Source organism: Notothenia coriiceps, unplaced genomic scaffold, assembly GCF_000735185.1.
Source record: "Notothenia coriiceps isolate Sejong01 unplaced genomic scaffold, NC01 NC01_scaffold00032523, whole genome shotgun sequence".
Taxonomy (NCBI): Eukaryota; Metazoa; Chordata; class Actinopteri; order Perciformes; family Nototheniidae; genus Notothenia; species Notothenia coriiceps.
In genome coordinates, this window is record NW_011365224.1 from 439,190 (window position 1) to 490,157 (window position 50,968).

Here is a 50,968-nt window from a genome sequence, read left to right on the forward strand (position 1 = left end):
AATTCCAGCCGTTGGGATTCCCTCGTGACGTCCCTCTGACGTCAGTTGTAAAGATGGAAGAGATGATCGTTGTGGCTGTCAACGGTATGTTTGTTTTGAATGACGCGTAAAACAAACTGCAAGCCGCGGTGAAACTTGAGCGATGGAATGCGAAGCGAATATTTGCATCGAGTCGGTGTTGAACTTGCTAGCATTTAGATGAGCGAGTGCGATAGAGAGGCAGTATTGTACCTTAACTCCACTTAATTGATGACATGTCTATCACATATGACCCTTCTACATCAGGGGTGTAAACTAAATGTAATCGCGGGCCACATCAGCATTATTGGCTGCCACTCAAAGGTCGGTTGTAACTTTAAGACTATATAGAGAAATCATTATAAATAAAATAAAATTATAATGTATTATATAGACAATTTTTTTTTTATTGCCTCTGCATTGGATTTTTATCAGATAGGTAATAACTTCATAAGTAGCATACGTCTGAAAGAAGAAGTCTGGGGCAAATATTGCAAGGCTCTTCAGTGAGAATGGTCACAAGTTAAACAACTGAAGTGCTGAAACATACATCCATTAACATTCATTTCTGCTGTAATTATTATCTATTTCTCTAATATATCATTCAATAACTTGCATTAGACCTCTTATTGCACTATTTCAGCTATTTTTCTTTTTGTATTGTACGTATTTACTTGCACTATGATTTTTCTGTTTATCTGTGTTATTGTGTTGCACTGTTGGTAGAAGCCTGTGACCTAAGATTTTGCATCGGGATGACTACACTGTAGTTATGTTCGTTGGACCAAAAATAAAGAACCTTGAAGTTGAATTTAAAAAGTAAAAAGTGACGTTTATAAAAAAAAATAGAAGTGACATTTAAAAAAGAAGTTAATTTTGTTTAAAGGTCCCATGTCATGGCCATTTCTACGATCATAATTCCATTGTTTGGAGGCTACTAGAATATATTGTATATTTGTTGCAATTTTATTCAAACTCACCATTGGTTTCTATACAGCATAATTCTCTGTAAAGTATGTGTTTGTTGTATATTTTAACCTCGTCATACTGTATAAGGATGATACAATGAGAGTAAATCAATATAAACTGGTGAAAGGCAAAACCAGAGTTGTCTTGTTTGAGTTCTTTATTTGAAAGCGCTTCAAAGGTAATGTCTCACAGAGTACAAGAGTAGTCTGCAAGGAGGTGCACACAGGGGCAAATGTGGTGTGTGTGTGTGTGGTGTCGTGTTGGTGTGGTGTGTGTGGTGTTTGTGTGTAGTGTGTGTGTGTGTGTGTTGTGTGTGTGTGGTGTGTGTGGTGTGTTGTGTGTGTGTGTGTGTGTGTTGTGTTGTGTTGTGTGTGTTTGGTGTGTGTGTGTTTGTGCTTTTATAGAGGACTGTTGCGTGTGGCAGAGAGTAACAAAAATAAACACTTTCTCCTGACTGTTTATCTTACAATGCCCTCATAAGAGCCGTATTCTTCAGGTACGAACCTTGGGCAGGAAGCGTTATCGTGTGATACAACAGGTTTGAGTTGACCCAAACATTTCTCAGCATAAGTATCATCATTATGGTTTTTACCATATAAAGTAATATAATAGAAATGCCACTCAGTTGTATTCACCGGTATTCGACTCTTCTGTCCCAGAGCCGGCCCGCCCATTAAGCCGACATAACGGCCGCTTAGGGCCCCGCAGCCACTAAGGGGCCCCCTAGCAAAACCAATTGTTTTATTAAAAAATAAATTCAATCTCAGTACAGACGCCGCCGCTGATAACAGTATCGGTTTAATTATGTGTTAATAGTCCTAGATTCGCTCTCTCGAAAGTCATGTATGTCATAATTATTGAGTCAATATATAATACATTAAACTCGCCGTTTTGCTTTACCTGAACCTCATCATGACCAGTGTTGGGCAAGTGTTGCTTTTAAAAGTAACTAGTAAGTAGTAGTGTACTGCTCTCAAAAAAGTAAACCGCTGCTGCTCTCGCTGATACTTGCATCTGCATTGTGTGCTGTGTGGTGCTGTTGGTGAGCGTTCTTTCCGTGGTGTGGTTGTGTGTGTGTGTGTGTGTGTGTGTGTGTGTGTGTATGGTGTGTGTGGTGTGTGTGTGTGTGTGTGGGTTGTGGTGTGTGTGTGTGTTGTGTGTGTGTTTGTGTGTGTGTGTGGCGCACCCAACTCTGTCTCATGAATTGGCTTACCTGAAATGTTCACCCTGGTGTTTAGCAGCCAACTTCATCACTCCCTCTCTGGTTATCTTTCACTTTTCCATGGGTATCTCGGTGAGAAGGACATCACTGTATTCGCGCTGTCAAAATTACATCCGCAAAGGAGATTCGGTTCAGTTGGAATCACATAATAATGTAAATCCAGTAACGCGACCCATTTAAATCACAGAACTATTAACCCGGCGTTACTGAATGGAATGATAACTAGTAAGGCTATTAGTTACCACAAAAGGTAGCTTGCGTTAACAGTAACGCGTGTAGTTTTGTACGGCGTTAGTCCCAACACTGATCCCATGACACAAGAGAGGACTGCAGGATTGTAAATTTCCTGTGGGTTCAGTGAATGCAACAGAGGCAAGAAACAAAGACAACCAGAGAGTTGAATGAAATAAACATCTGTCTTATTGGCTGACAGGTACCGTATCCTGTGGCTGTGACAATGTTTAAACATAAACTGTCAGTCGGACGAGTTTTTTGAAGATGGACCATAAGAAAACATTTTCTTAAAAAATACACAATTTCTCAAGTGGGCTCTGGGGTTGTTGTTGTTGAGCCACCACTTGAGAATTTGTCGTATTTTTACTTGAGCCAGTTAAACAAGGTATGTAAAGTGTCAGTAAACTTCCAAGTATACGAAGCATGTAAGCCAAAGCATATAATTAACAGCTACCTTGACGTTCTTTGAATCGCGGGGGTAAGCTATAACAGTTCAGCGAAGTAGCTATAACTAGCCAGATATATTAAATAAACACTTTGTCATATAATCCTAAATGTAATGTTCTTTTAGCGTTACCTGGTAATTTCAAAGATATGTTGACTTACTGGTTCGACATGAAGCATCAGAAGCTACCTTTACAGTACACAGTTGATCCCTGAGTCCTGTCAGTTAGTGTTTCAAACAGTTAGCTTAGCCTAAGCCATCAACCTAGCACTGAAATATATGGATTTATGTGCAGTATTTCCCTGAGAAAAAGTCAGCTTGAAATGGTGGCATAGTTGCCACTGCTTTAACATGTCAACAGCATGTTTGAACGTATTTGCAGCAGTAAATGTGGCGACTGTTTTGGCCACTGACGTTGCCATAACAGACATCCTGAATTTTAAATGTGCAACGACTTTTTGTGACAGATTTTTGCAAAGAAATTAAATTCTTCTAAATGAATATTCCTATTGGACAGCTAGTTTCTATGTGAACATTATGAGATGGACACCAGGCCAGAGAGAATAAAATGAAAACAGTTATGAAATACTATATGTGACAAAACAAGAATACAGTTTAAGTGATTTGTAAAATATCCATTAAGAAAAATCTGTTTACAGTTCTGTTTCATATGGGTGTTGAGAGACGTATCCATAGATCTCTTAATTTTTCTTTCAAAGTGCACCAGATTGATGCTTTTAACTTCAATATTTAAAAAAAAAAAAATTCCAGGGGGAGCATGCCCCCGGACACCCCTAGAGGAGGTGAGGACCCCCCCCTAGAGGAGGTTAGGTCCACGGTGTTTACATGCTTATTTATACAATATGTGTGCTTATGCTAATATCATAAGACAAAAGTTGGTTCCGTGTTGTGTGTAGTGAGAACGCGCTTGAGTGAGGGGGGCCCAAAAGTCTAGGGCAGGCCCTGCTCTGTCCTAAATCATTCATATCTTATAGTTAACATTTATTTATGCATATTTTGAGCTGCGGACGCCTGATAAGCCAACACCCCCCACTTTCATCACTTACAGTGTCCATCATACAGGGCAAATGAAAAGTGTAACCGGGGTGAAAAGGGTGTTACATTTACTTAATTATGAATATTGTTACATCAAGGCAGAAAATTAGGAGGAGCGCAAACAGTCAAAAAAAAATGTTTCCCCCCCTGATCTGGCGGCGCCTTAGGCTAACCTGACAACTTATCTAATTTTGTATCACAGTTACTAATGTCATGTTTTTGTATTGTTGAAGAGAATGTCTTTTTTTCTGGCATTCTTCCAGGATTACCAAAAATAAGAATAAAATTGAGAAAAATCTTTGAAGTAAATGGCTGTTGTTGAAACGCCCTGAGCCTGTTTTTCAGGTCTCAGGCTCGAAAATGACATTCCCAGAACAAATGACCATATCTTCACTTTTAAAAGGGGTAAATTAATAATCTTTTTTCTCAAAGCAAGGTTACATCTGTGAGTTGGATGTAGAAGTGTCAGAATCAATATAGATGTTTTTTATTTTAAATTAAATTCAGATTGAACATAGTAAAACAATTTAAATGATAGTGTCCGTCCAAAAGAAAAGATTACTTATTGTGAAAACCACCCTTGAATGATGGGATGGTAGACTAAAAGCTTTAGGAATCCAAACTATAACATATAATAAGTACCCTGTATCAAGATTGATGCAAAACAAGTACAATTTGACCTTCTTTTAGAGAGATTTAGAAAAAACAAACCACTGGGGTCATTTGGGTACATTTTCCATATCTCTGGCCCCCCTCGTTCGATTTTGATGATTGACATCTCAGCCAATAGAATCGAGGGGAAGTTCCTAAAATCCATCTAAACCTTACCCATTAGTGAATGAGTGCTGCGCAGCCAGAATGCCCCTGAACCGGAAGCTTCGAGGCTACATTAGCAGCTAATTTAAAATCTCTGAAGTGACAGACACATTGGATTAACCTTTAGCAGCGTTTTTATCGTTTTAATGCAATAAAACACGACTTTTGATCAGAATAACAGCTAAGGTGAGACGATCTCCCGTGTTTGCTCCGTAATGCTACGTGTTGTGACGTCTGTGTTTGCTTCCTGTCACGAGTTCTGATTGCTCAGTGATGATACTAATACCTATATTATCTGTGGAATCTCAGCTTTAATCGGATGTCTTGTATGTGCAGTTACGACAAGTAATAAGGGTATTTTTACCTTGAGTTCTGTGCTAAGTGCGTCAGCAGTTTTTTGCTCAGGGGTCATTTAGACGCTTTTTATGAGACTTGTGCTTTGTTTTGGTAAAAATGGTTCATACTGTCAGTAAACTGAGTGTATTCCCGTTAATCTGGTATGACACATTAATAGGTTTTTAATTATTAAGAAGCCCTGAGACACAGTTTTGTGAGAAAGAAAAACGCAGCTCTCAAGCTAAGGTTAAACGCTTCCCCCATTTACCTCAATCGTACAGTAGAAAAGATAAAAGTATCAAAGGAATACACAATAAAATATATAAAGAATAAATGAAAAATCTCTACAAAAGACGAATACACTACAAAAACAGAAACTTATTGACATAGGTATACATCAAAAAGGTTTCAAATGTATTCAGTATTGTATGAACATGTTTTAATTGGGGGGTGGACGTCACATCCTCTAGGGCAGCGGTTCCCAACCTTTTTCAGCTCAGAGCCCACTTAAGAATTCATTCATTCAACCATAAACAATACGGAGGCTAAATAAAGTTCTGATTGGTCAATTCAGAACATGTGACACGTTGTAAATCCAGTATAACAGACCGATGTCAAGGACTGTAATGATCGTTGCCAAGGAGGATCAAGAAAGAGAAAGGAAAAGAGGATTAAAAAAAACAAAAAATCTATGTTTCCTCGCAAATCATAATGTTTTGCAAATTATTTGGCGGCAAATATTTACTTTATATTTACAGGCTTTAATATTTTATTTGGGATTTTAAATGAAGACCGCACACAGGCTAAAATACATATTTTTAAAAATCAATCAAGGAGTAATCTTAATTTAAGGTGTTTGAAGAGTAGATTAAAAATACAAATTATTTTGGAAAAACGTATTGCCACAAAAAATCAGAGGGTGGCTCAACCTGCCATGAAATGGGAAATAATGAGCTCTAACGAAGAGTGGGATCAAAGGAACAATACATATGCTCACCATATTGTGTTTTTGGTGGTATTTGGTTGTCAACCTTTTTTGTTTGTGAAATGTTGAAGTGATCCTACTGACTGTATCTTTATTTCTCCTGCTTTTGTTTTTGTCTGAGATGGGAATGTCATCTCCTATATGTTATTGTTATGTCCATGTTTGTGTCTTTAGCCTGTACAAAAAAAAAGAAAAAAAGAAATATATATTATTTGGCGGCCCACTTGCAATGCCTTTGCGGACCACTAGGGCACCGCGGCCCACAGGTTGGGAACCGCTAGGGGGGTCCGGGGGTATGCCCCCCGGGGAAGAAATGTTTGAACATTTTAAGGTAAAATGCAATGCAATCTGGTGCACTTTGATTACACAATTACTATTGATTAGGTCTAGGGGGTACAACTCTAAACACCCATATGAAAAAGATCGGTTTACATTTTAGTTCCAGATCTATTTGGTGTGAATGCAAAATCCCAGGAACTATCGGAACTATTCCTGGGAAAAGTACTCCGGTGTGAAAGCGCCTATGGCCACTCCATTTCCCTCTCCCCACTTGTAACGAGCCTAGGTGTGAAACTTTTTGCATTTGATGTGTTGTTCCAATCAGAATGGCCTCTGATTTGCTGCTATTTAGTATAGGGAGTTATTGCTCCTCAAGTGTATGTGTTCCAGGCATCTTGAGACTTTTGAAAGTGCCAGATGTTTATCCGGGGCAGTTGAAGTGTATTACTTTAACTCATGAAGATCTGAGTATTTCTTCCACCACTGGCTCTAGGTAAAAAAGATTGATTTTAGAAGTGACATATTATACATATAATATATATATATATATATATATATATATATGTGTGTGTTTGCACATTGTAATTGCACATACTGTATTTTATTCGTATTTTATTTGTACAGGTATACTTGTATTTCAACCATATTAGGTGTAAATATTTGTAATGTTATTATAGTTTTCTTAAAATAGTTTTTTATCAGTGTTTTAATTTTTGGTTTATTTTTACGTATGCACCAAAAACAACAAATTCCTCATGTGTTAACCTACTTGGCAATATACCTGTTTCTGATTACTTGTATATTTTTATTTTGAAGGGTAGAGATGATTACCTGATATCCGTGTCTGTTCTACTTGTTTCTTTTAACTTGACCGAATTTTCTGCAGCAGCCAAGACACGCAATCGCTCTGCAGAGAAAGGAAGATACACAGCAGAAACAGTACACACTACACACCAATCTGTCCTGTATTAATGATTGATCAATGATCAGATGACTAGTACCTCAGCTGTCCACATACTACAAGAGTGTTACTGTTGATATTTTTACAATGCAATATTTTTCTTTATATAAACTGTGCACTTTTTTTTTTACCTGCTATTTATGTTTACTGTTGTAAAATGCGTGTGCATGTTTTCAAATTGATTTTAAAAAAGTGAATCATGAAGGTTTAAAATAAAAAATAGAAAAGTGTAGTTCCCTGACCGGGAATCGAACCCGGGCCGCGGCGGTGAGAGCGCCGAATCCTAACCACTAGACCATCAGGGAAGGATACTTCGCATTGAAACCGATTCGAATATATTCTTTAACAGTCTACCACTTATGATTACAGATCATTTCAAGTTAGATAGTCCTTGGTTAGTGCTGCCGTGTTCACTGTCTTCATACTTCCTCATGTTCTGAACAGTGGATCACTTAGCCTTTCCCTATAATTTAGTAACGATGCGTCTGTTGTTGATTGTTTTTCCGGTATATACTCTGAAACAATACTGACTAGAAAACAAAATTCATTAAAGTCATATCGTATAAATTCCCATTTTTTACAGTGTGGAATGCAGGACCTCGTGGCGCAACGGTAGCGCGTCTGACTCCAGATCAGAAGGTTGCGTGTTCAAATCACGTCGGGGTCAGTTTTTTCTTGAAAATAAAGATTCAATAAATAATTGTCATTCTAAAACACGAGATGCATTTGTGCTCTATTTATTCTAAAAGGCACCTATAACATGCTACTGACATGTGCAGTAGAGGGAAATTCATTTATGTGATATGTGGATGCTGGTCTGTAAACAGGTGCCTTCATGATTGTTTTCTGTTCATTTGAATGCAGTGAAACCTGTCAGTGTCTGTCTACCACTGTTTATATGAAATGTAGCCTTGTGAAACTTCAACATGCCCTTAATATCACACAAATGTAAGATAAAATAATCAGATCATTTCAAAGTTATTTCACTCCGTTGAGTTTTCACCAACTATGATATTTGTATTTAGTTGATCACTTTCAACATTCTCTGCATCATTTAGCTTATTGTATTTTTTTTTGTTCTGACATGTACAAAACAACTAACTAACTAACTTCATCTGCACTACTTGCACACTTGTCTTGCAACACAACCTGCACTATTGTATTATTATATATCCTACCTACTCTGTTTCATTTTGCACTATTTTTACTTTTGTATTTGTCTTATGTCCTATACATGTTGCATTGTTGGAGGAGCTTGTGACTTAAGATTGTCATTGTCATAACAACACTGTAGTCTGTAACTTCTGTGCATATGACAATAAAACCCTTGAATCTTGAATTTATTTAAACCATGGTTGTTGGACGTCAAAGATCCAAAAAAGGCCACAGATGCCCACTGGGACAGTTTTATCCCACAGCCATAAGACTGCTTAACACCTGAGCTCTGTTAAGTGCCCCGATAAACCTTCCCGTTGTCATCTTGCAATATACTCATTTATATACATAGTTATCACCGCAATAAACTGTATTTAATTTTGTTTAATTTCATATTCTGTTCTTGCACATGTTCTATTGACATGCAGACTTTTTGCACTACTTTTTATTTTGTATTTTATTATATATGTTGCATTGTTGGAGGAGCTCAGGTCAGAAGCATTACATTGCCTTTTCTACATTGTAGTTTTGTGCGTATAACAATAAAAACTTTGAATCTTGAATCTGTGCATTGTTTATTAAGAACATGCAGTGTGTTGTTGTGGCCGCTGGTGGCGCTGTGGTGCAGAGTGAAGGTGATCTACCGTTTCAACACGAAGAAGAGCTAGGCAGCAAAAGCAATAACAAACACACCTAACCCCTAGTTTAACGCAATTTAGGGAAACCGAGCACACAGGAAAAGCATCTCCTTCCAGGTAGACAAACATTGTATTTTTCTTAATTGATAATTATCGTGTATGATTGGATGTATAAAGACTACAAAGAAGACCTGTAGTATCTGTCACGGAACTAACATCAGCTAACACTAGCCAAACAACAGCTAACGTTAATCCTTCCTGTCTTTGTCGTTTTCTGTAAAATTATAGGATTGACGAGAAAGGAGATAATTTATATGAAAACTTTTTTTTTTACACGGTGACAAACCCAAGTGAGACGACGGGGATTACATCACAACGTTTACGGTGGCGATATTAGCAGGATACTAAGGTATGTGGCTAACTAAAATACGCACAATAACGTTAACTATTACCGCGATGACTTTGATAGTTTCCTGTATTTTTCGAATGGGACTATGATATTGAAGTTAACAATAATACTGTAGGTTTACGACAGTTCAGCAGGTCAGTCTACTTTAACCTAACTAATTATAGCTAATCGCCTCCAAGCAGTAGCTAAGTAATGTGTCAGGACGTGGTGAGGATACAATAGTTAGCCACATAAGTAACAGGTTTATTATTGACTTAAGGTACATAGCAGCAGCACATGTATTCAGTCGCTGTATTAGTGCAACAAACATATGTGTGACGTTGATTAAACATACGGGAAGAGTTACGTGTTTGCTAATCTCTTGTGGAAGCCTACATACAGAATAGGCCCCAGCACACGTGAACACGTCCATGGTTTTTTTTTGTCTTGCCTACAAGCACAAACAACATGAGCATCGCTGAAGCATCACTGAAGCCTAATGCAGTCTTCCTCTTGAATATGATTTTCTCTAAAGAATTGAGTTACTGTTGAATGTAAATAGAAACGGCAGTCCTAAAGAAGCAGATGTGACATAAATGTGTTTCAGGGTTCTTACGGTCATTAAAAACCTGGAAAAGTCATGGAAATTCAAAATGCAAATTCCAGGCCCTAGAAAAGTTATGGAAAACAATATTTTTCGCAGTTTTGGAAAACTCATGGAAATGTAACTAAGGTTCCATCAAACATAATTTATATTTTAGCTAATCGCCGAAATAATAATACTATAATGATAATAAATACTGTATCGTATAGTAATGAAACGTAAACTGTCGAGGTATTTTGCTGGTGAGAGCTTTGAGTTGCTTTAGCGTCTAGAAGCTAGTAAGCCTATTTGATTTGTTTTAGATAGGAACCACATGTTTCACATGCAGACCTTATTTTCCTGTTCCTTGTTAAAATAAACCATTTTCAGTGGTACCGCTGAGAAAGAGTAATGTTTTTGGTCATGGAAAATTAGGTAACGGTCATGGAGAAGTCATTGGTGAAAAAGTGTATGAACCCTGGTGTTTGTAATTTCCTTATGCAAAACTGCATAAAGACCCCCTTTCTAAATGTTTTGTTTATCATACATTACAAATCAGATTGTAAGACGAGGAGACTGCGAGTTCTGTGTGACAATCTCTAGATCTTCTCCACCACAAGCCCAGGGCTAACTATAATCCAGATTAGAAATACAAGGACCAAAAATACACTTGAAACAAAAACAGCAGTCCTCTAAAGGTGAGGTGTAATTTGAACATAAACAGATTTAATGGCAAGATGTTAAACAAAAATATGTTTTATTTGTTTAAGTTCTATTTTAAAGGACTACATTATCGGAATTGCTTTGCAGTGAATTGATAAAGTGTCTGCAGGTAAAGTCACTTAGTGTTTTATGCATGATGTGTCCTTTGTTTTGTAAAAGCCTAGTATTCAGAGGATACTTTAAAATCTGACAAAGAAACAGAATCACGTTTATAAAGTGCCGGGCTTAGTTTGTCTCTGCTACTGAATGACAAAAGAGCCGGTGAGCCAGTAACACTGCTCCTTGTTTGCATAACTTTGGTTTTGTTTACACCGTTTTATCACCTGCATTGTCTATTTCCATTGGTATGCTAATGCCAGGCTGTATTCAAACTGCTAGATCAGCTTCAACCTGACCCAAAGCATTTCCTCTGTTGGGACTCATTTTTTTACAGTTGACTAAAATGTGTTGTTTCATTTTGTTTACAGTTCAGCTGTGGGGGAGCAGCGATGGCTCGCCTCGGTGTGTCAGCGGGCGCTCCTCTGAGTGTCCTTGTGTTGTTCTTTGGCTGCGTAATGGTACCCTTACCCACACATGCCTATATCTATGCTGTAAGTATCATTTAACTTAAGCTATAAATAAGATTCCTCAAATTCTTCTGGAGGTAATTTCAGGTCTTATGTTGTTTTTGCAGCATTATAACAACAGTACCTCCATGTTGTTCGAGGACCTCCCGGCCTTGTTTGGCTCCCCACTTCCTAAGGATGGAATAATGGTGAGAGCAGAGTATTCGAGAAAAAGCGTGCATACATAAAAGTACAAGTCCTTCACTAATCAATTACTTTTCTTTCTTTGTGTTAAAGGGAGTTCTGACTGTGACCCGTCCTCTAAATGGCTGTACAATAATAGACCCTCCGCCTGCATTGCCACCAATGTATGATGCCAACACTACCAAATTCATCGCACTTATCCGGCGCTATGACTGCACTTTTGACACTAAGGTATATTCAATATGCTTCTTAGATCACTTCCTGTTTTATTTCCCCCTCATAGCATTGTGAAGCACCTGGAGACGATGTTGCTTTTAAAGTGTGCTATATAAATGAAATGTATTTATTATTATTAAGGTCAGTACATTGACTGACATGTATGCGTGTTAGTGTCTGTGAAGAAAACAGGTCTAATGTGTGGAACTGTTGTTTCAGGTCTTGAACGCACAGCTGGCTGGATACAGTGCAGTGATCGTCCACAACCTGTACTCTGACACTCTGCTCAACATGAACTACAGCAATGGTAATTCTCTCGTCTAAAATGTACAAACTTTACACCATCTTAGTAAAATGGCAATAAAGTGAATCTTGTCTTGTTTTGTCCTTATTCTCCAGAGACTATGGCCGAAGCTATTGACATCCCCTCTGTGTTCACCAGCTACTATGCCTCCCAAATTCTCAGGAATTTCATAATTCCAGAACAAGGGTAAATGAAAACACTTTCAGAAATAAAAACACTTGACCAAACCAGCCTCTCACACCCGTTAGCACAGACCAACACGAGTGCTCATGGTAATGTTTGTGTCTGCAGGGCCTATGTGATCCTCAAGCCAGAGTTTGCGTTCCCGCTCTCGTACTACCTTATCCCCTTCACTGGAGTCGTTGGCATGATTATTCTTGTGATGTGTGTCGTCTTGGTGAGTATGCGTGTGATGCGATTCCTTGCTGAGTGTTAATTCAGAATATAGCATCTTTTTTTTTAATACCCTTTTCAGATTTGAACGTTTAAAATGGGTAGAATTGTAATTGTGCAACTATTTACATATAATATATGTGTTCTGTCATCCAGTTTCCAAAGATACATTTAGATATCAATTGTAATAAAAAAACAGCTACTTTAGACAATTTCTAATATATATATACAGTAGTACCCAATGTCTATACTAGTGTTGCACGGTGTACCGATACTTGAAAGCTACCGCGATACCCTGCCGTTAAAAACGTTACGATTCTTCCGTTTCATTAGTATCAGTACTTTAAGAATGACGGGGGAAAGTACTCCGGTGAGAAAGAGCCGTTTTAATAAGAGCCGTGTGTGTTCAGCGCTCTGCTTCCACTCCCTGCACTGCAGCCGTGCCTGCAGTCCCTCCCCTCTCGTGCACGCTCTAAGGTCCTCACCTCTCTCGTGCACGCGCTAGCTACCAGAGCATGTGAGAAAATGAGAAGCATGGCTGCAAGTGGGAGTGCAACTGCCGCTGCGCCTCGGCTTGTTGACAAAAAAGACGCCAGAAGTGAAATTGATGTATTTGAGCTATATCTCCGAAAGTGAGGGCAAGCCTACGGACACCACGAGGCCTGTCTGTAAGAAAAGTATTAATTTGATTTAATACGAATTCTTGTCATTTATTTTATTTATTGTTCTCATTGTTTAGAAGTTTGTGTTATGGTTCTGGTTCTGGTGTGAAATAAAGCACAATAATTACATTTAAGACCGTTTCCCTTTTTTTAAGAAAAGTATCGAAAAATAATCGGAATCGCAATTCTTGACTTGGTATCGAAACCAAAATGTTGTTATCGTGACAACACTAGTCTATACTGTTCTGTTTTTAGTCTTTATTAGTCCTCAATGTTTTCTGTATGTTGGTTAATCTTTACTGCTCTATTGATGGATGTCTTTTCTACTGTGCGTATGTGGATGTTGTGTCATGCCATGTAACTGCTGTGACAAAACAAACAGCACCTTGAATGAAAATGAGCCTGTTGGGTCTCGGTTTATTCTCACAAAGCAATCAGTCACCTCGTATCTCTTTGTTGTTCAGATTATACGATGTGTACAGTACCGAAAAAGGATGAGGAAAAATCGTTTGTCCAAGGAACAACTGAAGAAGATTCCAATCCACAAGTTCACTAAAGGTAAGAAGGTGACATCTTTTTCACTGTAAGTGGAGTGTGTTGTTTTTAAGAAAATCAGACCTAATTGCAATGATCAAATTCTAGCATGAGAATATAAAGTCTTTATTCGAATCATTTCCTGAAGCTTTGAACTTTCAGAACAGCTTGTTTTCCTGAAACGTGAAACAAGAATTGAAAAAATATCTCTCAATGTTCTCTCTTGTCTTTCAGGGGACGACTACGATCTGTGTGCGATCTGCCTGGACGACTATGAAGAAGGAGACAAACTGCGAGTTCTACCCTGTTCACACGGTACCTTTTTCGTTATTTTGTTATATAAATGTATGTTATTATGAAACACAGATTGCAGAGCTACCTTACTTACATCTACAAGCTTTTGGTACTATTGAAACAACAAGTACCCGTATTAGAAAATTAATATTTGTACCCCTACCTAGTGCGTCCTCAATAGAACAATATGGTAGTCCAGGTGATCAAAGTGTTTATAAAGCAACATTATCCCCTTTTCTCCAAAGGTGGAAATTGCCAATTCCTCATGCCCTGCTATTGATCTATTTCTATTTCTATTTCTATATATTAGGGTTGCCAGAAACTGACCATGATCAAAATCGATTATTCGGCAGCCCTGGCGAATAATAATCGATTATTATCCCCCGCGGGAGAGAAAAAAAAAAGTCAGACAAAAGGAATTCCGTTGTTTGTTTCATTTAACTTCCTTTGGACTTGTAAGTTCAAAGTAGTTCCACGAGGAGGAACTCTTTTTACCTGCTGCTTGTTCATCTTTAGTCGCACGTGTAAATTAATTAATATTATTAATTAATAATTGTAAATGACCAATGGCCATTTACAATTATTAATACTATTACTATTATTAGTATTAGTCTATATTTTGGTTGAAACACTAAGCCAAAAAAAAAAAAAATAACATAAATAATAATAAAAAAATATATAAATAAAATCGATTTTTAAAAATAATATTCGATTATGGAGACTGTAACGAATATTCGAATAATCACTGGCATCCCTAATATATATATATATATATATATTTGGGAAGTAGTGGCGCAGTGGGTTGTGCGTTGTACATTGGTGTTCGGACCGGTTCAAACCCCTCTACAGTCAGCATGTCGTTGTGTCCCTGAGACACTTCACCCCAAATTGCTCCTGTGGGGATTGTCCACAGTGTTGAGTATGTAAGTGGCTTTGAATAAAAGCGTCTAACAAGTCACATGTAATGTAATATCATTTAATGCAGCCTTTAAAACCATAAAAGACAACACCTAAGCCATCTTGATATCTTAAATCTAAGTCAATATCTGTTCTAATGACCAGATCAATAAAACAACATAATAGGCTTTTATCGCGATGATCCTAAGTACATGAATGTACCCGTACTAGAAAGTTAATATTTGTACCCCTACCTAGTGATCAATATGTGTATAAAGCAACATAATCCCCTTTCCTCCAAAGGTGAACATTGCTTATCCCTCATGCTCTGCTATTGGTCTATTTCTATATATCTTTAAAACCAATAAAAGACAACACCTCTGCCATATCTTGATATCTCAAATCTAAGACAATATTAAGTGCTTTTTCAGCTGCTCAAAGACACTTTACAGTGGTGATAAAAAGGAAGTCAAATAAAATGTAAAAAGTTGAATTAAAATATCAATAAAAAAAAAAAATATCAGGCCTTTACCACAATGATCATAAGTAAACAATATATTGTGCAGCATTACTCACTCCCCTCTCTCTGCCCCTCAGCCTATCACTGTAAGTGTGTGGACCCGTGGCTCACACAGACCAAGAAGACCTGTCCCGTGTGCAAACAGCGCGTCACTCACAGCCCCACGGAGCACTCCGAGTCCGAGTCTGAGGAGGAGACAGGAGGTCGGGGGGAGGAGGAAGGGGGCGAGGGAGACTCTGAGCGCACTCCTCTGCTGCGACCCTCCAACCCGGGGTCCCCCTCAGGGAGTCCAGGGGTCTACTCAGCCACCACCACCACCACCACCACCACCGCCCAGTGCCTCGTCTCCCCTGCCCACTGCGACTCCCCCATCCTGGTGTACGAGGGCTACCACTCCACCCTGGAGGACTCGGATTCAGAGAGTGAGGACGCAGCGGAGGACCTCCACCACTCTGAGGACGACACCACCCGGCTCATCGACAGGGACACAGTGGAGGTCTGAGGGGTCTGTGTGCTCTCACATCGTACTTTAAAGATAGTTTGTGGTCAGCTAGATATTTAGCTTAACATAATGTCTTACCCACGGGAGGTCTACGTGTTAGTGTCAAAGCACAGGAAGCACTTGATGAGTTTTACCCACATCCGCCAGTGAGCATCAACCCAGTTTTTCACACACTCCAGGACTCCTATATTTGTCTGTGGAGCTCCTTTTTAAATGCATGTTTTAATCATAACTTGCGTGACCTAACCACTAGTGCTGCACATAAATACTGGGCCACTTAAATCAACTGTGCTGTCAAAATAAGAGCGTGACTCAAATAGGTAAAGCCTCAGTTGATAAACAGAAAAAATGGTGGTTTCTTCGAGTAAGTTAGTGAAGTTTGACACACTCAATATTAACCCTAATTGCTTTATATCTGCAGCCCTTTTTTACCAGCTTTTTGTTTTCGTCCTAACATGAATGTGCATGTGAAGGGAAAATGTTTGTCTCCATTTTATCTCTTACTACGCTCAACCTCTCTTTTCACATTGTTAAAGCTATATTTCAGTTCTTTGAAATGTCCGTTTTTTTTTCGTGCTAAATTTCCACAGTAAGTCACGCTTTAATAGAATATTGCAAAAATGTTATACATTTCTGCTGCTTTTACATTTTTATTCTAAATTACTCTGTGGTCAGTTTAAGGAACATATTTGTAGCTGTATGTAGTTTGTCACGTTGAACAAACTCAGGTTTTAGCAACAGATAAGAGGTCAGTCACTAAAGGAATAACAGTGAGATTCAACAACAGTAGGTCTTATAATGTGTACCTTTTAGCTTTTAACGAAATATAGGTTTCAATGGATGTTTTTTCCATTTTTATATACGAAAAAATGATAATTTGTTTGACTGTGGGACCCTGGAGGTGTTTTTAGGAATAAGAGCATTGCCTCTATGTTCATGTGTCCGCTAAATATTTGGGAAATGAAGGAACTGGATTAACACCCCCCCCCCCTTGACTCAAAGCGGCAATACTTATGTAATACTGCTGGTAAGAAAACGATGATTTAACCCCCCTTGATACCGATGTATATCAAAGGTTTTTATAGTGAAAAATACGAAAGAGACAGCCATGCTTTGTGCTAGCAAAACCCAAACTGCTTGATTTGCACCCGAACATTTGGACAATCTCAGAGACTGTCAAACAACGAATGGCTTATTTCTCTGTTTTATAAAAGGACCAGGATTAGTTGTGTACTGCCAAATGATATACAGAACAGTAGAAACGTAAAAGATGATGTGGTGTTACTGCATTTATAACTGGAATTTTTGTTTTTAATGTATGGGTGTGGACATTTTTGACTGAAAACTGAAATGTAATTTAAGGTGACTGTCATCTTTGGTATAAATGTTCTCTTCCACCTTAATCCTAATCCAAATAAATCCTGCTATGTAATCTCAACTACCACGTCAGACGGGGGGCAGAACAAAACCCCCTAAAACACCACAACAACTTTATAACACACTGTTAATGATTCGGAAGCGCTCTGTCAAAGGATGTGTTTTGTTTATTAAACGGGAATCAGAAATTATAACATTCCTCCTTTATATTCTACTGATGATTAAAAGACACTTTGATTGGGACTTTTTGGCAATAGTCTGTATTGTAAAATGGAACCGTTTTTCTCCTATTTCCAGTATCAAATGAATCTGTACTGTGTTTAGTTTTTTTGTGTTGCTTTTAATGTCTTGATATAAGAGACTGTTAACTGAAACGTCTGTGTTCCTAGTTTATCACACACAAACAAAAATAGATGTACAGTGTCAATTATAATTTTCATGTATAAAGCTGCCAGGTTTGAAAATATGTAGGATGTCTAAACACAGTCTGTGGAAATCTGCATTTAATGTGTGGTTTGTGGAAGATTAAATGGTATTGAAATGGGACTGTGTTGCCTCTTTTGTTAACATACCAAAAGAAAGAAGCCATTATAAGTTACCAATTATTAGCATTTTTAAAAATATTTATAAATAGATATTACTCCCAAAATGAATATAGTTTAATAATAATGCAGACTGCTATATCTACATCTTCACACCCCCACTGTACATACGTCAAAGCGTTACAGGTGGTATATTTTTATTAAAAATGAAAGGAAAAGAATATTTTTGTTAAAGCATGGCTCACAAAGAAATGTTCTGGTTATGTATTTCAGGTATTTGAACTGATTAGCATGTCACTAATGAGCCCAGAGCGGGACCCCCTGCTGAGGGTACTCTTTCATGTTCTTTTACTTTAATCAATGTAGCCTATAGGACAATAACGGCTTAGTGTTGGCTGACTTTATAAAGGGTGTTTTTTTTTTTTACAAGTGTGTGGTTGCGTTCTAGTCACTTTGCTCAGCGCTACTGCTTGTTGCAACTTTTATTTGCCGTACTCGCCTAAACTGTTGATCCCGCCTCCGACGTAAGCATGACGTATGCGGTTCTTGTTTCTAAACCGACAATTTTTTGGAGCTTGGTAAGAACCGGTTTTCGGAGCTTAGAGGCGGCTCCGCTGCGGTGTGAATAGGAAAAACCGGTGCTTATCAGGCTCTAGCTCCGAACCGGCCCGAAAACCGCGTTGGTGCGAAATGGTCTAAGGGATCCTGATCACCCTGTTGGCGTTCATTTTTCATTAAAGACCGCCTCGCTGCACAGTATCCCGCTTTTTACACGGCTACACAAATTGCATAAATCTGTTGATATGTTAATAATTTAAAGGTCCCCTATTATAGAGAATCATTTTTCTGAAACTTTCAGAATCTCTTTACACGTGTTATATATACAAAACATGTCTCTTATCTCATTCTGGAGCTTGAAAAGCACCGGGTTTTCCTGTTCACACCGCAGCGGAGCAGCCTCTTAGTTCCGGATCCGGTTTGTTTCAAGCACCAAAAAATTGTCCGGCGAGAGCAAAAGCACCACATACGTCACGCTAACGTCGAAGCGGGGGCAGGGACGGGATCAACTACTAAACAACAACAAAAAGCCGGCGTTTTTGGCTAATGGTTGCACAACCCCAAAAAACATTATGACATCACCAAGTGGCCGAAATCTGATCAGTTTTTATATAAATGGATCAGGACAAGAAGAGAGAGAATCATTTTTCTGAAACTTTCAGAATCTCTTTACACGTGTTTATGTATAAAAGACATGAATGAGTGGATTTTGCATAATATGTGACCTTTAAATAAGAACGTATTGCTTCAGCTAAGAAAAAGTTTGTTCCACCTCGACAAAGACCTGGATCTGTGGCGACAGCAATGTTACTTGAAATTACGGCAGCACAGATCTAGTTTTCTGTAACTGTCCAAGTCTGTTTACATTTTCTTTTCCATTTAACCGTCTTTAAACTTTACTGGAGAAAGTTTCGCCATCCTCAATCCAGGGTTTTGTGTTTTCCACAAATATAAAAGGAAAATCTAAAAACTCCATTGTGGTGAAAACGAATGTTATTCACGGGGCTAGCACTACGTGGCCAGCTGATTCACCTCCTTCCTGTTGTTTCATCCGCAAAACTTGACGAATTTGTTTAGATCTGTAGGTTAGGTAGGTGGGTGTACAGTCGTGGGTCAGCAGGGTGAAGCACACAAAGCTGAAATACAAATCTAATTTTGGTTAATGTCTTGTGGAGCAACTCTTTTTTCATACCTATTATAAAATAACCACATTTATTCCCTGTTTCCTGTTTTGTTCAATTCAAAAGGGAGAAAATTAATCAATTGGGAAAAAAGAGCTCTAATAGAACGTAAATGTTTTTGTCTTTTCAAGGCAGATTAGCAGACATGGCCTGAAATGAGTTTCCTGCCTCTGGGTGTTGATTCATTAAGAATCCCTACAGTTGATGATGAATGCGTCACCATTAATCCTTCCCATAATCTTCAAGTCTTTTCATTTTTGTATTATTTTATGTGCTTTTAGTCATGTCACCTGCTGCTTTAAAGAAAGTGTGAGCTAAATGAACCTTCAGCGCTGTGTTAGCCATTGGCTGGATTATGGCATGTGGGACTATAAATGAGATGGTGTGGTCCATGCAAGCTCAGAAATAAATACACAAGGCATTTGTAGATTGTGCTGCTTTGAAAAGCATTAAAGATATTGGACTTTTTCCTGGGTACAGACACATGCAACTGTAAGAAAAGATGCTTGGATCACTGTTGTCATGCTCGTCTTTTCTCACAGTGTCTTTCTTGCTGTTCTTCACTGTATCTTCATTTGTGCTGCTTGACTCCAGAGAGGCTCCAGAAGACTACAGGAAGGTAACATACACATTTATCTTCCTGATATATGAAATGTGACCTTTTGAAATGTATTTAAATGTGTCATTTTTTGGAACAATTATTTGAATATGCTGTATATGTATATATATATATATATCAATTATATTGTGCAGAAATCAAGAGACAATAAATATTGTTTACATATTCATAGGGTTTTTTGAAAACCACTTACCAACCCCACCTTATCTCCAGTCCTTTGAACGGCAATGGTGGACCCGGAGGAGACTTTGTGTTTGGATCCAGAGACGACCGTTCCTTCACACAACAAGTGGAGTCTGCATTTATCATGGAGGACGAAGAGCTGAATACTCATTTGTGGCCACAAGCAACACCCATGAGGCACCCGTTAAGGTTCAGAGGAAGGACAAAGAAATGCACCGAGAAAGGATGTACTTAGAAGTTCATTGGATTGTGAAAGTAAATAAGATTGTATAAGAGTTAAATCTATTAAAATATTATTTGAATACAAACCCTCATTGCTTATTTTTTCCACAATGTCACACTTTTGCTCTTAAACGCTGCTCTTAATACTGAATAAAAAGACTGCAACTGTGCAAATGAATCATTACTATTAGGTTTCATTGATGTTAGTGCTTGAATTGTACATTTTAATGATCTCTTTCTGGCCGGGTTATTCTGTTAGACTTCAAAATATAATGTATTACTATAATAATATATTAGCAAGAGATGTTTTCTTTTAAATGTCTATAGAGCTGCATGGATGCTCCAGCACTTTTTCTCAGAGGAAAAACAATATTTTACTTTTTTTCCTGTGAGCAGAGGTGGGAAGTAACTAAGTAGGCTATGTACTGTATAATATTATAAAATGTTGAGATACTTGTACTTTACTTGAGTATTTCCATTGTATGCTACGTTGTACTTCACTACCATTCAGAGGTAACTTGTGTACTTTTACTCCACTATATTCATACCTTGAGTTACTTTAGAGATTTTGATTAATGATGTGAAATATAATCAACTCTTAAATCAGACTTTAGTTCCACCTGGAGTAAATTTACAAGCTACCCTGCACCCTGCACAAAGTCATCAAAACTAGCTGCACCTTTACCAGCTTGGATAACACTTTAATGATCAATCATTATAAAACACATCATATATATTATTCTGAAATGGACCAAACTGCACAATGAGTCCTTTTACTTTTGGTAGGCCTACTATATATTCTGATGCTAATACTTTTGTACCTTTACTTGAGTAACATTTTGAATGCAAGTTTTTTTTAAACTTGTAACAGAGTATTCCTACACTCTGGTACTTCTACTTTTACTCAAGTACATGATCTGAGTTCTTCTCCCACCTCTGCCTGTCCCGAGGAACAAACGGCAGATCTGCACTGTTTGTATTTTAAGAAATGGTGCTTCCATGGAAACCTCATTGGGTTTATGGTTTAAATGTAGGCTACATTACAATACAATACAATACAATACAATACAAAGAGGCTTTAATACACTCAATAAACATAGTATTTACATAGGATATAAACCTGATATAAACTCGGGGCAATTGAGGTCTAAAGGTTAGATAACGAGCTTGTGACCGGACTTTAAAGATGGGAAATCAAAAGAGGAAAAGGATATCAATGAAAAAGCATGTTTCTCTCCAGTTGGCGGCGGTGATGCGCCATTTTATTGCTTTCCTTTCACCGCCAACTGAAGAAGAAGTAAGCTGAAGTTGTGGAGCAGAAGAAGAACCAGACCATCATACGTTCAACTCATTTCTAAGGTATTAATGTGCTAGCTAATAGTGTCTCAATAGTGGTTAAACCAACAAAACAGCAACAGTTCTCTAGTTAATACATCGGATAAATGAAAGGCGTACTGCGGATAATGGAGGAAAACGATGACTTTCTAACTAGCTAATGTAGCATGCTAGCTAACGTTAGCTAACATGCTACATCAACAACTCTCCTCTTTGTTTCACTTGGAGCCTTTATTCCCACACGTGTTACAACTTCTTATTTCTAGTTCTTTGATAATATGGATATCCAAGGTCTACGTTATCAGTAGCATTGTTGTTGAAACACTTTTACACAAGTGTGCGCTATAGCTGCCTGTCTTTGAAGGCCGTCTCAGTGTCCTTGTGTTCTCATCGTATTTTCCATACTTTCCCCCACATGTTAGTTTATTAATTGATAGGGGATAATACAATTTAGCATAGTTCAAATACAGGGCATGAAACGGGTTTGCTGCACGTAGAGTTTATATCTACTTCACTTAATACACTTAGTTAATGTACAGTACAATAAGTTAAAAATAAGTACAGCTCTGATTTGCTCTTAGACCTCAATATTTGTTCTGAACATTTTAAATCTGAAATTAATTGGATTTCAGAAGTGTGGACAGAGTTGACAGACCTTTTATGGGGATATCAATTTTAAAGTGGCTGTGATTCACCAGGCTTTTGGTTTTTGTCTTTTCTTTATTCACACGCGTATGAATTATAAGATCCAAGACAAATGATAATTGTGAATGAAAAAAATCACATTTGAATCCCATAATACTGGCTGAGTAATGTTTTCGTTTTTTAGACTGCCAACCTTGGTTACAAACAGGTTCCTAGTAAAATACAGTCATGAAAAGTTTAGTTCGTAATTTAACTATCTTTTGTTTTCTGCTACTTAACGCACATCGAGGTTAACTGTTATCCTAACATGTGCCCTTTTCTATTTTCCTGGAGATGGGAGACAGTGATGATGAGTACGATCGCAGGAGAAGGGACAAATTCAGACGGGAGAGAAGTGACTACGACCGTTCGAGAGAGAGAGACGACAGGCGCAGGGATGACTGGAACGACCGGTAAGAATATGTATAAAAGCTAAAGTCAATATAATACAAAGGGGCTTTATTGGGATGACCACATTTTAAACATACCTGTGGCACAGCAGCATAACACAAAACACACTGTGCATGCAAACAACGTGCAAATAAAGTCTCTGGCAGGCCAACAACGTGCATCCAATTAGTGATAACATTTGTTTAATTTGAATGTTTCTTTAATAATAATGTCTCCTGAAATCAATATTCCAGAGAGTGGGACCGGGGCAGGGAACGACGAAGCCGTGGAGAATACCGGGATTATGACCGAGGTCGGAGAGAGAGATTCACGCCGCCCAGACACGACATGAGTCCTCAGCAGAAACGCATGAGGAGAGACTGGTGAGATTATCTGCCGTCACAAACACACACCTTTTGCAACTACAAGCTGCTGGTGCTTATAAACTGTTGGGGAAATATTTTCCTAGGCCCATAACTTTGACCCAGTTGATCAGTTTGCCCTATTCCTGCCTGTTGGCTGATAGAGGTGTTATGGTGCGTTATCTTGTTATGCACTTTGTTGATTATTCTCTCAGAACCAGCTACACGGGTCTGGGGGTAGACATCTTCAGAATTGGTTTGGCAACCGCTGTGTCACCTCGTGGCTCAGCACATGTCTTGTGAATTATCCGGCTGAAGCTCTGAGTCTCCATTTCTTCAGAAGTTTCCATCACACTTATGCTCTTTCATCTGTCCATGGCAGGGATGACCATGGTGGAGATCCTTACCGCGGGGGGTACGACCTGGGCTATGGGGGTGGGGGTGGAGGAGGAGGCGGCGGAGGCGGCGGAGGAGGAGGAGGCGGCGGGGGTCCAAGCTATGGCCCACCGCAGCATTGGGGCCACCCGGACCTACACCTCATGCAGCCTCATCACGGCATCCCTATCCAGGCGAGGTGAGAAAGTTAAATGTTCGAGTCAAAGTGAACTTTATTGTCAATCTTTCAGTTTCTGTGTACAGACAGAGAGATCGAAATACCGTTTCCCACAATCACAAATATTATTATATTATTTGGGTCAATAATTGATATCACGATTATTAAAAACGATTATCCATTTACTTTGAAAACATCTATTTGTTGAGAAAAAAAATGTGAACAGTATGTTTTTAACAATTGATTAACCTGAGCTTTAAAAAAAAAAAAAAAAAAAAAGTTTTATTTAGATTATGTTGTTTTCATAATCGTTGCAAGACAAAATCGTAATTGCGATTAAAATACGATTAATTGAGCAGCCCTAATATAAATGTTACTTTAAATGTCTTAAATATACCTTGTTTCTTCTTTCCTGTAGTGTGTTAAACATGTTTTTGTGCATGTGAAAGGTCTGCAAAGGTTATAATCCCAAATGTACCTTCCAGCTTTCTCAAAACTCCTCCAACTCTCTTCCTTCAGACTGGGTAACCTCCATGACATGGATCTGGGTCCCCCCCCTCCCATAATGAAGACCTTTAAGGAGTTCCTGTTGTCTCTGGATGATTCTGTGGAGGAGACGGAGGCGGTCAAACGTTACAACGACTACAAGATCGACTTCCGCCGGCAGCAGATGCAGGACTTCTTTTTGGCTCATAAAGATGAAGAGTGGTACGAAATCAGTTGCCTTTACTTATAATGAAAACTAATGTCGTAAAACCTACGAGTAAAACCAAGGACAGTTCACCCTTGTACTAGGACCAGGCTCTGTATAGTTATTTTTATTGACTCTGTCTCCCTTGACGTTTATTAAAGAAGAAAATCAACCCAAATGAATCCTTTTATAGCACATATTAGGGCTGCTCGATTATGGCAAAAATCATAATCTCAATCATTTGGGTCAATAATTGTAATTGCGTTTATTAAATCTTTGAAAACATCCATTTATTGGAGAAAAAAATTTGAACAGTATGTGTTTAACAGTTGATTACCCTGAACTTTAAGTATAATTCAACTGAAAAGAAGAAGTAATAATAATAAAAAAAGTATCGTTTTATTTCGATTACGTTGTTTTCGTAATCGTTGCAAGCCATAATCGTAATTGCGATTAAAATACGATTAATTGAGCAGCCCTAACACATATTCTAACTTACTTTGAATAGAAATGTGAAGTTGCACGGATGAATCCTTAGGTATTGATAAAACATGTGTTAATTAACATGGTGTGCAGTTTATCTATAAATCCTTTTCAAAATTACTATACACAGTGTTTCCGCCAGACCAGGGCTGAGAGGGCGTCCACCCAATTTTGAATTGAGCCGTCCCTTATAGAGAACCGCAGTGACGCGTCCTAAAACCCGGAAGTAAACTTCTTCTGGTTCCTTCGACAAAACCAATGCAGTCTCTCCATAGGATTTTGGAAAATAGCTTGAAATAAGGTCTGTGGTTTTCACACATTTAAGAGACGGACCTTATTTCAAGCTATTTTCCAAAATCCTATGGAGAGACTGCATTGGTTTTGTCGAAGGAACCAGAAGAAGTTTACTTTTTTTAGGACGCGTCACTGCGGTTCTCCATAGTATCTCTTAACGTCTCCCTGCCGACAGGGACACCCCTCCTGGCGTGGTCCTTGGAAGATGCGGCTTTGTTTTGTTTTTCGTCACAGGAACACACTTTGCTGGCAGCGAAAATAATCCCACCAGACTCCTTTGCCCCTCCAACAGAGGGATGTCCTTGTCCTTTTTCCGTTTCATCATTTCAAGCGATAAAAAGTCTCGATCTTCTCTCAATTTGTTTTTGGGCGCCCTCGGCTCGAGTTCGGGGCGTTCCGAGCTGAATAAGAGCGTCAAATAACGGCAAGACGCCCCCCTGGCGGAAACACTGAATATACACAATCACAGAGCTGACAGACAGATTAGTTAAATGTATTTCGTTAGTCCATATTCATTATTTGGGTTGATTTCCCTTTTGCAAGATGTACAGTTGTATAATGTCTGTTAATGCCTATGACACTTGTTTCACGGGTATAATGCACAATTGTTCTGTTTTGCCATAACCACTTTTTCTTCCCCTCCCACTACAAAGTTGACGACGTTTTTTGAAGATGAGAAAAAGTGGAGCTCATCAGCACGCATCGGTTGTTAGACAGCAAGGGTCCGCACTGCGCACAATGCAGTCGCTCTCAGACACAGTACCAGGGATCTCAGATAGACAGAAAATAGTCTCTTTCGTGCACCAAGATTTTTTTTTTTTCCTTTATGCTTTTTCTACGCTTTTTATGTTCGGATCAAAACCCAAAACCGAATTTGTGTGTATACAGACGCACCATTGGGGTGAAGTGGAGCACATTTTCACAGAAGAGACCCCCCCTCTCTGTATTTATTTGTAAATAAACTGGCAGAAAAAAAGGTAACTGTAGTCCACTCAATGATCAACATTTTTAATGTGAAATTCTGAATGTCAATGCTTCATTTTCATAACGTCTCTGTTGTGTTTTTTCCTTAGTTTTGGTGAGTTTATCTCAAGCTTTCAAATAATGTTTAGCTTTTGTAATCATAAAGTCATGTATACTCTGAGTGACAGGGCTAGGCTGTAGAAATCTTAAATATGATGGTCTGTTTAGATTTACAACAAACCATCTGGATTTCACATTTTTGTTTTTAAATGTGCACTAAAGTTGCAAAAAAGATCCATATTATGCATCTGTTTTCTAACTTTTTCCATGTTCATCCCAATCCCCATCATTCCCTCCCAACTTTTTTGTGGACCCCGACTCTGGACACAGGTTCAGGTCCAAGTATCATCCGGATGAAGCCAGTCTACTAAAGGCCGAGGCCCAGAGCGCGCTGCACAACCGAGTGAACGTCTTCATGTTCCTGATGGAGAACAGCTGGTTTGATAACGTCTCCCTGGACATCGAACAGACCCCCACCATCATCAAGGTTCTGGATGCAGGTAAGACTGTAGTTACTGTGTCGCACCAACTGCCTCTGCCATTAGTTGTAAGCAGGCTTGGGAAAAAAACGATTATATAATCATGATACAGAAAAAGTAACTATTCCCTTACAGTTGCAATAATAAAAGACATCAGATTGCTGTTACATTTCTAGCAGAATTACAAGGTCACACAAAATATAAAAAAATAAGCATATAGTGTTGTAAAAGGATCAATATGTTATTTGTCCTTTGTTAGCTGTACTGTTCTGTGGGCTAATACTTTAAGTGTGAATCTATACGCCTACTGCCTGAATCTGCTTTATGGTTTTCACTTTCTTTGCTTCATTTGTTCTGTTTATAATTCAGTAGGTGAACCTATATGTTCATAAAAGAGTGTGTGAGAACTTAACTGTGTGTACTGAACTAAAACGGAGCATTTCCTGTCAGCTCAGATTTCATTTCTGCTTTTTTAAACTGTAGTATGCACTCATGTGTTTCATGGTTGGTGTATAGCATGGGTCGGCAACAGGTGGCCGGGCCATTGTTGGCCCGCCAGAAATAATATTAGGCCCGTAATTTTGAGAATAAAAAATAAAAAAATATTTTAAGATTATTATTTTTTTTTTTTACAACATCGGACCGAGAGTCGCACATATAGGCTATAATGTCCGAATAGAGAATCTACCTACACCTGAAGAATGCTTATTGTACTTTATCCATGTTGAGAGTGAATGACACACAGCACAGGCACAATCAGGCTGCGGGGTGCACTGACGCTGATAGTGGATCAATAGGTGGATAGCGCGTGGTGCTGAAATAGCCAACATTCGGTGTGTGGTTTGAAAAAAATAACACCAGCTCAATAAATCATTGAAACGTAATGTTTACTTATATGTGAACAGTAACAAAGTTCAGGCAAAACATTGACAACAAAATTGGAGAAGCCGCTTGATCATGAAGGGCGAGGAGTGGTGGTGCATATGCTCCTGAAACGACAGAGCAAACACGCTACATTAGGGATAATAATTACAATGAGCCATTCATTCAAAAATATCAAAAATATAATTAGGCGATTAAATACAATTACGACAGGCTTGGTACTCACTTAATGTGAAAACTGACATCTCCCATCGGTCGCTATCTTTTGGATATCTGGTGATATGGACGTCACTTTAATCAGCCTATATCATCAGTGAACCAATCAGCGGATCTGACTGCGCATCGGAGTGTTGATGGGGAGGGTTATCAGCGATATCAGAGTTTTTTTCTGAACTGGGGAACAGGGGCACTGCGCCCTCTTACCAAAATAAATTCCTTGAATTAGGCTTTGATTATGTTCTGGCCCGCCATCTTGTGGCTCAGAAAAAAATTGGCCCACGGCCAAACTTACTTGCCTACCCCTGGTGTATAGCATGGGTCGGCAACAGGCGGCCCATGGGCCATTGTTAGCCCGCCAGCAATAATATTTGGCCCGGAAAACTAGCTTTGTTTTGAAAGAAACTTTTTTTTTTCCCGGACATTTCTGAGAGAAAATCCCTAATGTCCGAGTGCAAGTGAATGCAGCACAAGACGCGAGCCTTGTAACCCCTCTTTCTAATGGAAATGTGTGATTGTCGTTTGAACGGGACGGTGCAAAACGAGAAGCATTTGGTCTACCATGACCGAGAAGAGACTGTCAGCATTGATTCCAAACGCGGATCTTAATAAGTTTGTGAGCAGGAGCGGCCATCTGGAGAATCTGGAGAATCACAGAACGGCCGGTCGTCATGGGCCGGCTCGGTTCGCTGACGTCCGGCACCGCAGCGAGGTTCCCCCCCTGTTGACAGTTCACCAGCACCCACCCCCCCCGGTTGACAATTCACTAGCTGGCCCGCCATCTAGTGGCTCAGAAATGTTTTGGCCAAACTTACTTGCCGACCCCTGGTGTGTAGGCTAATGCCTGAATAGGATTAACGAAAGGCAGGTCTTCCTATCAATAAAATCTCTGAGAAGAGGACACATTTATGTTTCTAAATATCTTTTTTTCTAAGGTGACTATGTTCTGTTGTCTTACAGAATACACTTGAGTAAAAACAACTTATTAATATATCAGTTTTTCTTATTTGTTTGCATTGCATTTGAGGTAATCCAAAAGTAACAAAGTTATCCGGTTACATTAACTTTTTATATTGTGTGACTCAGATTATGTTACTCATTTAATCTTTTACAGGTAACTAGTGATTGATGGGGAATACATGTTTTAAGTGACCCTCTAAACCCTCTTTCTTGCCCCCAGCTGTGATAAAGATGGAGGGAGGCACGGATCATGACCTGCGTATCCTGGACCTTCCGGCTGAAGAGGAGGAGGAGAGGGAGAGGGAGAGGGAGAAGGAGAGGGAAAGGGAGAAGGAAAGGGAGAAGGAGAGGGAGAGGGAGAAGGAAAGGGAGAAGTCTGCCTCTGTCTCAGGTGGAGGCGAACCTCCCAAGAAAGAAGACCTCAAAACATCGGACGGTGACCGTAAACTCTCCGTGGAGAAAGACAAAAATGAGAAGGTAATTAGTATTCTTTGACAGTCTTCACCACACAGTAGAGTTTCCTCGGGATGGTACTGCTTCTCTACGTGATGGAGCTTATCATTCTGGTACCTTAACGGTAATCTTACAGGGTATCCGCGGGGTCTTAAAAAGTATTAAAAGTTGATAAATCAATTTAGCAAAAATGACACATGTCACTTTCGGATAAACAAATGTTGTACAGGGATGCTCCGATCGCCAATTTTGTGGCCGATCGCCGGAATCAGTATCGGCCGATTCCGATCGAGTGGGCGGGGCCTATGGGGATCTTCCATTTAAAGTGATGTTTAAAACTCAGTTAATGGAGCCCATTCACTGGCGCTTCCACAAACATCAACCAACACAATTATTACATTCAAATTAAGTACATTATTCAAGTTTACATTAACTTTTGATAATATCACGGGAGAAAGCGCTCTCTCTCCCTCTCTCCCTCTCTCCCCCTCTCCTGACAGCCGGTCAGTATCTCATCCAGCTCACTGATCCAGTAATGAGTGACCCGACAGTGAAGAATAAACATATTTATACCTACTTTAGCTTGTTCCAGAGGTAGATCAAATAGCTAAGTGTGTTAGGTCTAACTCTTAGTCTGTGTTTCGCTCACCGGTCCGTCACAGCGGGCGGAGCTGCAGGATTTCTGCGGTAACACTCGTTGCATACCGCTATTTTACTGTCTTTTTCGGACACCTTAAAATACTGCCAGACCGGTGAAGCCATCTTGGCGAGCTTGTTTTGCCGCGCACGGAGAAAAGTGTCATGTATTTTACGTCATGTGATCGGCTCTCCTGATCGGCCTTCATAGAGAGCACCGATCGATCGGCAGAGAGTGAGTATCGGCCGATAGATCGGCAGAGAGTGAGTATCGGCCGATCGATGATCGGCAGAGAGTGAGTATCGGCCGATCGATCGGAGCATCCCTAGTTGTAACCCTATTGCAAATTAGAAACTGATTAAATGAGAGAAAAAGGAGCAAGATAACGTTTATGCAGCTATAATAAATACGAAATCTATTCTCTCCAATTCTCCAGTAGCAAGACCGATAACCTTTGAGCTTATTGATACCACGATCTTTAATATTGCAGCCCAGAGTCTTGGGTTTTGGTATCCAGCCCTAGAGGTTAAGTGGTGCTGTGTTGATGACTTTGTGCGCTACAGGAGGAGAACGGCTCCGCCAGCACAGAGCGAGCAGCTGCAGCCGAAGGGGTGGAAGTGAAAGAGGAGGCAGAGAAAGAAGCAGCCAAAGAGGAAACACCTGAACCCAAGAAAGTGAGTGTTGCTTCCTGTGAAGCTGACAATTGAGCGGCCCGACCAAGCAAGGAGGCAGAGGCAGAGAGTTCAAATATAACCCGGTGTGGGCATTTATGTAATGATCAACACAATGACACACAGCCTCAATCCTGCTGTTGTTTCCCTGAGCACAGTCTGCAGCCACCAGGGTCTCACACACACTACCTGCCTCTAACAGACAGGGAAACAGCCTAAATACACACACTAATCAGCAATTAGACACAGGTGGGGGGGGAGGAGACAACACAGGGCACCCGGTGCACACAATCAGCAGCAGTAACACGGGGAAAGGGAAACACTTTTCAAAACAAACCAGCAAACAGAGACAGACAAACTAAAACACCGACAGATGCACACACTACATACATTTCGCCACCAACAAAGCTACACAATCCGTGACGGAGGCCGAGATCTATGGCCCCAGAGATCACCTCCGTTACACTTCCACAACTGAATTTAATAACGAGACGGAAGTGAACCAAATGAAACTTGACTGCTGTCATTTCCATTCATCAGCCAAGAAGAAAGAGGAAGCGCAGCGGAGACAGCGACGACGAAGGCACCGCCTCGGACAGCGACTCTGACTCCGATTCAGACTCTAACTCCATCTGCTCTGATAAACCTGTGAAGAAGAAGGAGGAGGAGGAGGAGGAGGAGGAGGCGGAGGACAAGGATGAAGAGGAGGAAGAGGAGGGTGAAGGTGAGTGATAGAGAATTATCTAACTAGTCTGTCTATTCATTCTCCACTTCTGTCCTTGCCATAATGTTATATGGCCTTGGATGCCTTACCGTATAAGGATTAGCTTCGCCTGTTTTCTCCGGCTCTCGTCAGTATCCTTAAGAGTAGGGATGGGTATCGTTAAGGTTTTAACGGTACTACTACTTTTATCGATATCGTTTTTTAACGGTACTTTTATCGGTTCTTTTGGAGAAGAAAATAAGGTAAATTAACTAAAAAAAATTGTGAACAAAACTAACATTGCTTTTTATTTTATAATAATAATTATAATTCATAATATTTTACATCAAAAGAAACGGCAATGTTTTAACAAATCATATTAAATAATCTGATGACAGAATTGTAAACAGAATAGCTGAAACTTTAAAAATAAATAACTCCATGTTTGTATCATTGAGTTAACTCCGTGTGTTGCTGCTAGCATACATAACACCTGACGTGGAAACGTTACTCGTGGATGGGGCTACAGAGCTACTAGAAAGACAGTCGAACCCGGTGCATTCCTCCGTCTGGATGTGGAGCACTTTTGCTAAATGTTTAGACAAATTGCTCGTGTTACCGCCCTTACATGCTAAACTCTTATTGCACTTTAGGTAACGAGCATCGAGACGGGTAAAGTTTAACCACACCTCGGNAGGTTGTTACACGACCTTCATTGTTTAGTAGCTTATTTTATTATAGGACCAGTCACTGTCTATACACATGAAGAGTACAAAGATGTGGTACTGAAGATCTAATAGAAGGTGGGACTCAAGGACAGGTGTCAGAGACGCGGCTACGCTGATGCTCCTGAAACAAGCACCTACGTTGGAACCTCATAAGGGGGTGGATTGATCTATATTGGGTACCCAATGTGGTGGACCGTTGATAGTAAAGTTACACGTGTATGTATGTCTAAGGGTGTCGTGTCTGCAAAGTACAATGATCCTTAAGTCTTTCCGGTGACGTCAATGTTTAAGATGTACTCCGTTACTTCTAATTCAGAACACTTAAGACACCTGGCCATCCTAGACTCTGGTAACAATTCGACCTGAATGTGGCATTTCTGTTAGCACAATATTAAGACGTTAGGCCGAGGAAGTCCGTTCGCTTAGTGCCTTCCGCAACTACCGAAAAACTAACCGACAAAAGATTGAGACTATGGTTAAGTATTGAGTGTTTATATGTATCGGAAAACTACTCGACACGACATAAAGGGGTCCACTACTGACAATACCCGTAAGGGTCACAACGGTGGGTTTGGACAGTCCAAGCCGACGAAGTACCTCCTCGTAACACAGCTGGACGACGGATGCCACACCTGTTATGTGTGTGGTGTCGTGTGTGTGTGTGTGTGTGTGGTGTGTGTGTGTGTGTGTGTCCCGTGTGTGTGTGTGTGTGTGTGTGTGCAACATATATAATTGAAGCTAATTAGTGTTTAGAGTTCTTCGACAAAGTAAATCCCTAAATCTACTGTGAGCCAGATAAGAGGAGGAAGACTATGAGACATCCACAAAATGTAGTGCACCTGGACTGCAAAGGCGAGTCACTCCTCAGCACATGGTCGACTGGAGGTCAAGTCAAGTCAAGACGTGTCGTCAGAGACGCGGTCGCGTAGTAGGTCTCCTTGCGCTATTGTTCTCCAGAGACTGGACGACCTGAGCCTTCTATCGCGACCCTGCTCCAGTCAAAGGGGGACGTCAGCCGTGATTATCTACAACTGTCGTCAGGAAACTTAGTGCATAACATGACGGAATTTTTCTTTTTTTCATTAAATAAATTTTCGTCGTCTAATCCATCAACTTTAACTCCGACAACCTTGCCTTGTGGGTAATACAGAAGGTTGACCCTACATTCACACGCCAATGCGAAATCACACATCATGTTGTTTTTTATTACATTTTTTTGTTTTTGGTTTCTTTTTGCGTTCTACAAACCTAGTTGCACATTTGCAACAAACTACATTCTAGAGCGAGCTCGAACACAAAACGGTCAGATGATTGCATGTGCGGTTGCCGTTAGACGTCGATTTTGCCCGAAAGAGCGCTGTTCAATTCTACTGATTGGTACCGGGGAAAACTTCCATTCCCTTTCAACACATATTCTTTTTAATACCTCTTACTCACTTGCGACTCTTTACCTAAGTAAAGTGCGAGGTAGATTTATTAGAACAATTTGTGACTCTATATATATGAAATAACTAGGTTAATTTCTAATACGGAAAACAAACACTGTGCGTACAATGTTGTCTGTAACGTGTAGTAAAACTTTTTATTATACTTCACCATTCTATTATTAATACAAAAGTTATTCTATGTTTAGTTACAGTGTTTCCCTACGTGTTTACCCAACAGTAGGTAGTGGGATTAAACCCTCCCCAACTTTTAAGTAAAAGTAGCCAAAACAATGCCAATAACCGGCAGGAAGTTTCCGGTCTCGATGGTTCAACTAAATAAGTGTATTGTTATAAGTTTAACAAATAGACCGCGAGAATAGAATAAGGTCGAACTATTCGTTACTCTTAGTCAGAGCGTGACATGACGGGGTTCGTGTGGTTGTAAACCTTTGATAAAAACTAAATAACTCGTCGGATTGTAACACCTACTTAGCTGTCTTAGTAGCACTTCACACTAGCTGCATTAGACCTCGGTGGCTATAAACTACGTTTTATAAGTTCAGGAACTATCTATAAAGCTTCCTGTTCTGGACTTTCTTTAATTCTTTTACCCTTCCCTGCCTTTAGTTTCCGTCCTCCCATACTCAACCCTCGGGAATTAGTCTGGTGCCTTCTCACCTATTTCTATCCTTCCTAACATCGCGTTTATTTTCTGTTCATTTGCCTCTCTCTTTTGCTGTCTACGACCTTTTCCCCTTCCTTCTTTCTTTCCTTTCGGCGCTAAGTTACTTTTACTTTAAATGAGAGCTTTTGTGTAACCGTCGAAAAAATGGATGTCTGTTAGTAATGCCACTCGTCTCTTTTACACTTCAAATATGGAAACACAGTATGTCTGTCTTGCAAAGGCAGATGGGAGCGGGATTGAGCCATGCGGCGGAGAAGGGAGACGGAGGCGGCGGACGTGGGTGGTATCGCTACACCTCCTCTGCTGCTACTACCTAATACTCCGCGATACTATGCTTCTACTTTCTGCCCCTCTCCCTAGCTATGACTTGTATGTCCGGAGGGAACACGACCCCCGCACGTCCCTCCCGTTCATTTCTTGAACCTCAGTTCCTATGGACTCTAACTGATATCTTCGACTTCTAAGTTATCTTGTCCAAATGTGATTAGTGGGTATACAAACTGTCACGAAATTTTATCTGGTATTCAGTATTTTACATCTAATCTCCTCGTTTTATAACTTTCCGACTTTCACAACACTTTTAACCTACGAACGTATAAGCGATCTATTCCTTGTTGTCTTTGGACTTAGTCCAGTAGTGTATTGGCATCTTCGATTGACAGAACTTTCGACTCAAATTTAACCCACAAGGCGGTTTCGTGCCAGAACCGGTAGTTCAACAAAGTTACATGACACAAAATACAGTCAGCTCAATTTCTTTGGTTGTTTTTACGGCCCCAACAGATGGAAACTAGTCCTTTAATTATGTTGTTTATTTAGTGGCGTAAAATGTTCAATGTTGGGGGACTCACCGACACAACTAAAACAAATTCAGGAGAAAATCGCGTTGTATATTCACTTTTTCATTATTAAACTCATGACATCTGTCGTAACGATATCTACGACCAATTAGTTGTTTCAGGTCGTCCACTTCAAACCGACTAAATCTAACAGAACGAAAAGCCCCAAAAAAGTTAATATTGGACATAAGTCATCGGTATTGTAAATAACATAGGCATTTATCCGGCCGTTTCCATACTAAGTATTTACATTGGCAAACAAAAAAGATTGAATAGAAGGGAGGTAATTTTACAGGTGAAAATAAAAGTCTCTCGCGCGTAACGTGTTGTTAACAACAAAAATTTGTTTAAAAACCCACAGTATTACCAGAACTTTGTATGGCAACTTATAAGATACGTAGCCTTCAAATGTTTGTGAAACTTGTTATAGTCTGGTTTAATCACGATACCTAACGTTTGAGGAAAATAATTTTGGTAGTGTAAAGTGTTTCGTACACAGGGTCGTATTAAATATCTATAGTTTCTGTTGACCTTAAAATGTGGTCCTGATCTTCTTTACTTACATACTTTTGCTAGGTTTCATAAGAGAGGAAGCGTGTGGGCCGTGAGGACCTTTGTGGAGTTAATAAACCTAAGAGGAATTCGACCCATCTTATTTTCTCTTTTAATTCGTAATTTAACACCTTACTGTTATTATACGTTAGTAATAATGAACAAAAAAAAAAAAAAAAAAACCCACAATTTAATCTTCTTCCGTTAGCTTATATCTTAGAAATAGATTTTTGGAAAGTTGGTCAGCGAACACCTGAAGTAAATCTGTTAGGTACGAACAAGCTACACATAGAAATTTGGTTTATTTTGGGAACTTTTCAAACCTTTTAGCGAACTTTACTCAACGTACACACCTCCATCATTGTGACATTTTGACATAGATCTTTCGAAAAGTTGACCATTACAATTCTTCTTGTCTTTAGTTACAACGGAAAAGAGGGGTTTTTCTTTTTTACTCATACGTGATGATTCGGTTGTTCCCGAAGGTTCAATATATCTGACAGCCTATATCTCAAAATTAGTAGTTTTCCCGATTAACGAGTCAATCTAGTTTCATAAATGTACATACTACTGAAATAATTAGTAAGAACGGAAACAGACATTGGTTGGAATACGGGAAGTACACGCTGGACGTTCTTTTTACCTAGGTCACGGACGACACCACAACCTCACTTGTCTAAATCTGAGAGTGTAGGGAGAGACCAGACGACGTCCTTCAACTGCGGTCCTGGCGCCGGGCCGACCAGGTGCGTAGTCTCAAGAAGACACAAGACTGACGCCCAGAGACTGCCCCCTCTTTTTTGTGGTTTGTTCGTCTAATAGATGGACGAATTACCCGGTTTTCCCCTGTAAGGTTAGAGAATTCTGGCAAAAACCTTCGAGAGACCCCTTCTTGGCAAGGAATATTAAAAGGGTATTTTATTTCCTTTGTCGTACAAGGTTTTTTTAGATGTTTAAACGAATTTTTGTAAGCAAGCGATCCGGATTCACATACAGTCAGTATTCTGTAGAGCCGAAGAATGCTAGGACGACTCTACTTTAGAGAAGGAGACCATTATGTTATTTATGCAACAATGTTGTCCATAGGTTGCGAGCCCTTACATTGCATCTTTGTCCATGCGTTCGAATGGTTCGCATCTCTGCGTTCTTCTGTTAATCAGTTATATTTATTTGTGTCTATAAGCTATTCGTGTTCTAAAGTCTTCTACCTTAATTTGTATGACAAAACGCTCTTCTGAAGTAATATAACCTGTAACAAAAAAAAAAGTGTTTACTAAGCGAAGAAAAAAGAAATAAAAGGTAAGTGTTTAGAAGGGTTATCTGACTTTTTTGAACGGACAAGAAAACAAGAAAAAAAAAAAAAAAAAACAAAAAGTTCAACAAAAAAAAAAAAAATTACCTATGTTCAAATCTCTTTTATGACCGTTCTAATAAAAAAATTTATTTTGTCTTAAAAATTTGTTTTTTTAACGGAAAAAAAAAAAAAAACAAAGTTTTTTTTAATCTTTTTAAAAGGGAATAAACTTAAAAAAAACCAAAAACTTTAATATTTTTTAAAAGGAGCATTTAAAGGAAAAAAAGGGATTTGTGAACTTTGTTGAAAAAAAAAACCCAGAGGTAAATGCCTGGGTCTTCCTTAAGTTTCAAATTTCCAACCTTAATTTGTAATGGACTCAAACGGGAAAAATTTTCCATTGGTCGTTTTTATTTTCGGAACCGCCGAAAAGGTTCAAAAAAAAAAAAAAAAAAAAAAAAAAAAAGAAAAAGGCAAACCCTTTTTTCTCGGGAAATTTTACTTTCTTTTGTGTAAGAATTTCGGACTAGGTAAAAATTTTACGAAAAAAAAACAAAAAATTTTTATGGCGGTCACCAAAAGCCTCCAAAAATAGGAAATTTTTTTTTACAATTAAATGACAAATGTTTTTACACCTTTTTTCTTTTTTACGTTAAGTCGTTTTGGTGATTAAGCCTCCCATAGTTTTATCTTTTGTCATCAAATTAACATTAAAAGCGACTAAAAACGAAAAAAGGCAAAATGAAAAAAAAAAAAAACCTAATTGTGAGGTTTTTACATTAGTTTTACGTTACGTTTCTTTAAAATTTTTGTTCTCCCTTTAATTTAAAATTTTTACTGGTTTACGAAAAAAAAAAAAAAAAAATGAAATTTTCACTAAACCTTTTGTTACTCCAAAAATTTTTTGAAAAGTTTTTTCCTTTTTTAGATTTACATTTTTCACTTGTCATTATCAAAAAAAAAAAAAAGTGTTTCACCCACAAAAATTCTCGAAAAATATGTTGAAAAAATTAAATTTTTTCGTTTTTTGGAAAACCATTAAAAAAAAACAAAAAAACATTTTAATCCGCAGTGGGATGAACGTATTTTTTATTTTTACATCAAAAATGTGGTAAATTTACTCTCTTAATTCTCATCCGGAATTTTATATTTGATATTTCTACTTCTGTGGTTTAAATTAAGTCAATGCCCACAGTATGATTTAGGACAAACAACGCTCTTTCAAACCCCATTGAACATTTAGCGTAATTCCTAAAATTGTCTAAAAAAAGTACATTAGTTTTCAAAAATTCGAGCGGGTATCGGACAAACATATCTGGGGTTTGGGGAATAAGACAAAAAATCTAATTGTGAATAAAATCAATAAAATAACTAAAAATCGAAAAAGTTTAAAAAATGGTTAAATTAACTCACTTCTTAGGAATGACAGTTTTCAAAAACATTATCTTATAGTTCTAGTTCACAAAAAAATTAATAATTAGTTGTAAATTTTCGGCTAAAAAATAGAACCAGCCCGGTTTCCCGAACATTGTACATTATATTTAGTGACTTTGTTTAGTGTATTTTTTCTGCTGTAATTGATGTTAAGTGTTATTTTCCCTGTTCTATTTAAATGTGTGTCTATATGATTTTTATTGTGTCCCTTTTTCAGTCCTCGAGCACTATTACCTTTACTCTAACTCCAAAAAATGGAAAACCACGCCGGGGTGCTGACACTTCTATTTGCTGGCGGTCGTCATTTAATTCCCAACTCGTCCGGTTGTATACAAGGTTTCACTACAGGAGGTTGGGAACAACCTTCTAATTTTCTTTTTACCACAATTATTAAGTAATAAAAAACACATTGGGTTCGTTTTAGAGAAAGTCTTAATGTTTACAAAATTTTTTGTTGAAGGGTCGACAAGCGTACTAGTATTTTAGGGGGCCTTAAAAAAGTAACCCGAAAGGAGTCATAAACGGTCATAAATTATTAGTTTAAAATTTCAAAAAAAGTTTACAGGGCATTCTTAAACGTTTGATTTTGTGAAGGTAACGTTGGTAGTAAAAAAAAAATGGTGGTTTTAATTTTTGTTTTCGGGGAAAGTACGTAAAACATTGAACGGAAGTAACCACAGTCCCCAAACAAAAAAACGTCGGGAACAACCAAAGGTCGGTTTTTTCTCTCCTCCTCCGTCAGGTTTTCCAAAGTCCCTTATGAAAAACGACCGAAAAAACCCTGGGGAGAGGGTTTCATTAAAATATGGGAGGGAACGAGGGTTTGGCGACGAGGAAAGTTGTCTACGAGGAAAAACGTTGGGTTAATTCCAAGTCCGGGTTAAAACAAAAAAACTTTGGCCCCCGCCACTCCTCTCACCTTACTTCACGTCGGGGTAGGTAGCTAAAGTCGAGGAAGGTAACTCTTTTTCGGAAACATTTACTGGCAAGACGTTAAGTTTTTGTGGGAACAGTCGTTTTGTTGCAGTCGGAAAAAGGGAGGCACAGTTTTAATGTGTGCAACCTCGACTTGCACAAAACAAGAACTTGTCCAACCCAAAAAAATTACGTTTCTCCATAAAAATGTTTTCCCGAAGAGTTTACTTCCTCCGACCTTAGCTACTACCCGACGTAAAGTAAAGTGAGAGGAGTGGGCGGGGGCAAAGGTGTATAAACCGGAACTGGGGAAATACCAAAAACGGTCCGGGTAGCCTTCCTCGCCACCTCGTCCCTCCCAATATTTTTAATAGACCTTCTTTCCCAGCGGTCGGTCGTTCATAGGGACTTGGGAAAACTGACCGGAGGGAAGGAGAGGGGGAACGACCTGGTCGTTCCGGGCGTTTTGTGGAAAAAAGACTGTGGTTACTTCCCGTTCATGTTAGTCGTTTACTTTCCGAAAAACAAAAAAATTAAAACCACCATTTTAACTACACGTTCTACCTCACATCAAAAAAACGTAAATTGCCTTAAAACTTTTTGAAAATTACTAAATAAATTATGACCGTTTATGACTCTTTCGGGTACTTTAAGGCCCTTTAAAAATTACGTAGGTAAGCTAGTCGACCCTTCACAAAAAAAATTGGGGTAATCATAAGACCTCTTAAAACGAAACCAAAAAAAAATTGTTATTATTACTTTAAATTGTGTGGTAAAAAAAAAAGAAAAAATAGAGGTGTTCCCAAAACTCCTGGTAGTGAAAAAACTGTTAATACAACCGGGACGAAAAAGTTGGGAATATGAACGACCGCAGCAAATAGAAGTGTAGCACCCCGCGGTGGGGTTTCCAATTTTGTTTGGTTAATCCCTGATTTCTACTCTAAAGCCTCTAGGAGTGAGTTTTCACAAGATGTAATGCATACATTTTTGTACAGACATTGGTGGTTCCACGAAAACAAACCCTTTTCCACGAACAACACCTTGACAGTGACAATCTTGTTTTATTTTGCGAATTAACAACGGCCTATTTACTCTAAGAGCTGCTAGAATGGCTGCAAACGTTTAGCCTCTTAGATTCTTTTTACGAAATTATTTTCACATGAAGCCCTTCTTGTTCCGACCGACATTATGTCAGAATTGTACTTTATTATCACCAGGCAATTTGGAAAATTCCCACAGACTGACACCAGAAGACAAAGAGGAAGCCCACTGTCTACCTTGACGCGATCGTTCCTGGAGTTGAACAGGCCGATGCGTCTGACGTTCGAAAGAATGGGATCTGTTGCGTCGTCAATCATGTTGTGAGTGGTTACCGGAGGGAGGGTGTGTCTCTGCATGGAGTTTTTGTTCAAAAGAGTGGACAGGTGTGTTTTGGTCATTTTTATTTTTCAAGACTCGTCAAAAAGATGCCAGTATTTTATTTTATTTTTGAATAGAAGAATATATAGGGTCCATTACCTGAGTGGCGTAGATGGCTCTCTTCATAATTGTGAAGTCGTCTCGATCCAGAATGGAGTTCATGTCAGGGATCTGCCCTCTGGACAGAGCAAACAATAAAACACAAACATGGAACACACATTCTCATCATTCATCAGGGAGGACCAGTGTGGATGTACACATTGTAAAATCAATAGGACTGTGGGTTCACCTACAGTGTCATACTTACTTTAGCAGAGCATCATACAGCCTGTTACCAAACTTCTCCTTCACAGTGTGAGCTGTATCCCTGGGAAAGGGAAATGGCAACCTTTTTTAGTAATGTATGTTAGGGCTGCCCGATTATGGCAAAAAATCATAATCTCGATTATTTGGGTCAATAATTGATATCACGATTATTAAAAACGATTATCCATTTACTTTGAAAACATCAATTTATTGAGAAAAAAAATGTGAACAGTATGTTTTTAACAGTTGATTACCCTGAACTTTAAAGGGGACCTATCATGCAAAATGCACCTTTGTACGTCTTTTATACATGATTATGTGTCCCCGGTGTCTCAGGGAACTCACCAAGTGTCAGAAAACACAACCCTCTCTATTTTCCTCCATACCCAAATCTCTTAAAAAGGGACTGCAACAGATCTGATACATACTGATCCAGATTTGAACATTTTCGACGGTAAGGACCGTGGCGCTACGGTCTACTGTATTGGCCAACTCCACCAATCAGGCAGGAGACAGCCACGGACATGCCGGTCCGGAAGCGCTGGAGACGCTTTAGTACATATTTCCGGCCACCAGATGGTGCTGTTCTCACTGAATTCGCGGAGCCATGAAGGACCAGTGTTAATTGAGCGAAATGAAATGGAATGGATAGAATGCATGAATCTGTTGGTTATTTGAAAATAAAACTTATAAAATACCTTATATATAGGTATGGCCCTACAAATATAATTATTCCAAATATAGCATGATAGGTCCACTTTAAGTATATTCAATGAAAAACCAATTTAAAAAAAGTTAAGAAAAAAAAGAAATGAATAGGNAATTGATATCACGATTATTAAAAAACGATTATCCATTTACTTTGAAAACATCCATTTATTGAGAAAAAAAATGTGAACAGTATGTTTTTAACTGTTGATTACCCTGAACTTTAAATATAACTCAACTGAAAAACCAATACAAAAAATTAATAATATTAATAAAAAAAATAATCGTTTTATTTCGATTACGTTGTTTTCGTAATCGTTGCAAGCCATAATCGTAATTGCGATTAAAATACGATTAATTGAGCAGCCCTAGAGCAGAGCAGTGTTGCACAACTCATCGGACAAATGATTGTTGTGCTCAGTATCTGGCACGTTTTTATTGTGCGACTTCAATGGTCTTGAGAGTGTTTTTTCTTTTTGCCAGTGAGTTCCCTATATAGTCTTTACCATAGGACTCCTGAGATAGTCAGTAGTTAGTAGCGAATGATTTGGTACACAGCCAAAATGAATATCTATAGAAAGTACAGAGAACAATAGTGTGCTTCTCCCTGATGATGGACGGTATCAAAATGTAATGTGATCTACACACAGCTCTTAATATTAATGATCCAGACATGACTACTGGCCTGAACATGAGCTGTGATTGTTCCCTTTAAAGCTATCCCACTCATTTTCACTTCCACTAATCATCCTTCTCGTCTCTGTCATCTTGTCCTCCCTTCAGCTGGCTGGTAGGGACTCTCCCCTGAGGCCCGAGGTGGCAGGGAACCTGTTGCATTATGGGAGGTGAGTCCCAGGTCTCATGTATCTGTGTACACACTTCAGTGGAATAATGTGGTTTCAACCCATTGACATTTATGAGCACTGCCTGCAGTCAACCGCGATACTTAAGCGGGTTCCTCCCTTGGCTAACACTTATTGTTGTTAAGCAAGCGAGCCCAGGAGTCATGGTATTTATTCATCTGCAGGGGTTGAAATCCACTTTATATTCAGTTTCAGTGTATTGTGTTACATCAGATAGTTTGCTCAGATGTTTGCTGTCTGACAACTTTTATCTGCAGGATATTTGAAGTTTCTGAGAGTGAAGTAGAGCTGCTGCAGAAGACTGACTCCTGGTGACATATCACGGGATTAAATAAAGTTTTAAAGCTGGATTACATTTATATTTGAAGGCCAGAAAAAGAGTCACATTTGGGGTAAAGTATAATATTTAAGATTAAAAGATCCATGCAGGGAAAGCTACACCAGAGAGTCACATGTTACTATGGCTCCAGTTAATATTTAGTGGCATCCTTGGAATCCAGTCTAAAACAACAAACCCCTTGTTCAGTCTGTCGCTTATCTTTAGGATCAGTCATGGAGGAATTTAGGTTCAAAGGGTTCTGGTCCCTTTTTAGAAAAAATAAATGTAGCTTGATCAGCTCTGTTTCAGTCCAGATCACACCTTGGTTCCAGATATTGACACAGTACTGGCCCTTTTGCTGTGTCATATGAATATTCCCAGGTCATTATTCATACCCATTTTGCCAACCCCTCTGACCGCTCCACTAGTGCCACCATGAGGCAAAATCATCCAACGTGAGCAACACTTATATGCAAGTCATAAAAACATTAAAGATCCATCCATTATTTGTTGGTATGGTGGACGTAGTGTCTTTAAGTACTCTACATTTGTGGCATAGTTACCACCCCATGCAATTCTTCTTGAATTAGGCCAACTGTTTCTACAGGATGTCTTTATAACATTTTGGATTCATATGAAATGTACTGAGTAAAATCTCTGTTACCAAAAGGAGGAACTTTGTTTCAATCACCTGATGGCTTGTTCTCCAACACCAACTGCACATGAAACTTAAAGGGCCCATGTCATGCTTTCCTGGTTATTACCCCCTTGTGTGTTATGAAGGTTTTTCTGCATGTAAACGGTCTGCAGAGTCACAAACCCTCAAAGTACATCCTGTAGGGAGTAAAACTCTAACACAGAAAAAAGACCTGTCTGTGCTGCCCCAGAACGCCTCGTCGGACATTTCTCTTTTTCAATTTTTTTCTTCCGGGAACCAAGTGACGTAACGACGACCCCTCCGTGGATTGGTCCAAATGGAGCCGTTACGTTAAGACTCTGAGATGCTGTATGAGAAACCAATGAGATTTGGGAAAATTGCACAATATAAATCTATTCTTGTTAGGGATGGGTATCGTTTGAAATTTATCGATTCCGGTTCTTATCGATTCCAGTTCTTATCGTTTCCCCGTTTCGATTCCAAAATTGTAAAAGAAAGAGGTCAAACGTTTATATAACAAAAATATCTTTATTCTTTTAAGCTTTAACTGACATTTTTACAAATAAAAAATATACATGCAATACAAATGTATTGCACAATAGCTGTGCTTTATTTTAACTGAGCTATGCCTGTGGCAAGCTATTAACAGGCGGCATTACACTGTGCCTTGTCTTTAGTGTAGTGGAGCCTCACTTTAGAGCGTTTACCGCGACCCATCTTTGGTGTTATGAAGTGACTGAGCTCGTGAACTGTCTACGGGAGGGCGGGGGGAGCCTCGCTGCGGGGCAACTGTGGACCTCTGTTGCCTGTCAGCGCAACTTACATGATGCCGTTAAGGGCGGTGCCGGCCGTCAGCGTACCGAGCCGGCCGTTCTGTGATTCTCCAGATTCTACAGATGGCCAGTCCGCCCCACACACACACACACACACACACACACACGGCGCAGAGGACCCGGCTGGAATACAGTGGTCTACCGGTTTAGGAACCGTTAAGCAGAACCGAAATTGTGTATTTTGTTTTGTATGGGTCCGGTTCCCGGCATTTTCTTATAGGTTTCATCTGGACGAGTTGCGGTTTTCCCACCTATTCTAGTAGACCTCAACAATGGAATTGTGATCAGCTAGAAATGGCCGTGACATGGGCCTTTACATTTGATTTATTTGCAGTCTCTGACTCTCCACTCATTCTCATCTCTTCGCGTCCTCTCTCCAGGTATCTGACGGGACCTCAAATCTCAACGATCTGAGGCAAATTCAGATTCCCTAAATATTTGTCAGCACAGAGGCGGCTATGAAGAGCTGCACTGGATCTTTATAGGTAAGGTGGAGCAAAATTATCCGAATCTGTGTTTTGTCACGGCTTTTGAATTATAAACGGTTTCTTTTAGAATGAATTTTCATAATCGTGTCAATTTAATTCCACTGCTCTTTTTTGGTCTGACTGCTGTTTTAAATGATGAGTGCTGTTCTCATCATCGCTTGATTTATTTCTAACCTGTGTGGCCTTGACTCTGCATTTACTATGATTGACTTTTCCAGGCGATGAGCGCGGCAGCTGCTTTATGATCAGTGGTGAGTGGCACCATAGAGCCGCCCACAGGGACGCGTTCCTAAAACCCAGAAGGAGGATACTACTTCGACAAAAGCGAAGCTGCGAATCTCTCCATTAGGATTTTGAAATAGGCTGAATAGGTCTGTGGTTGCGAACATTAAGAGGACGGATCTCTTTGGGTTCAGCCGGATATATCCACATGTTCTACCCTCTTTATCATTTTTTTAAATTTGTAAATCTAGTCGCCAGAAGCCAAACTGCTAACGTTATGCTATAAAGAATCGCAGGTCGCTGCTTCAACTCAGCAACTTAAGCTCCGTATTCAAAATACAGTTTAAATGGACAAGTTGACCGTTTGTTTTCACAGTTGCAGGAGACAGGTACTTGCTTTCAAGCGAACAGGGCAANAACTGATAAATGATTAATGGACAAAGTTTGTCTTTTGTTATATTTAATAAAGTAATACAGAAAGTCAATATACAAGTGAAATCGATCTCAAATGCAGGAACAGAGCGACTTCATCCTCAAAGGAAAAAATGGCTTTGCACCCAGAACACAGCTTACTATATAGTGCCACAGTGACGCGTCCTAAAACCCGGAAGTAAGTTAGCATTCATTTTTCCGGTTCCTTCGCCAAAAAGCAATGCAATTTCTCCATAGGATTTAGGAAAATACCTGGAAATAAGGTCTGTGGTTGAGACACATTTTAAGAGACGGATCACGTTTTGTTCTACAACATTAAATCCATCAGCAGTGACCCCACTGGTGATTTCTGAAGAGTTTACGTGTCTGAAAAACGATGGTTGTTACCAAGTGGCTGAATAGGACTCCAGAAGTTGTCGAGGCCGTTGTACGTCATTACACCAAACACGTAAACACTCCTCTGAGTTTGTTTGCCCTGTTCTGCTTGAGGTCTTTCATGATGTAGTTCCTTTATAGCACAACGTTAGCATTTTGCTTCTGGCGATTAAAAATTATAAAAGTAGCAGTGTTTCCCCTAGGTTTACTGCCTTGGCAGGGTGCTGCCAATTTTATTTTATTTTTATTTTCAATATCTTTTATCCTCTGGAGCAGAGAGAGGAGCTGTGGATTATTGTTATTGATATCGTACAGTAACAAAGTATTTGTACATTAAAAAGTAATAAAGTACAGTGTTACACTGTACTTTATTACTTTTATTCAAACTGTATTCCCTTCTTTTTTACATTACATGTTACTTGTTAGACGCTGTTAGCCCCGCCCTTCAGAAACAGAGCGGAGGGAGAATGTGAATACGCAAGGCAGTGGACACTGAAACATGCACAAACATTGGATAAATAACATAGGCATTTAGTTTATTTAATAAAAGAGCATATGTTCAATGTGAAAAGTGACCGTAGATAGATTACTTCAGTTGCAATTTGGTGCTATATATATATTTTGTTTTTTAAATAAAAAAATAAAAAACACCTTGAGTTTCAGGCAGGGCTCCGCAGGGCCCCGTCAAGACAATGGTTGGGGAAACACTGAGTAGGGTAGATGTGGATATTATCCGGCTGAGCAAAACTTGATCTGTCTCTTAAATGTGTCTCAACCACAGACCTTATTTCCAGCTATTTTCCAAAATCCTGTGGAGAAATTGCATTGCTTTTTGTCGAAGGAACCGGAAGGAGTTTACTTCCGGGTTTTAGGACGCGTCACTGCGGCACTCTATCGTAGAGAATAGCCTTAAATCCCTTAGGCATCATCGAAACATCCCCCACCATTAATCCATAAAACCCCCTCGTCCTTAATCATTTGCAAATCCCCCTCTTACAATTCCTTTGCCCTCCTGAAATGTAACATATGTCTCTGTTAAACACACACAAGACTAAAAATACAATTTAACAGTGTAAAAGTAAATCAGAGTATAAGACTATATGTTTTAAATGATTATATGATCATTTTACACGACAAGGTACTGCACCTAAGTACACATTGGAGGGACTTTACTTGAGTATGTTCTTTCTGTTAATGCAATACTTTGACTTGTAATGGAGTATTTTTACAGTGTAGTATTATTTTTAACTTCAGTAAAGGATCTCAACTCTTTATCCATCGATGTTTATTTTCACCAGGTGCCCCTCCCTACCCCCCCAACCAGTTCGGAGGTGGAAGAGGAAACTACGACAACTTCAGAGGACAAGGTGGCTACCTGGGCAAGCCACGCAACCTCAGGTGAGACTTCTGTACGTCTGATCTTTATTTTGGTTTTTTCTCCTGCTGTTATGGAAGTATTTTGAACCTCTTGTTGTATTCTCATTTCTCTTCTTCTTCTTCTTTCCTGGGCTCACCCTCGTCAGGATGTCTCGCGGTGATCCACGAAACATCGTTGAATACCGTGACCTGGACGCCCCGGATGATATGGACTTCTTTTAGGATGTTCCCTCCGCTACCAGTCTTCACTCGTTACCAGTGTTGTGTTCTTGTTGCTTTTTGTGGTCAATTTGATTCTTTCCTTTCCCTTTTTAATATTTTGTTTTGTAATTATTGTGCAACAAGAACAAACTCCTGCTGTAAACTGGCTTCTAAATAAAGTTGTGTTCAAGTATTAATAAGATGAAACCCTCTATATTGTCACACATGTATACTACACTGCACACACTGAAAACTAACCTCTGCATTTACAGAACCATTTCACCCATCCGAGTACTATTAGCATTAGCAGCCTAGTATAACAGCTCTCATACAGCGCAGTCAGGGTAGCAGTGTGGGGGTTTGGTGCATTGCTCAAGGGCACCACAGGTGAACTGGGACCGCTTTTAAGTGCCAGTCCAAACTACTTACTTTGGTCTTTTTGAGACTTGAACCGGCAACCCTCCAGTTCCTAGCGAAGTCCCTACAGACTGAGCTTCTGCTGCCTAATTAATATGTATTTAATTTTGAATCAAATAACTAAGAGAGAAATGCAAAAGCAACCAAAGCATACAGAAAACATTCCTCATGAAATGTATGAGATCTCAAAACTAGGTAAGCATGAATACAAACTGTGCTCACTGATATTGGCTAATATTTAATATTCAGATGATTACATTTTGCAAGCATTAATTTTGGTTATCAATTGATCTAATTTCAACAAGATGTAAATGATTTTCTCCCTTGCATGTCTCCAGACCCCAAAGCCTTCTGGGTAGTGAAAGTGAAGACGATGTGAAGAATGGTCGCCCTCTGCTGGGCGAACGTTTCAACTACATGCATGCTGGCCCTTTTCTCTGCACAGCTGTCCTTGCAGTGGTGCGAGAAATATTCAGTATTCAATACGGCCAAGTGCCCATTCTGCAGTGGGTCCTGATTGTACTATATGTAAGTCACAGCTGCAGCACAGTCTCATCTAGTTGGGTTCTACAAAATACATCAAATATACCAGGATGCTCGTCTTTAGCAAGCATGCAAACACGCATTCATTTAATTTATTGTTTCACACTCAAAGTTCCTGGTATTGTGTCATAACATTAGAAATGTACTTTCATGAAGACATCAATGTTTACACTGCTTTCTGAACATGCTTAATGGGCTTCACATTTGAATAATCAAAGGCACATTCACATGAGATACCTTCAAAAACTACAGCCATACATTCACAATATGAACCAAAACACCTGCTGGATCAATGTTGTTTAAGAGTATCGGATCCACACAAAAGCAGCAACTAAAAACAGCTATTACATTTGAAAGTTAATTGTTTAGATCAGTGGTTCTCAACTGGTCAGGCCTCGGGACCCACTTTTTCCTTTGTCAATAAATCGTGACCTGAAATTTTGAACCACTCAAATCTATTCAACAAAAAATCGTGCTGTAATATATACGCCTTTCAGCATACAATATTGATTAAAGTGAAGTATAGTGCATATATATCCCTTATATCCCTTCACAGAACTAAAGAATGCTTTTAAATAAGGTTTAATGAGATGATGGAATCAAAGCTGAACTGTATAACATAAAAAGGCACACATGCTGAAAACCCAACCGCAGCAGGGGGGTCTGGGGTCCAGGAGATTTTTTGAAATACTAACATATAAACTACGCATTCTGGTACACTCTGAGAAGAAAATAAGTAGATGTGTTACTACCCGACATATTAATATTTTATGCCATTGTTTGTTTTTCACTTTGTTCTGACAGCTTGCTGCTCCACACAGAGAGAAGAGCAAAGAGGAGATAGTCTGTGTGACTTACTTTAAATTGTGGATAAGGGTAGATAGCTCCCATTGTTCTGTGATCATCAAACCGGGGGTCATATTTCATTATGTGCTCATTTTTATCTGAAGTTGTACTTGTACCCATGGATGTATAAAGAATAGTTCTACCGCAGAGTTATTCCCCGTGGGGACTTCCGGCAACAATCTTGATTCTGATTGGCAAGAAGACTCGAAAAAATATCAGCAAAGATGTTTTATTGAGAAGATGATCACTACGTGACAGAAGTTTCCAAAACCGTTTAGGGTCTCCGGTACGTCCAGTCCAACGCATTGCACAGCATAACGCACAGCGTTAGAAAATCGGTCCTTCAAAATAAAAGTTTGACTTTTTTCCGAAAAAAAACCCCTCACATCTGCGACCCACTCGAAACAGGGTCGCGACCCACCAGTTGAGAGCCACTGGTCTAGATGATCCGGAGCTCGTGACTTTCAGAGAGTCCACAGCTGACCTTGTGTTCATGGAATAACTTGGAGAGGGCCTCCATGTAAAGCTTATGAAAGTGGTCCACCTCCTCCTCGGTGACTTTGATGTGCTTCGGCACTGAGATTGGACTTCCCACTGAAAGAAGCCAGAGCGTTAGAATAAAAAAAAAACTACCACCATGTTAATGAACACAAAGATGAAACACTCACCAACAGTAGTGATGGGATTCCTGTAGGGCAGGATACCCATGTGCTCTCCAACGAATAGACACGGGGCGAAACCCATGATCTTTTTAAAAAGTTCCTGTAACCTCCGCCCGAGGCTGCCTTCTGAGAGAATCACCTGCCTAAAGAGATCGTTTTCCCCAAATGCGTAAACTGGCACCAGATCAGCCCTGTGGAAGATCATCAGAGGTAATATCACTGTGACAAACTGTGAGAAGAATGATACTGATAACTATTCATGGGCGGTTGTCAGGCCAGGGGGCCAATACACAGTACACACTAGGTCGACAGCTGTCGACCTAGTTTCAGTCGTTGGCAGAGTAAAATGTTTCAGATTCACCACTGCTGGTATTTAAAGGTCACCTATAATGCAAATTCCACTTATTCATGTATTTTCTACATCAACGTGTGTCCCCTCTTCTTCCTGTCTCTTCTACATCAACATGTGTCCCCTCTGTGTAAAGAGACTCTGAAAGTTTCGGGAAAAAAGATTCTCTCACTTTTTGTCCTCATCCATTTATATAAAAACCTGTCTGAAAATGAGCTGATCAGATTTTGGCTACTTAATGATGTCATAACGATTTTTTGGCTTGTGTAACCATTAGCCAATCACCAACCAAAGTAACCCCCCCCCCCCTTATCACCAGAATCTCCTCCTAGAGAGGGAAAAGTACGGGGAAAAGTACTCCGATGTGAAAGCGCCTATTCTGTTATTTTTAACCAAATATCTCTCAGAGGGGCGTGGGGAGTGGCAACTTATTTTCATCTAAAGTAACAGACAGAGAATCAGCACTTTGGAAACAGGGCTGAAACAGAGGGGATTATGGGATGCTGCAATGATCTGTTTGGTATTTGGAGCCAAACACTTCAGAGACATGTTTTGTATATATCTGAGACCTATAATATATTGATGAAAAAACGTTTAATACGGGACCTTTAATGTGTGTTTTCTCTCACCCAAACTCCAGGGCCACCCTGACGAAGCCCTTCCTCTGCCTCATCACCAAGATGTTGACTCCAGGAGCCG

At 39.3% G+C, this 50,968-nt stretch overlaps 4 protein-coding genes, 2 long non-coding RNA genes and 2 other non-coding genes across 11 annotated transcripts; 5 read left to right on the plus strand and 3 right to left on the minus strand.

Moving 5' to 3' along the window:
- Positions 1 to 7,554: 7,554 nt before the first annotated feature.
- Positions 7,555 to 7,626, minus strand: trnae-cuc (transfer RNA glutamic acid (anticodon CUC)). Its single transcript has one exon. It is a non-coding gene; the product is annotated as a tRNA-Glu (tRNA).
- Positions 7,627 to 7,916: 290 nt separating this feature from the next.
- On the plus strand, positions 7,917 to 7,988 carry trnaw-cca (transfer RNA tryptophan (anticodon CCA)). The gene has a single exon. It is a non-coding gene; the product is annotated as a tRNA-Trp (tRNA).
- A 1,142-nt stretch (positions 7,989 to 9,130) lies between these two features.
- Positions 9,131 to 17,802, plus strand: rnf167 (ring finger protein 167). Of its 3 annotated transcripts, none has more exons than XM_010789081.1 (11): positions 9,131 to 9,231; positions 9,403 to 9,523; positions 11,276 to 11,398; positions 11,482 to 11,562; positions 11,651 to 11,788; positions 11,993 to 12,080; positions 12,173 to 12,263; positions 12,369 to 12,474; positions 13,597 to 13,690; positions 13,901 to 13,981; positions 15,455 to 17,802. In XM_010789081.1, exons 3-11 carry the CDS (start codon positions 11,297 to 11,299, stop codon positions 15,877 to 15,879), a joined length of 1,206 nt encoding a protein of 401 aa, XP_010787383.1. In that variant the 5' UTR covers positions 9,131 to 9,231; positions 9,403 to 9,523; positions 11,276 to 11,296; the 3' UTR covers positions 15,880 to 17,802. The 3 variants fall into 3 exon arrangements, with proteins under 3 accessions (XP_010787383.1, XP_010787384.1, XP_010787385.1); XM_010789082.1 differs by having other exon boundaries at positions 9,466 to 9,523; XM_010789083.1 differs by lacking the exon at positions 9,403 to 9,523.
- Positions 17,803 to 19,311: 1,509 nt separating this feature from the next.
- LOC104960905 (uncharacterized) lies at positions 19,312 to 20,647 on the plus strand. The gene is made up of 2 exons (XR_800036.1): positions 19,312 to 20,156; positions 20,370 to 20,647. It is a non-coding gene; the product is annotated as an uncharacterized lncRNA (long non-coding RNA).
- Positions 20,648 to 21,840: 1,193 nt separating this feature from the next.
- Positions 21,841 to 32,053, plus strand: LOC104960945 (serrate RNA effector molecule homolog). The gene is made up of 10 exons (XM_010789136.1): positions 21,841 to 21,920; positions 22,875 to 22,993; positions 23,225 to 23,353; positions 23,715 to 23,906; positions 24,405 to 24,593; positions 26,707 to 26,876; positions 29,134 to 29,390; positions 30,567 to 30,677; positions 31,215 to 31,398; positions 32,031 to 32,053. Exons 2-10 carry the CDS (start codon positions 22,875 to 22,877, stop codon positions 32,051 to 32,053), a joined length of 1,374 nt encoding a protein of 457 aa, XP_010787438.1. The 5' UTR covers positions 21,841 to 21,920.
- A 1,485-nt stretch (positions 32,054 to 33,538) lies between these two features.
- LOC104960946 (glycogen [starch] synthase, liver-like) lies at positions 33,539 to 41,585 on the minus strand. Its single transcript, XM_010789137.1, has 5 exons — positions 41,569 to 41,585; positions 40,978 to 41,037; positions 40,770 to 40,848; positions 40,529 to 40,642; positions 33,539 to 33,556 (listed from the first exon to the last, which is right to left on the minus strand). The coding sequence occupies exons 1-5, from the start codon at positions 41,583 to 41,585 to the stop codon at positions 33,539 to 33,541; spliced, it is 288 nt and encodes a 95-aa protein (XP_010787439.1).
- A 5,567-nt stretch (positions 41,586 to 47,152) lies between these two features.
- Positions 47,153 to 47,649, plus strand: LOC104960937 (uncharacterized). Of its 2 annotated transcripts, none has more exons than XR_800039.1 (2): positions 47,153 to 47,283; positions 47,398 to 47,649. It is a non-coding gene; the product is annotated as an uncharacterized lncRNA (long non-coding RNA). The 2 variants fall into 2 exon arrangements; XR_800040.1 differs by having other exon boundaries at positions 47,153 to 47,272.
- Positions 47,650 to 48,693: 1,044 nt separating this feature from the next.
- Positions 48,694 to 50,962, minus strand: LOC104960938 (diacylglycerol O-acyltransferase 2-like). Its single transcript, XM_010789130.1, has 4 exons — positions 50,899 to 50,962; positions 49,927 to 50,111; positions 49,698 to 49,852; positions 48,694 to 48,777 (listed from the first exon to the last, which is right to left on the minus strand). Exons 1-3 carry the CDS (start codon positions 50,940 to 50,942, stop codon positions 49,698 to 49,700), a joined length of 384 nt encoding a protein of 127 aa, XP_010787432.1. The 5' UTR covers positions 50,943 to 50,962; the 3' UTR covers positions 48,694 to 48,777.
- Between the last annotated feature and the right edge of the window lie 6 nt (positions 50,963 to 50,968).

Coding starts and splice junctions, on each gene's coding strand:
- rnf167 (XM_010789081.1), top strand. CDS start 11,297: ATGGCTCGCCTCGGTGTGTCAGCGGGCGCTCCTCTGAGTGTCCTTGTG. Junction 11,399..11,481: donor CACATGCCTATATCTATGCT/GTAAGTATCATT, acceptor TTGTTTTTGCAG/CATTATAACAACAGTACCTC. Junction 11,789..11,992: donor ACTGCACTTTTGACACTAAG/GTATATTCAATA, acceptor CTGTTGTTTCAG/GTCTTGAACGCACAGCTGGC.
- LOC104960945 (XM_010789136.1), top strand. CDS start 22,875: ATGGGAGACAGTGATGATGAGTACGATCGCAGGAGAAGGGACAAATTC. Junction 24,594..26,706: donor GCTCATAAAGATGAAGAGTG/GTACGAAATCAG, acceptor CTCTGGACACAG/GTTCAGGTCCAAGTATCATC. Junction 31,399..32,030: donor GGAGGAAGAGGAGGGTGAAG/GTGAGTGATAGA, acceptor ATTGCACTTTAG/GTAACGAGCATCGAGACGGG.
- LOC104960946 (XM_010789137.1), bottom strand. Junction 40,849..40,977: donor CTGTATGATGCTCTGCTAAA/GTAAGTATGACA, acceptor TGCTCTGTCCAG/AGGGCAGATCCCTGACATGA. Junction 40,643..40,769: donor GAGCCATCTACGCCACTCAG/GTAATGGACCCT, acceptor AACTCCATGCAG/AGACACACCCTCCCTCCGGT.
- LOC104960938 (XM_010789130.1), bottom strand. CDS start 50,942: ATGAGGCAGAGGAAGGGCTTCGTCAGGGTGGCCCTGGAGTTTGG. Junction 50,112..50,898: donor AGGGTGGCCCTGGAGTTTGG/GTGAGAGAAAAC, acceptor GATCTTCCACAG/GGCTGATCTGGTGCCAGTTT. Junction 49,853..49,926: donor GAATCCCATCACTACTGTTG/GTGAGTGTTTCA, acceptor GGCTTCTTTCAG/TGGGAAGTCCAATCTCAGTG.